Source organism: Erinaceus europaeus, chromosome 9 (assembly GCF_950295315.1).
Source record: "Erinaceus europaeus chromosome 9, mEriEur2.1, whole genome shotgun sequence".
NCBI classification, from domain to species: Eukaryota; Metazoa; Chordata; class Mammalia; order Eulipotyphla; family Erinaceidae; genus Erinaceus; species Erinaceus europaeus.
This window is the reverse complement of record NC_080170.1, coordinates 122,281,467-122,353,555: the sequence shown is the minus strand read 5'-3', so window position 1 is coordinate 122,353,555 and position 72,089 is coordinate 122,281,467. Positions and strand designations below refer to the sequence as shown.

The following is a 72,089-nucleotide window of genomic DNA, read 5'->3' as shown; positions in this document are numbered from 1 at the left end:
TCTAGCAGGGTACAATAGTCTTGGTTGAAAGTCTTTCTCATTGAGCACTTGATAGATATCTTGCCATTCTCTTCTGGCCTGTAGTGTTAGTGTTCAGAAGTCTGCTGCTAATCTTATGGGTTTTCCTCTGTAGGTGACTCTGTGTTTTTCTCTTGCAGGCTTCAGGATCCTTATTCCTTTCCATTCTAAATAATGTGATGTGTCTTGGTGTCTTTAAGTCTGGGTTAATTCTATTTGGGACCCTCTGGGCTTCTTGAACCTTTATGTCTTTGAAGTTTTTTAGACTAGAGAAGTTCTCAGCTATTATGGTCTGAAGAATGCTTTCTTCCCCTCCCCCTCTTTCATCCTCTGGCAAGCCAATAATGTGTATATTATTTCTTTTGCAGTCATCCCATAGGTCTCTGTTGTTGTTTTCAGTATCTCTTAATCTCTTTTTGAGATCTCTTACTTCTTTTTTAGTTATCTCTAATTCATCCTTGATCTTGCTAATTCTATCTTCAGCCTCATTTATTATGTTCTCTCTCCCCTCTACTGTTTTCTGGAGCTCATCTATTTTGTTACCCTGTTCTAATACTGTTTTAGCTTGTTCAGCTAGTTGTGTTCTTAGCTCACTATTTCAATTTTCAGCTCTCTAATAACCTTGAAATAATTAATGTTTTCTTCCAGAGTCTCCTTTATTGTTTCTGCATTTCTGATGACAGTTCTCTCAAACTCTTTGTTTACTCCTGTGATTATTACCATAACTAGTGTTTGGATATTGACCTCATTATTTTGTGCTTCACCCTTTGGGGGGCTTTTAGCTGGACTCTTGTTCTGATTAATTTCTCCAATATTTCTTCTTATTGGCTTAACCATTCTACATAGTATTTTATGACGTCCCTCTCTCAGTACTTTTTAAATTACTGATCACTCTTGCCTGGATTAACTTGTGTCTAAGTTGGGTAATTAAATGGTTCACAGTTGTGGAAACTGACAGTTGTTTCAATAATATTTTAATCCCTGAGTTGGAGCACAGAAGTTATTAAAAGCCTCTTTTGTTCTTTTTATTCCCTGTAGGCTATGGGAGCCTGAGGGCTTTTACACTATAAGTAGCCTTCTTAGCTTAATCCCTCACTCCTGACCAAGAGATAAAGCAGGGTGGGGCAGAGATAATCCAGTGGTTATGCAAAGAGACTCTCACAACCCCACCACTAGGCCACTGAGGTATAGATCTTCTCCTAAGTTTCCTCTTTAGTTCTCTGTCCCCTGGTATCAGCACAGGGCCTCCCCTCTGCTGCTCTAGCTTCTGAAGGGAGTAGCAATGGAGACTCACAGTCGCATTTGGTGAGTCTCAGGGGAGTCCTTTCCTCTCTTCAGCCATATTTTTCTTGGTGAAACAGACTGGAGGTGGTGTTTCAACTGGCAAATTTCAGGACTTTTACTAGCAACTTAATCTCTCCCTAGGCTTCTCTCTGTCAGGGAGCAACACATATTTGCACTCACCAGTTATTTGGTGGGTTCCTGAAGTCATTCTATTCCAGTCTTGTTGCAGTCCCAGATGATTTCCTTTGGTATTTCTAGTTGACCAGGGAGAGGAGAGGAGAGAAACACAGCTGATGCTGCTCCATAGCCCCACCTCCTGTATATGATTTTCAAGGCAGACCCTTGGCATCGGCTCTCAAATGAGCTGTGAGTGTGTATTTGATGTGGAGTTGCCTTTGTCTAGACTGGACTATTCAACTGTGTCCACTTCCCTGTCTTTGAAGGAAAGCTAGTTTTTGGTTTTTTTTTTTTTTGAATTGATGGAATATTTCTAGAATTTTGCAGCCTCACTTTATTAAAATGAATGAATGAATGATATTCAGCCCCAAATGCTCATACCTATGATGTGTAGGTTAAAAAAAGGCCACAATTCATAAAATACGAAAAAAGAAAAAAAAATTATCTACCGGCATAAATTATTTTCTAGCTTGTAAATTGTAATTCATGTGTATAGTAAGGTATAAGATTAAAATAAAAAAAGTCTATGAAGAGTATAAGTAGGGTTGGGGAGATAGTGTAATGATTGTACAAACTGTCATGCCTAGGGCATCAGATGTCTAAGGTTCAATCCAGGCACCACCATAAGCCAGAGCTAAGCAGTGCTCTGGTAAGAAGAAGGAGGAGGAGGGAGAGGAGAAGAAGAAAAAGAAGAAGAAGAAGAAGAAGAAGAAGAAGAAGAAGAAGAAGAAGAAGAAGAAGAAGAAGAAGAAGAAAGAATGAATAAAAAAAGAAGGAAAAAAGAAAGGAATACAGAAGAGAAGAAAGGAATAAAGGGAACAAGAGGACAAAGAGGAAGAGGAAAATGAGAAAAAAGAGGAGAACACAATGGCAAGGAGGAGAGGGGGAAGAAGAGTCTAAGTCTATTAAAAGGTTCTTTGAAATAAAGGGAATTTGGGGACTGGCAGATGGCTCAGGTCACTGAGTGCACATGTTACCAATCCAAAGGAACTGAGTTTGAGCTCTGGGCCATGACATGAGAACATCCACAGGGGGAAGTTTCACATGCAGTTGAGCTGTGTTTTGACTGGTGCTGGTAATGTGACACCTCTCTTTGTCTCTTTCTCCCTTTCCTTTTCACTCTCTATCCAGAGGGGAGGGTGGCGAGGGGAAAAATACTACTGAAAGTGCTGGAGTGATGCAGGCACTGAGTCCCAGTGATAACTCCTGGTTCAAAGAAATATATGTTCCCCTTGGAGCACTTGAAGATTGAGAAATATTTTATTTAGGTTGTGTTTATTTTATTTTACAGTCCCAGACATACATGAAATACTCACACTGACAGAAACTTATAGATCAGTTTATTTTATAGCAGAGCAGGGAATTTATTTCTTGTCTCTTAAGGCATCTATTAAAGATGACTGCAAACAAGAAATTCATGACTTGATACATTCAGTGATGTTAGTTCATACTTCTTTGTATTAGATGAAGCAGCAGGATAATGTGAAATTAAAAACAACTGTACAGACATGTGAACACACCTTGCTGAGTACTTCTGAGGTACCATTTACTCTTCAGTGTCCAAAATATCAATCTTTCTATTAAGAAATGACAATATCTGTTAGTCATGATAAGCAGAGCTTTCTTTAAGTTTGGATACAGGGAAAGAAATTGATAACACGTGAATTTGTGTTGGCTCTTGACTATTCACTCTTTCCATGTCTATAGCATTTGCTATTTGTATGTAAGGTATAACTTCCATCCAAAAATTCATTAATGATTTAATAATGATTAACAAGATTATAGGATAAAAGAAGTATAATTTCAAATAATTCCCACTACCAGAGTTCCATGTCCCACTCTCTCCATTGGAAGGTTCTCTAATCTTTATCCCTCTTGGAGTATGGGCCAAAATTCTTTATGGGGTACAGTAGGTGGGAGGTCTTGCTTCTGTAATTGCTCCTCCACTGGACGTGGGCCTTGGTAGATAGATCCATACTCCCAGCTTGTTTCTGTCTTTCCCTAGTGGGGCAGGGCTCTGGAGAGGTGGAATTTCAGGAGACATTGGTGAGGTCATCTGCCAAGGAAGTCAGGATGGAGTCATGGTAGCATCTGCAACTTGGTGGCTGAAAAGCATTAAGATACAAAGCAGAACAAATTGTTCAATATTCAAGAACTTAAAGGTAAAAATATAGCAGATGAGACTTGGGGCCTTCATTTTGGAAAAAGTTAGCAAGTCTATTTTCAGCATATTCCAAGGGGCCCTTGATTTTTCTAATTTTTGCCTGAGCCAGACAGCTAATATGTAGGCAGGCTAAAGGTACTGTCTGGGGAAATGGTTAGACTTGGAGTGATTGGGGGAAGTGAAGTAGGGGTAGGAGAGGAGGGTATCTTGGCCAAAGTAGAAATTATTTGATTAAGTACTTTATTATGCATTTTTTAGGTCTTTCCACTTATTGCACTTATTGAGTCTAAGTCCACTCACTGCAGACTATTGTGCACTATGTAGTTAGTATGAGAAGGAAAAATTGATTGAATGTCTTAAACTCTTCAATGGCATAGATTTCATTCAGTTCTAAGTATATATTCCTTTAACTAAGCACTTAGTGTTTCAGATTTGTAAACTGATTGAATCCTAACACTGGGCTTAAATTGTTAATGTATTTCCAATAATAAATTTTTTGAAGTATCAAGTCACTTATAATTTTAGACAAGGGAGACTAGAAGCAGCTGGTCTTGTCAGTATCTAAAATATAGGTATTTGTAAATAGAATTAAACAACACAAATCATGGTGAGGTCTTGTATGGAACAGCTAATCCTAACCATGGGGTCTTCTAAGTAAACCAAGCTCCCAAATAACTTGGTTATCAGAATAATTATCCATTGCCTTCTTAAACTCTAACACAGCAAGGGATTCTCCTCATTCTCTGGAAAATCCGTATTTCTCCCAGTGCTGGGACATCTGGGGCTTTGCTTGTGTTTCTTCATGCTTCTCTTGATCCCGACCATTTGATACAGCATTTTCTGACCTTTACCGAATCCGTGCAACCATACCACCTCTCCATGTTTCACTTCAGACTGTGTCCCGAGACACCAGGCCTGGGATGTCAGCCCTCCAGCTCCAAAACCCTGGTGAGGCCTTTCATAGCTCATGGGACTTACTAGTAGTTCTGTTCCAGGTGACACTCTTTCTAACAAAGTTGTGGATCCCAGGTAGAGACCAGGGCCCAAAGGATAGGGTATCTGTATACAAGTATTCATAATTTAGGGAAAAATATAAACCTTAAAGTCAATCTGCATTCTTAAATAGAAACAGAACCGTTTCTGCTCTGTAAATTACATAATCTCTTTGGTAACACTAAATAATCAGTTAGGGATAATATTTTCCCCAGTTAGCAGATGATCTATTGAAGTATTCTGGGGTGCAACCTACTGCTAATCTGCCTTCATATGAACGAGTAAGTGCGTGATTCTAGGAAGTCAGTCAGTCTTAATTTCGGAAATTTGAGACAGAAGCTTTAATTTAGAACACCTGAACTGAAAATACTCCCATCTATTGTCATCAGAAGAAATACAAATGATGACAAAAAGTGTTTCTGAATCAGACTTGTTAAGAATTCAAAATTTCAGTTTTAGATGATTTCCCTTTTATGAATTCACCCTGTGTTTGTTTAGCACCAGTGGGCCCAAGAAGCTTTATTAAATGTCTCTTCCCCAGGGAGAAAAGGGGTTAGTGGAGGGTGCAGGTTGTCAGGCAACCCTGCTAATGAGATAATCTAGTAAGAAAAGGATGAATGTGGGATCCTTTTACTCATGGAAAGATCTTAAGACGTATGAACAGAAAGGGGAGACACAAAGTCAAAGTTGAGTGGTTTGGTGTATCACAAAAGCAAAGGGCTCATGGGGAGGGGCACAGGGAGGAAGGGGTGGGGTGGTGGCCTTCAGGTCCTGGTGCACGATGGTGGAAAAGGAGCCAAGTTGGCTGATTGAATGTCTTGCAAACACCTGTCATGGTGAGATGAGAAATTGTACCCATGTGCCGACAACCATACTGTAAACCTCTCCATTGAAACAAAACAAAACAAAACATGATAATATTTAGTCCCTGCGGTTATGATGGAAGAATGGTAAGACGCTGGGAATGGAAGTTCATGGAAGAGTGCAGGCATTTTTCCTAGGAAATACAGAGAAAAAAAGATCGTGCATGTAGAGATGGTGATATTTGGACTGAACCTTTAGAAAGTAGGGTTTTCCAGATAGTCAAGGTTCTTTACAGACAAGGTAGTATTTTCAAAAGTCCTGAGAATGGTGGAGATTTGAAGGTGTGCTCAGAAGAGTATATTTTCATGTGTGCTATTTGTAATCATGTAGATAATCTATTCTCCTTAGAGATCTTATGACTTTTCAATACTTGCTGCTTGCCTTATGATTTGGTTTTCATATCTAAAACCCTGAGTCATCTTTTGTATGTTTTAACAAGCAAGTCAGTGAGAATGTAAGGGCCGATAAACAATTTTCAATTCACACAACTTTTCAGGAATCCGTTTCATCTATAAATGAAATTGGTTTCTGACACATCTTTTTAAGTATATCAAAGCAACTCGGTCCCTATGGCCCATTCAGACTATTCTTAATATGAAAAGTATTTCAGCCACCAGGTTTCAGATGCCATCAGGATGCCGGCTAGGCTTCTTTGGACTGAAGACCCCACCAATGCGTCCTGGAGCTCTACTTCCCCAGAGACTTACACCACTAGGGAAAGAGAGAGGCAGACTGGGAGTATGGATGGACCAGTCAATGCCCATGTTCAGCAGGGAAGCAATTACAGAAGCCAGACCTCCCACCTTCTGCAACCTACAGCGACCCTGGGTCCGTGCTCCCAGAGGGGTAGAGAATGGGAAAGCTATTGGGGAGGGGATGAGATATGGAGATTGGGTGGTGGGAATTGTGTGGAGTTGTACCCCCCCCCCATCCTATGATTTTGTTAATGTCTCCTTTCTTAAATAAATAAATAAATAAGTATTTGAAGATGATACTTATTTTCTATGTCAGTGGCAACTGATCTCCTGTTAATGTTTGGACTTGACACGGTTGGTTATAGATATGCTGAAGACCTACCTGTCTTCTTGATTCTAAGTCTGGGATAACAGGCAGAATTTTAAAAGTGAAAATTGGATGCATGACAGCTGGCAAGAGAGAAGCAAAGTGAATTCGTTTCCCTTTGGGATTTGATAACTGTTAATTCCTCATGAACTTTCCTTCTGCCAAACATATATTGTACTTTACTCTGATAGGAAATTCATATTGTTAAACTCTATGTGAACTCAAGGTATTAATGTAGAGTGCTTTACTAGCAAAAATTACTTGCAAATGTCAGATAAAATTAAATAACATGGCTTAATAAAATAAGCTTGTTTCCGAAAATCTGTTTTTCATATTTGTGAAAGAATTATCTGTCCTGTTATTTAAACCAAGATATTGCCAGGACAGGGAAAAGAGACACTCTTTTTATCAATTATCAAGGGAACCATTGATTTCACAAAGCCAATTAAAGTATTTCTGGGGAAACAAGTAAACATTAGTCTTAGAAGCAGTTTTTAAAATGACCCTGAGTAGCTAGGATAAGAACACTAAATAAAAAAAAGTATCTTGCTCATTACCTAAAGCACAGTGACGGGGTAGGGGAGAAAGCATAATGGATATGCAAAGTGTTTCTCATGCCTGAGGCTCTGAGTTCCCAAGTACAAACCTCCCCCCACCCCCTCCCCCCACACACACATACACAGCATCAGCCAGAACTGAGCAGTGCTCTGGTAAAAACAAGCAATAAAAATTCCAAAACAAAAGAAACAAACAAACAAAAATCCTAAGGCACAGCAAACAGCTGGATATGCTTAGAGACCCCTGATTTTCAAGGGTGTTGATTTAACTGGCCCACACATTGTAGATGGTTAGCTTTACTAAGGTATGGACATAAGATAGATGAATGAACTCTGGAAACTCAGAAATATTCTTGACTTGAGCAAATACCCCATTGGTCTCATTTTTGATCCATAAAGAGTTACCATTAAAAATCAAGTATGAACACTACTCTCTAGAGGTACACAGGGGACCCCTCTTTGTTCACTGTGGCCTTTGTTAGCAAGAGATGTAACTACATGTCCAACACAGGGATCTGAAGTAAAACAGAAACAGGGTTGTATAAGCACCTAGCCAAGTAGGATGGATGACTTCCAGAGAATCCAGTCAGATTGGTTCCTGGTTGGAGGACATTTTGGGTGGCTTGTGGTGGCAGTGAGTAGGGAGAGCTTCTTTAGATCAATGTTTTTAGACAATGCAGATGTAATTTGTGATGCTTGGTAGTTCATGCAGAATTGCTCTAAAAAGGTTCTTGATTATGATGGAATGCCATGTGGCAATTAATTTATGGGGAGAGACCTTCTAGGGATCTACTAGATCTTTGTTTATAACCAGCTCTTTCAGACGCATGGTGATGGCACACCCTCTTGAGTGCACACACTACTATAACCAACCCTTTCAGAATACAACACAATTTGTACTATTGATGTGGACTGAGGTTAAGGTCCATTTTATATGAGGGTGTTCTAACAACCTCAGGATAATTACTATACTAGCATATGTCTTTTTCCATAATCCCTTATCATTTTTTTCTGCTGTGAAAAAATGACCATCTCCCATTCTGGTAATAATAAATTCTATAAACTTGATCACCAAATTGTTTATTTACTTATTTACTTACTTATTACAAGAGTACTCTTTAGCTCTGATATATGGTAGTTACAGATTGAACCTGGGATCTTGGAGTCTTTTGCATAACCACCATGATAACTCCTTAGCCCACTAATTTATTCCTTACCTGGTTAATTTAAGTTTCTTTTAACCAGTTTAAGAAGATGCTATCCTGTTACAGTTCACTATAATTTGACACAGGGTCAACAATAGTGGGGAACTGAAGTGCAACAGGAAAGCAAATCAAGAAAGTTTCAATTATTTCCCCTCTCTGTAGACCAAGAATAGGGAATGACCCACTTTTGAGTCTTATAAGCCTGAAAAATTATTTGGTCCCTGCCAAGATAACTGTAGGTGAGTCTTAAAATTCAATAAATCTAGAAGTTTCCTTTATAACAACATTAAGTGAATTAGAGTACTGTAGTAAATTATGATCAATAAGCAAGGAATGTCTACTATTTGGATAGACCGGGCACATGATGGGATAAACATTTATGCTTGTTCCTGGCTGCCTGTGGTTTGTCTTCCTGTATTATGGTGACTTGGAGGATAGTGAGTGTCAGACAGGTTGGGTGTGTGTACACTGCAAAAGGAATAACACCCTGGTGAGTGATGGTAATGAGATGGGATGCTATGAAATGATTCTTCCTCACTTTGCCTCTGATGACTGACAATCATGTGACTGACTTCTTTGTTGACAGAGATGACAACTTCAATCCAACCTTTACTTATTCAATAGTCCTTACAGCTGAATCTCAGTTGAAGGATAAGGGAATCACACAACACAGGAAAGACCTCAAGGGTTGATGATGCACACATGGAGACATTCCAAGTCCAAGATGCAAAGGTAGAGCAGTGAGCAGAGCAGAATAACCATCGCACTACTGCCTTAGATCAAGACACTGAAAAGATGTTGAAGGATTCTGAAGGAGATTTTCAGTTTTTTCTTTCTGATTTGTGACAGGTCAAAGGGCATAATAAATCTTTCACAACTAGTCAGGTTGGTTGCTGGGACCAGTACAGAGTTTGACACATGAGATAAACTGCTCTCACTGGAAGCCATGCCTGGCACTCAAAGAGGTGAGGACTTGACTTGTTTTATCAGTGAAAACACTTGAGGTAACATTTGAAAAGATAAGCGGCCTTAACACAAGTTGAGCTCTAGTCAACAGGCTGAACTGTAGACTTTCATGCCAAAAGCAAAATACACACACATGCACACTAAATAGTTATGAAACTTAAGTGGAGGAGTGTCCTACAAATGGTGACTACAGGGAAATATTGATGAGCAGTATTGACCTTTTCGAGAAAAAAGGTCAAATGAAGGATTTTTGTTGTTGTTGAAGTCAAAGGTCAACCTGTGTGCAATAGCAGTAACAAACTCACACCCACTTTCCCAGGTGTGTGTCAGTCAGTCTAGAATGCAGTCAAGTCTTTGGAATTCTAAGTTGAGCCTCAGGCTTGAAAGGCTTTTTTTTTTTGCGGAACCATTATGCTGCTTCCCCAGCCCATAGATGTGAATTTCAACATATATATATATATAATACATATATATTTCCTTTTGTTACCCTTGTTGTTGTAGTTATTGTTGTTATTGATGTCGTCGTTGTTAGGGTAGGACAGAGATAAATGGAGAGAGGAGGGGAAGACAGGGAGGGGGAGAGAAAGACAGACACCTGCAGACCTGCGTCACCGCCTGTGAAGGAACACCCCTGCAGGTGGGGAGCAGGGGGGCTTGAATCGGGATCCTTCCGCCAGTCCTTGCACTTTATGCCATGTGCATTAACCCATTGCGTTACCACCCGACTCCCAGGGGAATTTCTAATAAGTGGTGCCACTTTGATTCCAGCTGAAATCTAGACATCTTCTGCAATACTTTTGTTCCTTCTAAAACCTACAAATTGCCAGTCTTATTATTATTATTTTCTAAAATGTTTTATTTGTTTTCTTTCATGAGATTTATTGTATTTATAGCAAGCTACCCATGAAAGAATCTGTTTAACTGCATACTTGGCAAACTATCCTTTAACTATTGAAACATTCATAGTAGAGTTAGATGCTATTCTTCAATTCTGTTATTGGGGACTTAATGGCTTACAGTGCATTTGCTGACACATGGGTAAAATTTCTCATGTTGCCATGGTAGGTGTCTGCAACAAATTCTGACACCAAACTTAGGTCCTTTTTAATCATTATGTACCAGGGACACCCCCCCCCCCCATAAACCCTAAACCCTTCTCCCTGCCCTTTTTCCCCAGAGCCCTTTGCTTTGGTGTAATATACCATACAGTCTAAGTTTACTTTGCGTTTCTCCTTTCTGTCCTTGTTAAGTTCTTCCTATGAGTAAAATCATTCCATATTCATCCTTTTCTTTTTGCCTTATCTCACTTAACATGATTCCTTCAAGGTCTATCCAGGAGAAGGTGAAGAAGGTGACTTAATCAGTCTTGATAGCTGAGTATCCTTCCATTGTGCATATATACACCACAACTTTCTTAGCCACTCATCTATTGTTGATTGCTAGATTGCTTCCAAGTTTGGGCTACTATGAGAATGTCATTTATCAGAAAAAGGTGTCAAATGCTGGAGAGCTTGTGGGAGCAAAGGAACCCTCCTGCACTGCTGGTGGGAATGTAAATTGGTCCAACCTCTGTGGAGAGCAGTCTAGAGAACTCTCAGAAGGCTAGAAATGGACCTACCCTATGACCCTGCAGTTCCTCTCTTGAGGATAGATCCTAAGGATCCCAACACACCCATCCAAACAGATCTGTGTCCACCGATGTACAGAGCAATACAATTTGTAATAGCCAGTGTCTTATTTTCTTAACTTCTCACACGTTGAAATCTACCTTCTAAAATTCATTTTATTTATTGTTAAGATTCCAGAGTACTGCTCAGTTCTGGCATAAGTTGGTGTCAGGAATTGAACCTACAGCCTCTGGAGCTTTGGACACTCTAGTTGGTGCTCTAGTAGACTGATCTCTCTCCATGACCCTCAAGCTCTTTCCTTTCCCCACCTCTGCACCAGCACTATAGCTACAACTCTCCTGTCTGTCCCTCTAAACATCATTGTCTACTCAGTAGCAAAAGTTATCCTTCTAAGCTGCATTCAGATTCTAGTATTCTTTTGGTTGACATCTTCTGATAAGTTCTAGCAACTTATGAGAAGGTCTGAATTTCTTACCATGGCTTACATGGCAAATGCCTCCTCCCCCAGGGGCTGGAGTAGGGAACTGTGATGGTGTATTTGGAGGTTAAACCAAGATGGTTCCCATGTGATTGTAGATAAGTCATACTTATACTCAACAAAAATTAGAGAGAAAAGTATAATATTCAGGAATTTTAAGCTGTATTCAGTAAAAGTGGGAACACACATGCTGAGTACATATGGGGAGAAGGTGAAGATGAGGGTGAGGGTGAGGGTGAGGGTGAGGGTGAGGGTGAGGGTGAGGGTGAGGGAGAGGGAGAGGGAGAGGGAGAGGAAGGAAGGAGGAAAGAAAGGAAAAGGCCACTGGGAGCATTAGATTCATTTCTCCAGCAATCACTATGGTTAAAAAAGAGTAATACTAATTATGATTGTGATTAAAAAGAGTAATACTAATTATGATTGTGATTACTGTTGTTAAATAAAGTACTTGGGTAATAGGTTGTGGCACACCTGCTGAGAGGGAGAGGGAGAGGAAGAGGGAGAGGGAGAGGGAGGGAGGGAGAGAGAGAGAGAGAGAGAGAGAGAGAGAGAGAGAGAGAGGCTTGTTTACACTTTGAAGCTTTCAGGTAGCCAGGGAGATAATCAGAGACCATGCCCATAACATTGACTTTTATAAGGCCCCACCTTCACTTTCTTTTGACTCAGAGAACATTTTATCAGTTTTCTGTAGTCAAGCTCATGTAGATAAGACATTACATATTTAATACATTGCATTCATTACCCCTGTACAAATGGAAAAAAAAATCTGGTTAATGTATTTAGAGCAACATGGCTGTTAATCTCTATACAATGCCAACCCAACAAAGTACCTTCACTTCCTTTCCAAGCCACATTTCCTGTGCACCATTTATCATCTTCCCTGCTGTCATGGGGAACATGTATACTGGTGTGGTGCATTAAAGTGTCTAGGCTTAACTCTGTGTCTGTCCCTGAGCTGACCCCAACAGTGGAGTGGGAGGGATTATGACGCCCTTTACTAAGCAGAAACCAAGAAGAAGGTCTGCCTCTCGCCCCTGCTGTGGTTTTACTCAGAGATCCTATTATCACCCTAAATCACACTAGGTACTTATCTGAATGTTTGTTTTTCTGTCTCTTCCTCTGTCCTGAATATCATCCTCATGGGTGGGGATATTGAAGATCTCACTCCAGATTGCATCAGAAACATTTGGAAGAGTGTCTGGCACAAACAGGGTCAAACAATGGATGCTTGTTTTCTGTTAGTGATTGAAGTGCACAGAAGAATCTCGCATCAGTCAAAAGAGGAAGAGTCATGAGATGGCAGCCACCAACCGACTTGTCACTGTTGTGAGTGTGTGCTTTTCTGGTTGTCAGCCTTGGCATTTGCAGGGACCTGGTAGGAAGGTTCATTAACTCCTCTGACTGTGCTGCCTAGCTGTTGTGTGGCCCCTGCCTGGTACCTGCTGAGCACAGAACTCATTTCCCTTTTGGGGGGCCTGGGTCTGCTGACTGGAGCTATTTGTCTCTCAAAGGGTGTTAAGCCCTCATTAGCAGCTTATAAACTTTTCTCCTGCTCTCCAGACTGATTCCCTTGTCAACACTGGGGCCATTGATTAAGGCTGTTAGAGAAATCAGATTTTATTTTCCTTCTTTCTTTAGATTGCGCAGATTGAAAGGGTCTGGAGGAACAGGAGTTGACTCACCATAATGCTACAGTGTGTTTCTCTGGAGACAGACGCACCCAGCTTCGGTTAGGTGACTAAGAAGCAGTTTTCCAATATGCTTTGTCTGGGAATGAACATGGGGGCCCAGTTTTAAATTCAGTTTCCTGAAAGTCAAAAGCCGTGCTTTTATTTGCTGCTCTTGGGCTCAGGAGGTCATAATGGACTTTGCTTTCAGAATAGAGTTGGGGGCACAGGCTCAACCTGTTTGTTTGTCTGTTTTGCTGCTGAGGCTTTGCTAGGGCTTCATGCTTATGTGATTTCACTGCTCCCAGTGGACTTTGTTGATTTTTAAAATTTTTACCAAAGTACTGCATATGGTGGTGCTGGGAATTGAACCTGTTATTTCAGAGTCTCGGGCTTGAAATCCTTTTGCATGACCACTTTGCTCTGCTCCTCCTCCTCCTCTTCCTTCTCCTTCTCCTTCTTCTCTTTCTTCTCCTTCTTCTCCTCCTTCTCCTTCTCCTTCTTCTTCTCCTCCTTCTCCTTCTCCTCCTCCTCCTTCTTCTCCTTCTTCTCCTTCTTCTCCTTCTCCTTCTCCTTCTCCTTCTTCTCCTCCTTCTCCTTCTCCTTCTCCTCTCCTTCTCCTCCTTCTCCTCCTCCTCCTTCTCCTCTCCTTCTCCTTCTCCTTCTCCTTCTCCTTCTCCTTCTCCTTCTCCTTCTCCTTCTCCTTCTCCTTCTCCTTCTCCTTCTCCTTCTTCTTCTTCTTCTTCTTCTCCTCCTCCTCCTCCTCCTCCTCCTTCTCCATCTCCTCCTCCTCCTTCTTCTTCTCCTCCTTCTCCTTCTCCTTCTCCTTCTCCTTCTCCTTCTCCTCCTCTGACACCTTCTCCTCCTCCTCCTCCTCCTCCTCCTCCTCCTCCTCCTCCTCCTCCTCCTCCTTCTTCTTCTTCTTCACCATGGAACAAACTCAGGGCCGAATGTATGTGTGAAACATCTGACCATCTTCCCTGGTCCAATTTTCTGTTCTCCATGTTTGAGACAGCTAGGAGGTTGTCCCATGTGGTGCTCGCACTCCTACTCAAGGCCTCATGCACAGCAGAACAGGTACCCTCCTGGGCATGCTATTTCCTGGTCCTGTTTCTTTTTTTTTTTTCTTTCCATTCCTCTCTTGATTTCTTTATTCCTTCATTTCTTTTTTCATCTTTCTTTACCTTCCTTTTTCCCTTTCCCCTTCTCCTTTTTCTCCCCTTATCTTTTTTTCCTCTTCTTCAGTTTCATCTCCTTCTCCTCCACCCTCCCTCCTGAACAGAGATATTCAACTATACAAGATCCACAGAGACAGATGTTATGGCATCCCACAGTGAATTATGTATTTACTTAGTTTCAACCCAAACTGTAATTCTTCTCTGCAACAACCTGGAACTTTCCTACTGCTAGACCCCCAAACATTGTATATATTATTACTATTACTATTATTATTATTATTTGAAAAGCCATACAGCATGCATGATTTCACTGTTCTGAGGTACTTTTCATTCTGAGACAGAGAGAGAGAATCAGGGAATGATATAGCGTCAGAGCCTCCCCAGTGTTCATGCCACTCCCATGTGGTGCTGGGAATCGGTGTGTGTGTGTCTGTCTGTCTTTGAGAGGAGTATTGTTCTCTTAACCACAGTCCTTTATGTCAGACAGCTCCAAACATCTTTTCCACGTTTGGAGTTGACGTGGACTGGCTCTACTCGGAGGCCAATTCAGAGTAGCCGTTGAGGTGCAGGATGTTCTATAGGAAGGGTCTTCAGAAGCAACTCCTATCAGACTCAGTGGGAGAAGGCAGAGGTGAACAGGTGAGTTAGTTTTGGCCAACCTAAAGGAGCTGAAATGAGCCTCAGAATTGTGCTGATTGAAGCTGAGCTGTTCTCAGAGTAGTGAAGAGACTTAATCATGGCATCCCAGTTAGTAATTGATGGATCTGGCATTACACTATACATTTTTGATAGCATTCTTACCCATTTCACCCTAATGCAATCAGTATTTAGGACAAATGCTGGCAATTTGTTTTTCTATTAAGATCCAGATAGTATACAGTTTTGGTTTTGTTTGTCATCTGGCCTTTGTCTCAAAACAACTCAACTCTGCCCTTGTGCTTTGAAAGGCACTGTAGGTAATATGCAAAAGAATGGCAGTACAATGTCCCACTAGAATATCATTTATGAAACAGGGAGCTGTCTGAATTTGGTCCCATGAAGCACAGTAGACTGACTTCTGCTTTACAAAGGCATCCGGCTGAGTAGAGACCATAGACTGCATCATAGATTGTCATACCTGAGCTTGCATCTCAATGAGAAGGAGAAGAGGAGGACTTGCTAAAACCTTGGGTGAGTCAACTAACCTGTAGCATTTTGATTAATCAGGTCAAGTAGAATCCTAGAATTTGTTGGTTCATTAAGTTCCTAACTGATGTTATTGGTCCAAGTCTTCACTCTGAGAGGTACTGTCTTAGTAACACACACTGATGAGATCTAATATTGTTTGCCTTAAAGACAAGTGATGAAATTATTCTCTTGTACTTAATAAAGAATATATATAGAGAGGCTGGATGATAGCACACATGGTTGGGTGCACATTACAAAGTGCAAGGACCTGGGTTTGAGCCCCCAGTCCCCACCTGTGGGGGAAAGGCTTTGCCAGTGGTGAAGCAGTGCTGCAGTGCTCTCTCTCTCTCTCCTTCCCCTCTTGATTTCTGACTGTGCCTATCCAATAAATAATAATAATAATAATGTAGGCAGGGGAGACAGCATAATGGTTATACAAAGAGACACTCATGCTTGAGGTTTCAAAGCCCCAGGTTCAATCCCCCACACCACCATAAGCCAGAGCTGAGCAGTGCTCTGGTGAAAGTAAATAGCAAAGCAAAAAAAAACTATCCATATTTTGATTGTGTAATTGAAGGGCATTCTTCTTAAATAACTTTGTCTATACTTCCATACTGCTTTCATCATATATACTCTATGCTGAGGTCCATATGTTCAGAGGGAAATGCACACACAGCTTAGAGAGCAAGTCACCTGGGATGTTGTAAACCATGAGTCATTCCATCCGAAAGAATGGGGAGTGTGGTTGATGGGGGAGGACATTTCTTGCTCTTCCTCCTTGAAAGGGCAACTATGTATTTCCAGGCATTTTTGGAGACTGTGTTCATATTGCCTCTTGTCCACCTTTTGGCTGGGTGTGCCTGCAATACCTGCTAAGTAGGTGACACCACTTTCCTTGGTGGGAAATGATTAGGTAATAACATTTTTTTCCTGTGCACTCATTGCAACACTGCCTCTGTCCAAGACATGGCTGTGAGTTAGTTCATGTTCTGTCTAGGCTGACACAGTCACACCTCTCCCAGCCCTTCCATGTTGATTTTAAGCTACTGAAACTACTCTTTGTGCGGCTGGGGGAGTACGAACCACATTTGACACAAAGAATGCTTTCCATGTTCTGTGAAGGAAATCCTCTGTCAAGAAAAACAGCCTGTTCCCTCCTCTCCATCTTCCTGGATCTTGTCAGGAAGGTCTAAATGGGTCCTCTGTAGTCCCTTTCTTTTCACTATTTCACACTGGAGTTCAGTTATAAACTCTAAGCCAGAGAAGTTAATATTTGCTGAAAGACCACAGAAGCCACCGAATAGAGAGTTATATTACATTTGAGTGTCCTGATTCAGGTTTCTTTCAGAAAATGTGTGTCTAGGGAAATGGATGTATATTTTCTTTCTCCTCTTCCCCCCTACCCTTTCCCTGTGCAACTAATTCAGTGAGCATACTTCCCTTTTGAATTTTTTTTTAAATATTTATTTTATTTATTTATTCCCTTTGTTGCCCTTGTTGTTTTATTGTTGTAGTTCCTTTTGAATTTTTATGAATGCATTTTTCCCATTATCCCAACATTTAGCTCCTTCAGCTTTCTGCTCTACACTATAATCTGTGAAGCTTACAGATGAGCTGGAATCTGTACTTAATCTTTTGTGATAATACTGAATGCTGTTTGGACTTATCCAAAGCAGCTCCTTGACTCAAAGAGACTTTCCTTTTCTAGCAAACAGATGCTACTTCCTTGGATAGGCGTGGGGGCATGTTGTATTACTGCATCTCCATGTGTTGTGATGGCAGAAACAGATGGTGCTTCAGCTGACGAGAACAATCTATCAGGACAAAACATGAACAGTATAACAATATATGAGTCGCCATCATGACTCTAATAACCCTCTTCCTTCACCATTTTCCATTCTCCATTAATTTTTTTAAATTAATATCTATTGATTGGATAGAGACAGCCAGAAATTGAGAGGAAGGGGGAGATGGAGAGGGGGAAAAGACAGAGAGACACCTGCAGTCCTGCTTCACCACTTACGAAGCTTTCCTCCTGCAGGTGGAGACTGGGGGGTTTGAACCTGGGTCCTTGCGCACTGTAACATGTGCGCCCTCAACCGGGTGCACCAACACCCGAGGGCTCCCCTTTTCCATTCTCTATGTCAGCTTTCCTCCTCACGGTGGTCATCAGGGCTGAGATGTTCTTTAAAGCACACCAGTACAGAGCCCGAGACGGTGGTGGAGTGGGAGTGTGTAGTAAGGGAGAGGCACAGAAAATAGCCTCTCAGAAGCTATGCATCAAAAAACCACTTGCCGATCCTTGCCTTCCAGAAAGGTTTAACTTCTCTGTTGTCCTAGTTAAGCCTGCAAAGTGAGTTCTGTGGCAAGACTCTTGATTCAGATGCAGGAAGTGAGCAGAGAACAATCAGGGAATGACTTGGACATCTGGGTCATGGGTATCATGAAAGCTTAGGGTCCTGTGGTACTTACCCTGTTGATTGCACATCTTGGAAGCGGAAACATAAGAGCCCAGCAGCCTGAGTCTTTTCTGGATCTTGCTGCTCCAGAAGAGACTTGTTGTGATCCATTATGTGGTTTTTGAAGACCCAAGTTCCAAGTTCCAAAGTTTGTCCTGGGCTACCCACCATCCCACCTGAATATTATTATATGGCAAAAGGGAAGGAAGCTGCTTCAAGTTTTTCTTAGCAACAAATATAGAAGAAGTAGGATACAGAATGTGAGGGCTAGGAGGAGAGTAGGAGCACAGCATGATTCATCCCACCTCAAGTTTTTCATTTAAGGAATGCTGAGTTAGGATATCCTCAGTACCGGGGGACTGTATTAAGTGTGTTGAAATAGATGGGCTTCAAACCTAGGGGCATCATTCTTTTACACTGGCTCTATACCAGCTCAGTTCAAAGAAGGGAAGGAAGGAGGGAGGGAGGGAGGGAGGATGTACATGCACCACAAAGATAATATAAGGCAGCCTTACCATGGAGGGCCTCATGTGACTGAAAGTGGCAGCTGACTCTCATCCTGGGGACTCTCCTTTGCTCTCACTGCCTTCCCTTCCCTTCCCCTGATTCTGATGACATGAAGATGATTTCATTTCGTTCTACTCTTCCTTTTTGATGTCGTTTTTGGACAGGACAGAGAGAAATGGAGAGAGGAGGGGAAGACAGAAGGGGAGAGAAAGACAGACACCCTGCAAGTGGGGAGCCGGAGGGCTCGAACCGGGATCCTTCCGCCAGTCCTTGTGTTTTGAGTCACCTGCACTTAACCCATTGTGCTACCGCCCGACTCCCCCCTTCTACTCTTGTTGCATTTAAATGCTCCACTCCTTTTCAGACAAGCCCTCCAAGTCTTGCTTATGGTTGTAATATCAAAAAAAAAAAAAAAAAAAAAAGAATTGCATCATAAGTATCCTCACATCATTAATTGTGAATGCATGCAATCCCAATACAAAATCATGGCCAAGTGACTTATCCTTTGCCGAGAACTCTGCAACATGCAGCCCCTGTGAATACCTGACAGAAAACGCTTGGTTGGTTGAGACTTGGCGACATTTTAGAATGACTGGTGCAACGCGAGTTGAGAGAACACTGTGGCTATGCAAAGTGACTTATACTGAGGCGTTGAGATTCTGTGTCTCCCCCCCTCCTCCACCATGCCAAGTGCGTGTATGAACCTATTGCTGTCATATCACTTACCTCACTCTGTTGTAAGAAACTCCTTATCTGCACGGCTTTCTGTGGTCATCGTGGAACTCTCAGTCCTATGATCCTTCCAGGTACTGGGTGAGTGGTGTGGATTTCTGCCACTGTAGAGGCTCTTTCCTCACCCGTGTTTACTAAATAAAGGTGGGAACTCAGGACTAGCCTGTACTGCCGCTGTATCAGGTTTCTCATGTTGATTGAAGTCAACTTACAAAATGATGCAAGAGTCAAAGCAAACACTTTGTGTGTGTTTCTCACAGAACAGTTGGAGGCAGTTGTCTATATTTCAATTATTATTATTTTATTTTGCCTCCAGAGTTATCACTGGGGCTTGGTGCCTGCCACTGCTCCTGGAGGCTTTTTTTTTTTCTTCTTCTTCTTTAGTTGCCTTTGTTGTTTATCGTTGTTGTTAGTGTGTTCTTATTGCTGCCATTGTTGGCTGGGACAAGAGCAGTCGAGAGAGGACAGGAAGACAGAGAGGGGGAGAGAAAGATAGATACCTGCAGACCTGCTTCACTGCTTGGGAAGTGACTCCCCTGTAGGCGGGAAGCAGGAGGCTCGAACCTGGATCTTTACACCGGTCCGTGAGCTTTGCGTCATGTGCACTTAACCCACTGCGCTACCGCCCATCCCCCTGTATTTCCGTTATTAACACATCAGAGAATGCACCCAGTCTTCAGGCTTCCGCCCTCTACAAAACACGCTTGTACCTGATCAAGAATGACAATCTGATTCTTACAAACACCTCTTGACACATTACCGCATGACTTGGCCAGTGGTTAATTTGCTATTTCAGATATTTTGCTAACTACCTTACAGTGAATTCAGCTGTAAAAAGAAGCCACTCGCCACTCATCTAGATCCTTTTAAACAAAGTTGGCTGGTTTGTGACTGCTGGAGGGATCACCAGGTCTTACTGGAAGGTCACATTTGGGAACATGTGTGGTAATAGGACATCCCTAAAGGGTACACTCACTAGGTACTAACAGGGGCCGCCAATGCCATCACCTACTTTCTGAGATGACACCCACAGGGCAGTTTTGTCTGGACTGTGAAAACCATCTCAGAATACCCTCCAGCAATGACTATTTGTATTAAGGTGGTGTAACCAGTAAGGCAGAGTCGGGTAAAGAATTGCCTTTGCTGTACTTACCTGTTGCCAGGAACAGCAATCACTAGTCATGGTGGAAATACATGTTGCGTCCTTTCCCTCATCCACTTTTCTATAAACAGAAAATTGAATCTTTTTTTTTTTTAAACAAACGTGTAAAGATCAGAGAATACAAGGACCTTTAACAGTTGGTCACATGAGTTTGGGGGGGCGGGCACAAAGAGGTTTTTTTTTTAAAACTGTTGAAACAAGTTGGCAATAAGACAAGTGAGTTCCCCCCCCCCCCCGCCCCTTCCAAACCATTAGAAAACGCTTTTATAAACTCTTAACTCTCTCTGATGGTGAGCTCACCATTAATCACCTTGATGACATCTCATAGTTAGGCCCTGGATAAATCCGCCGGCCCCATCAGCCACTTTCCTGAGGAAATTGGCGGAATCCTGAAGAGAGGGGGTGATGAGTCATAACAACCCCACTATTCAGACAAATTTCTTTTCAAGTGCCCTTATATGTATTTCTCTTCTTTTCTTTGCTTTTTTCATACACCAGTGAAGACAGCTGCACAGGAAACAATAATAGTTTAATCTCTTGAAAAATTTCCTTCCTGCGTAGCTGTGCCTTCAGACAGGTAGTCAGAGCCAGCCAAGGAAAATCAGCAACAGCCCCTGCCAAGAGCAGGCTGCTACTTGAGCCTCTGAGGCAAACTCCTCCCGCCTTCTCTTTCCCACTCCCAGGCCTCTATGCTCTGCTCCTGTTGCTGTGCATCTTTCTTTCTTTCTTTCTTTCTTTCTTTCTTTCTTTCTTTCTTTCTTTCTTTCTTTCTTTCTCTTCCTCCCTTCCTTTCTTTCTCTTTCTTTCTTTCTTTCTTTCTCTTCCTCCCTTCCTTTCTTTCTCTTTCTTTCTTTCTTTCTTTCTTTCTTTCTTTCTTTCTTTCTTTCTTTCTTTTTTAAAACTCACTAGTGGCCCTCGCTGACACTGGGGAAGGAAGGACAACCACTGTAAACTTATCGTATCACTGGACACTTTAAAAGTTTTCTTCAGAGACTGATTGAGTATACGGGATATCTGGAGAGGTAAATTGAGTCTTAGGTAAAGGAGCTTTTTCACAAAATGGCAACTTTAGAGTTTCACACAGATGGCGTCACTGCCCTTGACAAATGGGACCCAGTGATTATTATTATTGTTATTTTTTTTAACAGTGGGCAATATTGGTGAGAAGATCCCTGGGAAGTACTTTTCTTTTAACTAGGCCTCAAATGAATCTGAGTTAGTCCTGTGATGTGTAGGTTTGGACAGGATTTCCTTTCTATAACTCTCCTTGTTTTAGCTTTTCCAACAGGTGAAGGACACCAGTCTGTGGTTGTGTTCCATGATGCATTTCGCACAGGCTGTCCTAGACACTAGGCCTTATTTTGTCACAGATCTCATGAAAGTCTCCAGGTGGATCTTGCATCAAAGGAGCTGTTTTGAATGAACAATTTCATGACACTGGAAAAAAAAAAACTTCGTTCTGTCTTTCTCTCCTCCTCTAAAGGCATCATTCTCCAACCAAGGTCTCGGTAGCACCTCTCCTGATCTGTTCTCTGGGTCTCCTGGCTGCCAGCTTTGCTGTCTATGCACCCCACACACATGCCTCTGCGTCACCACACCATTGAACTCTCCTGGCTCTCAATTTTAGCTATTCACCCAGTCATCTTTTTGTTTTTCTCCTTGGTTTGGCAATTCTATGACTTACAGGAACAGTAGAAAATTAGTTGCAATTGTATAAAGAAAAAAAATTGTTTTATATAAACTAGAACATTTCCTAACCTCTTGATGAGGAGAGGAGGGAAACCCTTCTGACTGGTACAAAAGAAAAAACAAAATTTGTTATCATAAAAAAATACTTCAAGGCCACCCACAATGTCCAGGCTTTCTCTGGATCTGTTTTTATGCATTTTCAGGTCAAGTAGAAACTGGAAGAAGCAGGACTGAATGGTTTCCACTTCTTGTCTCCCCCCCCCCTTTATTATCAAGAATAGCTGAAAATAAGTTTTGTAATTTTTTTCCCTAGAAGAGTAGGTGAATCAGCCAGAAATAGTTTCTCAGTGCTCCAACTAAGAAAATTAGAAATGTATATCCACATAGTTAGTGAGGGAGCCAAGGCTACTGCTACTGGAAAGAAAATTCATTAAATGACAACTTAAGATGTTCCTTATTTGTGTCCCTTTTAATATCAGTAATCTATTAATGACATTTCTATTATATTAAGGGAATGCTTAAGCCGATGTCAAAACATGCACATATCAGTCACTGAGAAAAATTGTGAGATATCAGAGTTTTCTCAAAGAAAGCTGAAGTAATAAGGGTATGTTTTACACTATGCTAAGTTTAAAAGACTATGCACACTGTACATTATCTGCGTCCAGTTTCATTTTGTTACAAGAAAAGCCATTATTTTTGTTTAGTGGTAATATAAGTGACTTTCGTTTCCATGACTTTGAATAGTGTATAAAATGATTCTAATGCAGAAATGTTGCTCTATGATCTAAAATCCACTGAAGTTACTTCTACTATACCGCTACAACCGATCTTACTTTTTAAAAGAATTTTTAGTTTCTCTTGAATCGCCTTCTTCCCACCCCCCCACCCAAAATTTGCTTTGAATTTTTCCATGCAGTCTTTCTGATTGTTCAAAAAGAATCTTCAAATCTGTTCTACTGTTTGGTTATGGAACTTTGAAGTGGTAAGAAAATAATGCTCTTTTGGAGTCCTGCTATTTATTTATTGTTTTCTCTCTCCCAGACAAATTATCCTGATTAATTAGAATTTCGTCCTGGGAAGGACAGTATTTCCTATGTACAGTCATGCACTACATTCATGGAAACACATCCTTAGATGAGTATGTCTTTGTGTTAAGGTCAGAGAGTCACTATACAGACCCGGATGTGAGCACATGTGGCCTCTATGGTATGGTCTGCCAGGACAGATGTTCATTCCACATGATCATTGTGAACGTACAGTGTAGGTGACACTGTGCACACGGCTACCTTCTCATGGAGGAAATCACCGCTCAAGTGAAGGATTTATAGAGCACTCAGTTCTCTGGAAGTGTCTGTAGGGATAGCCCCTATTTCTTACTTGATATTTGAGCTGAACCAGGCAGACTCTTCAGCATTTTTCCCCCACCCTTGGGTCTGCTGACAATCCCCTACTGGAGAAGCCCCTTTGCTTCCCTTAAAAAAAAAAACAGTTATTTGAGGGTCATTTAAGCACACATATCACCAAGCGCAAGGACTCATTGAGTTCCCACCCCCCACCTGCAGTGAAGCTAAATTTCATTTAGTCAAGATCTTGGATATGTTTTCATTTTTATATGGGATGACTAGTGGGTTATAAGATTGTAAGACTAGAGGGTGTAGTTCGTTCCACACTCCACTTCTCACCAATTTTCTGTGTCTCCAGCCTTCCACATCCCAAAGATAAGCACCATAGATTTCATGAGATATATATTTAAAAAATGATTTTGTTGCAGAGGAGAGATAGAAGGAAGAGAGAGAAAGTGAAAGCGAGAGATAGAGAGACATTATCACATCTGGTGATGAGAATTAAACTGTCTTAGGCATGCACATCCAAGGCTTTCCAGTTGAGTCAGCTTCCCAGCCTCAGGATATATATATTCTCTTTATTGGGAGGATTAATGGTTTACAGTCAACAGTAAAATGAAGTAGCTGGTAAATGTGTAACATTTCTCAGTTTTCCACGTAGCAGTCCATGCCCCACCCCCCTGTCCTCTTCCATCATCATGTTCTAGGGCCTGAACATCCTCCAACCCCAGACTCCTTTACTTTGGTGCAATATGTCAAATCCAGTGCCAGTTCTGCTCAGTGTTTTCCCTTCTGATCTTGTTTTTCAACTTCTGCCCATGAATGAGATCATCCCATATGCATCCTTCTCTCTCTCTTTTTAAAAATTAATTAATTAATTAATTTTAAAAAGGAGACATTGAACAAAACCGTAGGATAGGAGGGGTACAAATCCACACAATTTCCACCACCAGATCTCTAAATCCCATCCCCTCCCCTAATAGCTTTCTTATTCTTTAACCCTCTGGGCGTATGGGCCCAAGGTCATTGTGGGATGCAGAAGGTGGAAGGTCTGGCTTCTGTAATTGCTTCCCCGCTGAACATGGGCGTTGACAGGTGGATTCATACTCCCAACCCATCTCTCTCTTTCCCTAGTAAGGTGGGTCTCTGGGGAAGCGGAGCTCCAGGACACACTGGTGGGGTCGTCAGTCCAGGGCACTCTGTTTGGCATTATGCTGGCATCCGGAACCTGGTGGCTGAAAAGAGAGTTAACATACAAAGCCAAACAAATTGTTGACCAATTATGGACCTAAAGGCTAGAATAGTGCAGATGAGGTGTTGGGGATACTCACTGCAGACTATTGTGTACTTTTGCTTTCAGGTATAATATTTTGCCCTAGTTTATGGATACCTGTGAACATATGCTCTATCTCAGGGGACCTGGTCTATATCTAGGTTTTGGAACTTTGTTAGGAAGTGAACCACCTGGAATGGAATTAGAGAATACTATGAAAGGAAAGGTCTCAACCGAGTAATGAAGCTGAAAGGTTGTCATTCCATACCTGAAGTCTCTGGACACAGTCTGAAGTGAAGCATGCTGGGGTGGCACTCCTTGTATTGATTAGGTTGGGATCAGCGGATGTCATATTATTTGGTATGAATTGAGAGAAGCATGTAGGAAAGTGGGTCCCACCCTAAGGTTCCAGGACTGGGGGAAATATAGGCTCTATAGTGGAAATGTGAGGTTCTTGCTGTCTTAGGGTTCAAGAAGACAATGGATAGATATTGTTATCATCACATTATTTTCTTCCACATTTTAATTTATTTAATTAAATTTTTAAAAAAAATTATTTATTTATTCCCTTTTGTTGCTTTTTATTGTTGTAGTTATTGTTATTAATGTCGTCATTGTTGGATAGGACAGAGAGAAATGGAGAGAGGACAGGACAACAGAGAAGGGGGAGAGAAAGACACCTGCAGACCTGCTTCACAGCTTGTGAAGCAACTCACCTGCAGGTGGGGAGACAGGGGCTTGAACTGGGATCCTTAAGCCGGTCCTTGCGCTTCACGCTATGCACATGTACTTAATCTGCTGCGCTACTGCCTGACTTCCTCAATTTTTAAAATTTTCTTTATTGGGTGTTAAATGGTTTACAGTTGACAGTAAGATACAATAGTTTGTACATTTATAAGATTTCTACATAACAGTACAACCCCAACTAGGTCCTCCTCTGCAATCATAGTCCAGAGTCAACTACCCATTGTTGTAGTTATTATTATTGTTGTTATTGATGTCATCAGTGTTGATAGGACAGAGAGAAATGGAGAGAGGAGGGGAAGACAGAGAGGGGGAGAGAAAGACAGACACCTGCAGACCTGCTTCACCGCCTGTGAAGCGACTCCCATGCAGGTGGGGAGCTGGGGGCTCGAATCCGGATCCTTATGCTGGTCCTTGTGCTTTGCACCATGTGTGCTTAACCCGCTGCACTACCACTCGATTCCCTCAACGTTTTTTATCTTTATTTTTTTTCCTTTATTGGGGGGTTAATATTTTACATTTGACAGTGAATACAATAGTTTTTATATGCATAACATTTCTTAGTTTTCCACATAACAATACAACCCCACTAAGTCCTCTGTCATCATGTTCCAGGACCTGTACTCTCCCCCACCCCACCCCACCCCACTCCAGCTGAGTAGTATTCCATTGTGTATATAGACCACAACTTGCTCAGCCACTCATCTGTTGTTGGACACTGGGTTGCTTCCAGGTTTTGGCTATTACAAATTGTGCTGCTATGAACATAGGTGTACAAAGATCTTTTCGGATGGTTGTGATTGCTTCCTTAGGATATATCCCCAGGAGAGGAATTGCAGGGTCACAGATCCACTTTGAACCTTGTGAGAGTTCTCCAGACTGCTCTCCACAGGGGCTGGATCAATTGACATTCTTACCAGCAGTGCAGGAGGGTTCCTTTGTCCCCACAACCTCTCCAGCATTATTGTTGTTATTTTTTCTGAATTATAACTTGAGATATTTTTAAGGCAGCATTTAATTTTATATTAAATGAGCCAATAAAAGATTAGGACTGCCCAGCACTATTTGATGTATGGTAGGAAATTCTCCTACTAGACACAATGTAAAGGAAATGTGTTAAACAACTGACAAACCAAAATAAAATTCAAAATACAGGGGGCATAATCAGTTGTCAAGGAAGGAGGCTTTCCAACTCTTGACAAGTATTTTGATCTTAATACCACCTCTTCCCGGCAGCCTGTAACTGCAGGTCACAGAATTCTGATCTGCTTGGCAAAGTGTGGTGGGAACCTGAATGAGACCCAGCTAGTCCAGGCCATCCTCAGCACACAGAAACAGGCTCTTCTAAAACAGTGCATTGTCGAGTCACGGCCATGACCTGGATCAATGTTTTGTTTGTTTCAGGCCAAATTCAGGTCAGATGGAGAGTACTCATATGCCTTGGGGCCTTACCCTGTTCTGCTGCTGCTTCTCCCTCCCTCCCACCGCTCCCTGTCTCCCTTCTTTCCTTCCTCCCTTCCTTCCTCCCTTCCTTCTTTCCTTTCACTTTAATATTTTATTTTATTTATTATTGGTTAGAGACAGAGAGGAATTGAGAGAAGAGGAGGAGATAGACAGAAAGACACCTGCAGCCTTGCTTCAAAACTCATGAGCCTCCCCACCCAAGCCCTGCATGTGGGGACACCAGGGACTTGAACCTGGGTCTATGCAGACTATAATGTAAGCATTTAACCAGATGTCCCACTGCTGCCCCTTCCTTTCTTTCTTTCTCTCTCTCTCTCTCTATCCCTTCCTTCCTTCCTTCCTTTCTTTCTTTCATTTTTACAGCTCTTTTTTTTATAAAGACAAAAAGAAATTGAGGGGGATGAAGAGCAGGAGAGGACGGAATATTTCTATAGAACTGCTCTTCCACTCCTGAAGTTTCAGTCTTGCAGGTGAGAAGTGGGGGCTCGAGCCTGAGTCCTTGCACATGGTAACAAGTGTATTCTATGGGCATGCCACTGCCTGGTGTGCTCTCCCCCTCCTTTCTGCTTTTTTTTTTTTTAATATATTTTCTCCATTCTACTACTTCCTTTTTTTTATTTTAAATTTTCTTTATTGGGGGATTAATGTTTTACATTTGACAGTAAATATAATAGTTCATACATGCATAACATTTCTTAGTTTTCCACATAACAATACAGCCTCCCTCTAGGTCCTCCGCCATCCTTTTCCAGGACCTGAACCCTCCTCCCCCCACCCACCCCAGAGTCTTTGACTTTGGTGCAATACACCAACTCCAGTTCAGGTTCTACTTGTGTTTTCTTTTCTGATCTTGTTTTTCAACTTCTGCCTGAGAGTGAGATCATCCCATATTCATCCTTCTGCTTCTGACTTATTTCACTTAACATGACTTCTTCAGGCTACTTTCTTTTTTCTCACAGCACTTCTCGACTCTGGTTGATGGCAGGGCTAGGGACTGCAGCTGAGACATGTGGTTCCTCAGGCATTCATGAAAGCATCCCCACCCCCAACCTCCCTTCACATCCTTGGCCTCCATATTGCTTCTTTGGTTAGCTAGGAAGGGAGACCCTGACCAAATTGACTGAAAGTATTGATTACTTTTATTTTTTAAAACATTTTTTTTACTTATCTTTATTTATTGGATAGAAACAGCCAGAAATCGAGAGGGTAGGGGAGATATAGAGGGAGAGAGGCAGAGAAACACCTGCAGTTCTGCTTCACCACTCGTAAAGCTTTCCATCTGCAGGTGGGGACTGGGGGCTGGACCTTGGATCTTTGTGCACCATAACATGTGCGCTCAACCAGGTGCACCACCATCTGGCCCCAGATTGATTACTTTGAGAAGCAGCAGAAATCGTAAGTGAATTTCCTGACTCCAGAAGATGTCCGTGTAGAGGAAGGGGAAGGGAGGAGATCCTTAGGCCTCACTGGGTGGGTGGGTAGTCAAGGACCACAGCTCCCTCGCTTGTTTCCTTTCCTTTGACTGACACAAGCCAGGCTTCTGTGATCATTCACAAAGTCGGTTGAGCATCATTGGGCTGTTCATTTTCCTCCCAGTCATGTAGAAAACTCCATGTCATGCTTGTTCTCTGTAAGCTGAGTACAATTCCAAAGAGAACTACAAAGGTGAGAGACTGGTGGGATCATTAGAAAGAAGAAGCCAGAGTCTCTCAATCACCTTGGGAGATTACTACTAAGTATCTGATGAGACCGTGAAAAGAGAGGTAAGCAAATCTCCAGCTGTAAGCTGCTGGCATTGAAGGTTGTTGAGGACAGCAGTTAAGACTAATTATCGGTTGGTTGCAAAATGGGGAAGTTCTTCTTGTTCCTTCTGTGACCACCAAGTGGAACATTGACAGTACTTACAGCGGAGGGCTGTATCCACGTTGAGACACACTGCACACTGCCTGCTGCTCAGTGTGATGCTAGCATCGACTATCATTGCCACGGCCATGATTCTCTCAAGCGATTGCTGTGGAGGTTTCTTTGGGGAGGAGATATTTCATGAGATAAATGGCTGTCCATTCCGAGAAAGCAGAGCCACTGTCTCTTGTTTCCTGAGCAAGGGAAATTAGAGTTCTTGGTGACAAGCCACATGAGCTACTTAGATAAGCTCACAAACGAGGACTCAGCTCTTGTCACACAGGGATAACTTACGAGGAAATAGTTAACTTCCTGTAGTTGTTAAAGGAAGAGGAGCACCCACCCAAGAAATCCCATTAGTTACAGAGGGAGAAAGACCATCTTGGGGGACGTTGGAGAAAATTATTGAAGAATTCACAGGGAAGCACTTAATTATTTGACCCTATTCAAAATAGCATCGGTTTCTACCATTACATTTAGTTCAGGTATACAATAGTGTTGATCAACATCTGTATACAACCCATTAGTTCACCATCACAAATCTCATCGCTGTCATCTCCATAAATGGCGCATGGAATCTTGACGGCTGCTTTCGGTTGTATGTTTTCATGCTGCATATTTTTTTGTTTTTTATTTTTATTTATAAAAAGGAAACACTGGCAAAACCATAGGATAAGAGGGGTACAGCTTCACACAATTCCCACCACCAGAACTCTGTATCCCATCCCCTCCCCTGATAGCTTTCCTATTTATTCTTTATCCCTCTGGGAGTATGGACCCAAGGTCATTGTGGGCTGCAGAAGGTGGAAGGTCTGGCTTCTGTAATTGCTTCCCCGATGAACATGGGTGTTGACAGGTGGATCCATACTCCCAACCCATTTCTCTCTTTCCCTAGTGGGGCAGGGATCTGGGGAAGTGGGGCTCCAGGACACATTGGTGGGGTCATCTGCCCAGGGAAGTCTGGTTGGCATCATGGTAGCATCTGGAACCCGGTGGCTGAAAAAAGAGTTAACACATAAAGCCAAACAAATTGTTGACTGATCCTCAACCTAAAGGCTGGGGTATTGCAGATGAAGATTTGGGGTCTCCATTTTGAAGATAGCTAGTAGGCTTATTTTAGGTATATTCCAAGGGTCTCTTCCTGGTGTATCACCACACCACACTTGCACTAAAGTACCTGTATTATACTCTCCAACCCCTTCTACCTCCTCCCCCTGTCATCTCACTTCTAAGATTCAAGTATAAGGTTTGTTTTCATCCACACAGTTGACTTTTTAATAGAGATTTGCTTTCAGAAACTTAGGCATCTCAAATAAATATCTTAAGATATCTGTACTGACACCTCTGCCAGTGAGCTAGGGTCATTGGAATTCTTTTTTGCAGATTTGGAGGTAAGGACTAACATCTGAGTCCTTTGAAGGTGTTGTTGAGAAACCTTTAGTACCTTTAAAACTGGGAGCTTTGGAGTCAGACCAGCTGAGTATATTGAACATCATATATATATATATATATATATATATATATATATATATATATATATATGTGTGTGTGTGTGTGTGTGTGTGTATGTGTATGTGTATGTGTATATATATATTCTAATCAAGTTATGAGAATTCAGTGAATGAATACATTTTAAAGGCTTAGCATAGAATGGCACTTATTATCATCATCATCATCATTATTATTGGAAAATATGGTTAAGTACTGTGGTCTGGAACATAACCAGGTATTTCAAAAGTACTTTAAGTTTTATAACTTTGAACTTCAGTCCCACAGCATTGCCCCTTGGGCTTTCCCAGAGGACTCTCCTCTCCTGATTCAGTGACTATGTCATCTGCCGGGAGAGCGTGTAGTGTCAGGATGATGTTAGACACCATTTGCACCATGCCATTCAATATCATATTATTTGCTTGGAGATATTTAAAATATTTTATTCATTATTTTTCTTATTTATTTTTATTGCCACCAGGATTATCCCTGGGGTTTGATGCTGACATTATAAATCTACCACTTTTGGTGGCCATCTCTGCCCTTTTTTTCTTTCTCTTTTATTTGATAGGCTAGACAGAAATTGAAATGGGGGGAGAGGAGAGAGAGAGAGAGAGAGAAAGATAGACACCTACAGACCTGCCTCGTCACTCATGAACAAGTGGGGCTGGGTTGGGGAGTTTGAACTCTGGTCCTTGCACTTGGTAACGTGTGCACTCAACTGGGAGTGCCACCACCTGGCTTGCTTGGGAATATTTTTGAGCCAACATCAATGCTTTGGAAGATTTTGCTGATAAGAATGACTGGAGAGATATGAACTGTATTGATGGACACTGAGTACAGACATGTTTATGACATCTTTTCAGCTCTGAAAATGGGAAAAATATCAGCATCTTCTCATGTCAAAAATTATTTTTCAGGGGGTTAATTTTTCCTGTCTTCTCTTTTTCTTTTCACTTATTGAACAACTCTTATTGAAACAGAGAGTGGTAATATCAAACAGGAGTTATAGATTTTCAAAAATTATTTATTTGAAAATCTAAAGTTGTTGTGAAATTCTAGTAAGTTTATTTACAAGGAACAACAAATGCTCTTTACCCAGATTCATCTTTTGTGAATATTTTCCTCCACTTGCTTTATCATTTATTTTCTCTCCTGTAGTTACAGATATCTGTTCCTAAACATGCCTCCTTCAATATAGATCCAGTGTAAGCATGCCTTTACTCTCTGTAAGACATATTTTTAGGCAGTGGTGCACCTGGTTAAGTGCTCACATTACAGTGCACAAGGACCCAGGTTCAAGCCCCTGGTCCTCACCTTTGGGGGGAAGCTTCACAAGTGGTGAAGCAGGGCAGCAGGTGTCCCTCTGTCTCTTTCTCTCTCTCTCTGTCTCCCCCTCCCTTCTCAATTTCTCTCTGTCTATATCCAATAATAAACAAATAAAATGTTAAAAGAATTTAAAAAAATAAAAAGATAGCTGGGCATGGGACTCAGCAGGTAGAGTGCTAGACTTGCATACATGAGTCTCCCCACCCCCTAAATATGACTAGGTCCCTGGCAACACATACACCAGAGCAGTGCTCTGGCGTCTCTCTCTCTCTCTCTCTCTCTTTCTTTCTCCCTCCCCCCCTCATTGATACTTTTAAGTAAAAAAAAACCCTGACAACGTATTCTGATTTCTCAAGATTCAAATCCTACTATATAAAGTCAAATTTCTTTTCTATTTATCAGCTAATAATGTAGCCTTCTGTAGTTCCATTCAGTTATGTTGTCAGTAAAAGCCTCTATATTAACATAAACAAGGGCAGGCACAGTAGCTCAGTGGACAGTGCGCTGCGCAGCCTAGCTTTGAGCCCAGTCCTCACCACCTTGGAGGATGCTTCATTACTGTGGTTTCTTCTTCTTCTAGCGTTTGCCCTTCTTCCGTAGCCAGTCAACAGCGTCAAGTTGAGCCTGATGTAAAGTTTCGAGACCACCTTTGAATCTGGAGAGGTGGCAGTCGTTGACTATGTGGGTCATAGTCTGTCTGGAGCCGCAGGGGCAGTTCGGGTCGACTCTGGATCCCCAGCGATGGAACATAGCGGCGCACCGGCCATGGCCTGTTCGGTAGCGATTGAGGAGGGCCCAATCATAACGTGCTAGGTCAAAGCCGGGTTGACGCTTGCAGGGGTCTGTGATGAGGTGTTTGTTCTTTACCTCAGCTGACTGCCAGCTCTGTTTCCAAGAGACTGGAACAGAGAAGTTCAGTGTAGGCGTAGGGGACCAGATTGGGTGATGAGACGTCAAGCGTTGAACAGGGTGGGCGAAGATATCCGCGTATATTGGCAGGTCTGGTCGAGCGTAGACGTGGGAAATGAACTTAGATGATGCCGCATCCCAACAAATATCTGGCGGGGCGATGTTGCTAAGAACTGACAGCCATGGAACCGGGGTGGAACGGATGGTTCCAGAAATGATCCTCATGGAGGAATATAATTTGGAATCGACCAAGTGGACATGGGGGCTACGGAACCATACTGGGGCACACTATTCTGCAGTGGAATAGCATAATGCCAGAGAGGATGAGCGTAGTGTGGAAGCGCTCGCGCCCCATGAGGAGCTGGCCAGTCTTGCAATGATGTGATTCCTCGCGCCCACCTTTGCTGCAGTTTTTATGAGATGTTTGTGAAATGACAGAGTGCGATCGAGAGTAATGCCAAGATAGACTGGCTGGGCTTCATGCTGGATTCTGGTATTGCCAAGCTGCACATTAAGCTCACGCGAGGCCGAGGCATGGTGTAGATGGAAAACAGATGATACCGTTTTTGCAGTGCTAGGGATTAGTCGCCATTTTTTACAGTCATCAGATATCAGAGACATGTCTTTCGTGAGTGTTTCGGGGTGCATTGGATAGACCTTCCCGTGGTGCATCTCATGAGTACCCATCCATTGGGGAAACTGATGATCCTTCCTAGCCGACTGAATCCACATGGATCCCAGTCACTTTCAAAGCCAGCAACAAGCAGCTCCTGACAGCTTTCAAGCTGTGTTGGTTCTGCTCTTCGAATCCTCCAACTTAATGTTGAGGGGCTGTCCTTTGCCAAACGCGTTCTTATTGGTCAATTGGCAATACAGCATCAGGCAGATGTTATCTGCCTACAAGAAACACATATAGCAGTCGATGAAGCTGCTCGATTCACCATCAGTGGATTCGATTTAATATGCTATAATCTCCATCCTAAACACAGCCAAGCCATCTACGCCAAATCGTGTCTTGTGGACATTGCCTCTTTGACACCTTGATGGGTATCTGAACATTTTTTATGGCTTTTTGTTCCCCCTTCATTGATTTACTACTGATTGACAAGACTATAGGATAGTGGGGTCCAATTCCACACAGTTCCCTCCAGTAGAGTTCTGTATCCCATCCCCTCCACTGGAAGCTTTCCTATTCTTTATCCCTATGAGAGTATGGACCAAAGTTCTTTTTGGGGTGCAGAAAGTGGAAAGTCTGGCTCTGTAATTGCATCCCCACTGAACATGGGTATTAGCAGGTTGATCCATACTCCCCAGCCTGTTTCTATCTTTCCCTAGTGGGGCAGGGCTCTGGAGGTGGGTAGGGTGTCATTGGTGAGATTGTTTTTGCCCAGGGAAGTCAGGTTGGATCCTCTGAAGGGAGGCTGGGTCAACATGCTCTGCCACTCAAGGAAGACTGGTCCTGAAATGAGTGCAGCCTAGAATGTGCCCTGGAGCTCTGCTTCCCCAGAGCCCTTCCTCACTAGGGAAAGAGAGAGACAGGCTGAGTGTATGGACCCACCTATCAATGCCCATGTTCAGCGGGGAAGCAATTACAGAAGCCAAATCTTCCACCTTCTGCCTCCCATAATGACCCTGAGTCCATACTCCCAGAGGGATAAAGAATAGGAAAGCTATCAGGGAGGGGATGGGATACAGAGCTCTGGTGGTGGGAATTGTGTGAAGTTGTACCCCTCTCATCCTATGATTTTGTCCGTGTTTCCTTTTTATAAATAAAATTTTAAAAAGGGAACTTTAATGAATTTGGAAGGCATGGTTATGACTTTGTACACACATACAGGATTCAGTGAACAGTTGAAATGCTAATATTTGTTATACATATGGGACCGTTAAGACCAAAAGGAAGCTCTCTACTTAAGAGCTTAGAAAAGCCAGTAGGAAGGGGGGAGTGCATTATGAAGCTGATACCCTCAGGCAGCAAAGAGTAATAGTCTACCAGCCCCCCAAATTATTAATTTTTTTGTTATCTTTATTCATTGGTTGGAGATAGCCAGAAATCGAGAGGGAAGGGGGAGATAGAGAGGGAGAGGGACAGAGAATCGAGAGGGTAGGGGGAGATAGAGAGGGAGAGAGACAGAGAGACACCTGCAGCCCTGCTTCACCACTTGTGAAGCTTTCCTCCAAAGGTGAGGGACCAGAGACTGGGTCCTTGTGCACTGTAGTGTGTGCTTAACCAGGTGCGCCACCACCTAGATCCCCCCTGACTCCCCCCCCACCCCCCAAGAAAAGTTCTTATTGCTTCATCCAGGGGCATTCCTCAATCCCTTAACCAAATGGAGAAGGTTAAGGACATTGGCAGCACTTCGGACACCTAGTGTGTTGTAAATTGAGGAGCTGGCACTAAGGAATGATTGCAAAAATGACCCTCGTGAGAGAAGCAGTGGGACTTTTGAAACAAAGTTGTGGGTGGAACAGTTTGGAGGGGAAGAAATCAAATGCATGCTTTAGAGAACAGTGTCAGGGGAGCAGCAGTAATGCTGGTGACGTCAGAATGACAACCGTGGCGTGAAATGAGACCTCACTGTCCCCAGTGAGAACCGACACATTCTTGGCCCATCCACCCGTGAGGCGGGGGGAGAGAAAGTCTTACGTAGAATTGTCTAATAGTTCATGACTAAGACACAAGGAAATACGTGAGGGACTGTTTAATAGTCATTTAATAATGGCTAACAAAATTATAAGAAAACAGTTCCCGCCATCGGAGTTGAGTGTCCCCTCGCCTCCGTTGGAGACTTTTTCTGTTCCTTATCCTGCTGATGGAGTGGACCCACGTTCTTTAAGGGGTGCAGAAGAAGGGAGTTCTGGCTTCTGGAGTTGCTTCTGAGAAGAGATACATATACATGTTAGTAGGGAAGTGTTGATTTACAAGGCTTTTGTTGTCACAGGTGTGCACGTTCACATCTCCCTGTGATAGATGTCAGCACGCCACAGCCCCCACCAACTTGTTTTTTTTCTGCACCTTAGGACTCTGGGCCCACACCCGCCCCTTGCTCGGTTTCCTCCCCCTCCCCCCTTTTAGAGTCCTTGGATCTGTTGCAATAGAAGGTAGCTAAGTACATTTTACTCTGTTTTTTGCCATTTCTTTTTGTTTTCTTTTAAATTTGTGATTAACAGTAGGTTACACGATTGTGAGATTACACTCTATAGTTCCACACCACAGCCACCTCCAAAGTTCTGTGTGCTCACTCTCCCAACTCCCAGAGATAACTAACCACCAGAGTTCCCACAAGTCTTACAAACAGTTTGCTTACCTCTGGTATTATTATTTGTTGTTGTTGTTTGTTGTTTTCATGTTTATGTGGATCAGAGCTCTAGATTCCACATCTGAATGAAACCATCTGGTAGTTGTCTCATTTCTTTACTGATTTCACTAAACACAATCCCCTCCAATTTCCATCTATTTTGTCCCGAAAGACACAATATCATCTTTTTTTGATTGCAGAGTAGTAGTCCATGAAGTATATATCCCACAACTTTTTTTTTTTAATTTAAGAGTGATCAGCAAGTCTGTTGGATAAGAAGGGTACAATTCCACACAATAGTTCTGCATCCCACCCCCTCCATTGGAACCTTTTCTATTCCTTATTCCTCTGGGAGCATGGATCCAGGAGCATTATGGGGTGCAGAAGGTGGAAGGTCTGGCTTCTGTAATTGCTTCTCCACTGGATATGGACTTTGGCAGGTCGATCCATACCCCCAGCCTATTTCTATCTTTCCCTAGTGGGACAGGGCTCTGGAGAGGTGGGGTTGTAGGACATATTGGTGGGATCGTCTGCCCAGGGATGGCAGAATAGAATCATAGTAGCATCTGCAACTTGATGGCTGAAGGCAGTAAGATATAAAGCCTGTGTAATCTCTGCATCCTTAAAGGTCTGAATTCACATTCCATAGTCATATGGGAACATTCTAGGCTGCTCTCATTTCAGGACCAGGCTTCCTTGAGTGACAGAGTAGGCTGACCCAGCCTCTCTTTGAAGAGTAGGGCAGTCCTCATCATTGCTGTTCCACACTGTGAGGGTAAGGTCCTGTAGAGGCCCACAAGAGGGTTTATGATGCTGTTCCTGACAGAAGTGACCAGTGATGGTGGAGAGAGGGATCTGTTAGAGGCCCAGACCCATCCTGTCTGTGTGGGATTCCGGTGATGGTTGAGAGGGGGATCTGTTAGAGGCCCAGATCCATCCTGTCTGTGTGGGATTCCCAGGACTCCCTGACTACGGCCCTGGGTGAAGGGGTGGCCTGGTAGTAAGCCAAAGAGCCATCATTAAAGTGTGCCAGTCTCTTGCCCTTTTTCAGCTTTTGCAGTCCTTACTTTGTCTGTCAAGGTTAGCCTTGGGGTGACTGAGGGAAGTGAAATAGGAAGTAGGTGAGGAAGGTATCTAGGTCTAACTAGAAACCATTTGATTAAGTGCTTCATGGTGTCTTCTTAGGTCTTTCTGAGTGAAGTGGAGGCTTTAAAGTTGTGTTAGAAGACTTGTGAGACTGGGGATCAGGGATGAACAAATGGAGGGCATGTCTGCTTTCTCTTCTCAAGAAGAAAAAGAAGGTAAAATTCACATTTCTTGGGGGTCGGGTGGTAGCGCAGTGGGTTAAGCACATGTGGTGCAAAGCGCAAGGACCAGCCGGTGTAAGGATCCCGGTTTGAGCCCCTGGCTCCCTACCTGCAGGGGAGTCGCTTCACAGGCGGTGAGGCAGGTCTGCAGGTGTCTGTCTTTCTATCCCCCTCTCTGTCTTCCCCTCCTCTCTCCATTTCTCTCTGTCCTATCCAACAACGAACGACATCAACAACAACAATAATAACCACAACAACGAGGGCAACAAAAGGGGAATATAATGGCCTCCAGGAGCAGTGGATTCATGGTGCAGGCACTGAACCCCAGCAATTAGCCTAGAGGCAAAAAAAGAAACAACCCCTCACATTTCTTAAAATTATTACTTGTGGGGCTGGGTGGTGGTGCACATGCTACAATGTGCAAGGACTCAAGTTTGAGCCCTCAGTCTCCACTTGCAGAGGGAAAGGCTTTTTTGAAGTAGGCTGCAGATGTCTCTCTATCTCTGTCACTTTCTCCACCTCCCCTCTAAATTTCTGGCTGTCTCTATCTAATAAATAAAGCTAATAAAAAATTAAAGACATTATTTCACGCTTGCTAAACAAAGTGAGAGATTAGCCTCTGGGAAGAGAGATCAGGGAGATACAGAGCAAAAGTGGAGGGTGATGGGGAACTGTTTGTATCTCATGCATCCATGGAAGATGAGGCTGAAATGAAAGATCAAGGGGCATGTGATATGAGTCAGCCATCTTTATTTTTAAGATTGTATTTATTTATTAGTGAGAAAGATGGGAGGAGAGAGAGAAAGAACAAGACATCACTCTCTGGTACATGTGCTGCTGGGGATTGAACGTGGGACCTCATGCTTGAGTGTCCAGTGCTTTATTTATGGTGCCACCTCCAGAGCCACTGAGTCAGCCATCTTAAGGGAAGCGGGGCTTCAGGACACATGGTGGGGTCGTCTGCCCTGGGAACTCCCGTTGGCATCATGGTAGCAAATGTAATCTGGTGGCTGAAAGAGAATTAAGATATGAAGCAGAGCAAATTATTGACTAATCATGAATCTAAAGGCAAGAATATTGCAGAAGAAGATTTGGGGGTCTCCATTTTGGAAAAAGCTGGTCGGTCTATTTTAGGTATATTCCAAGGCTCATAACTTTACTAGTTTTTGCCTGAGCCTGACATCTGATATGCAGGTGGACCCAAGTTATTGTCTGCGGAGGCAATGGCATAACTGGAAAGAGGGCTAGAATGCTGGATCAGGGAAGAGAGTAGCTCCCAAATGTGGGTAAGGTGTATAAATAATGTTAACTGTAAACCCCATAAATTTGATCTGAGGCCCACATTAAGCACAGGAGCCTATGTAACTTCTGCATCTCTGTAGGTCAGACCAGCCAATGCCCATGTTCAGTGGGGAAGCAATTACAGAAGCCAGACCTTCCACTGTCTGCACCCCATAATGACCCTGGGTCCATACTCCCAGAGGGATAAAGAATAGGAAAGTTATCAAGGGAGGGGATGGGATATGGAGTTCTGGGGGTGGGAATTGTTTGAAATTGTACCCCTCTTATCCTATGGTCTTGTTGGTGTTTCCATTTTATAAATAAAAAATTATGTTCAGCAGGGAAACAATTTCAGAAGCCAGACCTTCTACCTTCTACACCCCATAATGGCCCTGGCTCCATACTCCCAGAGGGATAAAGAATAGGAAAGCTATCAGGGAAGGGGGTGGGATACAGAGTTCTGGGGGTGGGAATTGTGTGGAGTTGTGTTGTTGCGGTGGTCTGGTGTCGGGCTGCACCACGGAGAAGAAAGCGGACGTCCAGAGCAAAGGGGTACACAAATCTTTATTATAGGATGGGGGGGAGGTTTGGTTCAGACCACGTGGAGCCAGCCAGCAATGGCTGACCACGGGGGGAGAGCAGGGAGCGAGACCTCAGAGAGGGAGAGCCGAGAGCCCAGAGAGAGAGAGGGGAGGGGTGAGGGGGCTTTTTATTGGGCGACAACCAGGGTTGACGTGTAGGGCCAGGATTGGTTGAAAGGGGGCACTCTAGGATTTAGCGGGGCATAGAAAAACCTGGGGGTGGAGACTGCATCAGAATAACTTCTCAGCAACATCTCCTCCTATCCCTTTATATCTAAATGGACACAGTAAAGAAAAATGGAATGGAGCAGGCTTAAATGTTTTAGAGGAATGCCATGCTCAGGTGGGAAGATGTAGGACTTTCTGTGGAGGAGGGAAGGCTTAAATGGCTGCCAACCTTGTGAGATTTATGCGTCCTCCTGTGCTCAACCCCTCTTTAGAGAGAGAGACTTACCTGGAGAGACTCATCTCATAGGTTTAAGCAGCCTGCTCAACCATCTCTTCACAATATCTCTACATCTTTTCTATCTTTCTATCTAGTAATTGCATAAGATGTACAAAGTCTATAAAAGACTATCATGGGGCAGAAACCTTTTGGGCATAAGCCTAAATGATATAACAAAATAGGAAGGGACAAGTAGGGGAGAAGTAAAAGCCAGTGTGGTGTGAAGGGAAGGATTGGTGTGTAAAGGAACATTCCCTGTTTGGGTGGGGAAAGGGGCAAGGGTACATAATGAGGGGGAGGCGGGAGGCATGACCCACCAAACAGAGGGGCTATTTGGCATTGTATAGTCCTCAAGGCAACAGTCTATAAAGTCTATGAATTACTCAGGATCAGTCTATGAAAAACCAGCAGCGTGAAGGGAAATAAGCTGCTTCAAAATTGTGTAAAATGTATATAGGGTATGTCAGAAAGTCCGATACAAGTCTCAGTCCGAAGAAGATGGCTAGGGGAAAAATTGGCAGGGGATGCAACACTGCATAAGGGAGGTCAGCCGCTGGAATGTTGCTCTTTTGTAGATAGCTAGCTGGAACTGCCAACACGTAACAAGCAGGTCATAAGCAGGAAAGGTAACCAGGCATGAAGAAAGTTCTGTCCTTGGAGTTTGTGTATCAGGTTCTTCAGATCGCGTTGAGTGACATCTAGGGTTTCGGGGGGTGTGCCAAGGTAGTCGTGCCATCTAGTGAGTGACGTCAGGGTGTGCAGGGGTTCAGATGGTTTTTCCGGGATTCCTGTGAAAGAAACACAAACAATCTGCTTCTCGTGGTTAATTTGAACTTGTAACAAGTTATAGGTTTGTTATAGTTGATACCTCGATGATTATAATTGGTTTAGAATCTCTTTATGATTTTATTTAAAGGTCATCTAATGTGACCTCCTATAGCAGCCTCTACCGCAGGATCTTGAGACCAATTTTAGCTAAAATATGTATTTTAAACAGACTCAAATTGCTTAGAGAGTTAATGCATATTCGTGACAATGATTTTAACGTTTACTGTGCCAGATTGATGCCAGATCTGTTGTGGATTAATTTCCACAAGATAGTTTACAGGGCACCTTTGGGGGCCCTTCAAAGGTGTCCTGTATATAAAATTTATATAGTTTAGTTTTGGGAATGAATAGTCACGTTGAACATTTAGACTTTTACCTAACTAGTAAGTTACCTTAACAATTAATTTTTACCTTGTCTGGTAAAAGTGTAGCTGTAGGGTTACACTTCTGACCGTTAAGTTAGTGTTACCAAACTTGAGACATACCCATAAACATTTAGTTATAACAAACTGGAGGAAAAAGAACTTTTGTTATAAAAACACATTATTTAAAAACAAATTTAAATCTGTCATTAGTCACACAGTTTAAGACTAAACACTTACATATATACCAAAACTATATATAAAATTCAAAAGAGGGAGAAAGAAAAAAAAATTTTGGAATGTTTCTGGATGTCTCCAGAAACTTTGGCTGCGTCCAGCATTTTTATATAAAGCCAATTACCTTTTAGAGTACTCCAAGCAGATGGGTCGTGCAAAAAAAAATTTTTTTGTCATTTAACACACTCACTCACAAAAACAACTGGCCAGTTATAACATAAGACATACAGGGAAAGGGTAGGAGAGAGGTCTCTGTAAGCCAGATTTTGCAGGTTCTGCCATGTCATATTACGGGTCCTGGGATGTATCCTGCATCTGGTCCTCTTGTAGTATTTCTTGTTCTTCAGGAATAACAGCGCCATCCTGCGGGTATTGTCGGACATGGCGGGCAGGAACCCAGACAGGTTTAGAGAAATTTTGAGGGAAAATGCATGCGAAACCCCTTCCCATGGTCAATAATGGGTCAGGCCCTTTCCAGACTTTATCGAGTGGGTCTCTCCATTTGACCTTAATAGATGGGAGGGTAGATGGTGTTTGCCAGTGAAGAATAATAGGGGGTAAGGCCGAGTTATTGTAAATATTAAAGAGATTTAACGTAGTTAAGGCTTTTGCTAGCTGGATATTGGGGGGATATGTTCCTCCTTTATCTTTATTTAGTTGAGCCTTCAGAGTTTGATGGGCCCTCTCGACAATGCCTTGTCCCTGTGGATTGTAGGGAATGCCCGTGGTATGAGTAATATTCCAGAGGGAACAAAAATCTTTAAATTGTTTGCTTGTAAACATAGGTGCATTGTCTGTTTTCAAAAATAATAGGACCCCCATAATGGCAAAACAAGAGAGCATATGGCTTACAAGCTTTTTAGCACTTTCTCCTGTCTGAGCTGTAGCCCACATAAATTTAGAAAAGGTATCAATTGAGACAAACACATATTTTTGTTTGCCAAAGTTTGGTATGTGGGTGACATCAATTTGCCAAATAGCATTAGCTTTTAAACCTCGGGGGTTAACCCCAAGGGTCTGGATAGCAGGTGTCTTTATGAGACTTGCACAAGAAGAGCATGTAGCGAGGATATGTTTTAACTGTGATACAGGAACATCAGGGAATCGAGCTTGAAGGCCTTTAAGATTAACATGGGTTAGAGAGTGAAAATTAGCAGGATCAGAGACAGAGACTGGGAAAGTTCCTGTGGAGGCAAGGCGGTCAACTGCGGCATTCCCTTCGGACAGGGAACCAGGAAGAGGGCTGTGGGAATGAAGGTGTTGAATATACAGTGGTTGGGTTCGAGAACAGAGCATAGAGGCGATTTGAATCAAGAGGGAAAAGTGGGTTGTCATCAATTTTCACATACGAACGAGCAAGCCATGGAAGTAAGTTAACAGTATACACACTGTCAGAAAAAAGGTTGAAGGATTCTGGTACAGCTTTTAGTGCAAGAAAAACAGCATAAAGTTCTTTGTACTGAGGGGAATTATCAGGAAGCTCAGTAAAGAGAGGTTTAGGAGATTGTTTGTCTGGGTAATATATAAGGGCAGCAGCTCCCCTTTTTCCACCATCAGTAAAGATTGTAGGAGCAGAGGGAATGGGATCCCGAGAGAAAAGTTTAGGTGCTAGTAGAGGCAGAAGAGGTAAAGAAGCTATCAATTTATTAGAAGGAAAATGGTTATCTATTTGTCCTGGAAACCCCACGAAGCTTATGGCAAAGCGGGAATGATGGCGTATAAGCCACTCTGTATCTGTGAGAGAAAAGGGCAGAATGATTAAATCCGGTTCTTTCCCTAAGACCTGCACAGACCTATTTCTCCCTTGGTGAACCATGAATGCTAACGCATCTATCTCAGTGAGGAGTCTTGGAGCTCCTCCTACTGGTGTGTGAAGCCATTCGAGAACCCCATGGTCTTGCCACAGTGCCCCTACTACTGTGGGGGTGGAGTTGAAGATTAGAAGGTTTACCAGAGAGGAGGGGGAGAATCGAACAAGGTGCATGTCCTGGAGGGCCTGGTTAACCCTTTCCAGTGCCAAGGAGGCCTCAGGAGTTAACTTACGTTTTGAAGAGGGCTGTTTGTTTCCTTTCAACAGGTCAAACAGTGGTTGGAGGCAGCTTGTGGGCAGATAGAGATACTGCCTAAGCCAATTTAAATTTCCTAGAAAACTTTGTAAAGAAGCAAGAGTAAGGTTAGAAGGGAAGGTAACATTAGGTTTTAAGGGACGAATTTGCGTTAGAGAAATCTCTGAACCTAGGAAGGATATTGGAGGGATTAGCTGTATCTTCTCAGGGGCTACATTAAGGCCGCTTTTCTTTAATGCAGGAATGAGAAAATCACATAAGGCATAGATATCTGTATCTGATTTTCCCCATATTAAAATACCATCTGTATAATGAAAAATATTAAGGCCCTTATGAATATATGGGACAAGGGCAGATTTAACAGCCTCCTGACAAATTGTAGGACTATTGGCCATACCCTGGGGCAGCACCACCCATTCAAATCTATCAGCAGGGCTGGCATTATTAATAGACGGAACAGAGAAGGCAAAACGTTTACAATCTCGCAGATGCAAGGGGAGAGAGAAAAAACAATCTTGTATATCAATAGCTATGATTGGAATTCCTGTGGGAATTGCAGAAGCAAGAGGCAAACACCTTTGGGGGGAGCCCCAGACCTGCATGGTTTTATTTACTGCACAGAGACCTTGAAGGAGGCGCCATTTTCCTGAGCGCTTTTTAATCACAAAGACAGGAGTATTCCATGGGCTTCGAGAATGACGAATGTGTCCCAAGGACAACTGCTCTTGGACGAGCTCTTTTAAAATTTTTAGCTTATCCCTAGGTAAAGGCCACTGTTCCACCCAGACAGACTCATTAGAAAACCAGCTTAAGCGGGGTGTTTGGCTACGAACAGTGGCATTTAGTATTGGGGGTGCTGAATAGGCCTGGTATCGCGGGAATGAGTTTTACGCTCTGCAGAGGTGTCTGTGGATATCCTAACATTAAGACATTCCAGAAGATCCCTGCCCAGTAAGTTGGTGCTAATATTAGCTACCAAAGGGCGGAAGTGTCTGGTAGAACCTTCTGGGTCTTCCCACATAAGCGAGTCTCGTGTGCAAAATGCTCTCGTCGTCCCTCCTATTCCATGTAAACTGGGTCCAGGGATGAGTTCCCAATCTTGGGGAACCTCTTCTTGCCTTAAAATCGTCTTTGCTGCCCTCGTGTCAATCAAAAATTTAAAAGGAATATTGCCAGTCTTTACTGTCATAGAAGGGTGACCTTGTTCTAAAACAGGAGTGGTCCACAAAATCTCAGGCCCCGAATTTGTACCATTCAGGGGCGAACCATCTTTATGAAATTGGGACCAACAGTCTCTCTTCCAATGAAACCCCTTACGACATTTTGGACAAACAGTACGTGGTCTCTGGCTCCCTGACTGAAAGCGGGGTTGCTCTGGCTGGAGGCGTGGTTTCCCTGACTGGAGGCGTGGTCGCAACTTATCAGGACATTGGTTACGCCAATGTCCTTGGCGACTACACTGAAAGCAGGCCCCGTTTTGCTTACGTGGGGCAACTGCATAGACCTGCGTCGTAGTGGGTGCCCCATAATTGCCTGATGTAAGTTCCTGTGTCACTAGAATCCAATTATCTGGGTGTAGGTGTTTAAGATTAAGGCATACCTGACGGAATTGTGGTGTCATGCCTTCCCAGACAATAGAGCGCAGGAGTAGTTTGCGGACGTCAGGATTATAAACCTTTCTCTCTAAGCTTCTCTTCACCCTTGAGATGAAGCTCGCCAATGACTCATCAGAGCCTTGGTGAAAAGAGTTAATGGGAGCTGATGGATCTACATCAGGTGTGGTCACCCTTTCCCATGCTTGTGTTGCACAGATGTGTACCTGTTCAAAATAACCGGTTGGAAACCTGGCTTCTGCCTGCTGAGCTCCAGATTCATAAGCTCCTGCTCCAAACAAAGCATCAAAATTCCATTCTACCTGTTTGTTACTATTTTCCTGCGATTGCCTAGAGCACTCATCGCGGAAACATGCCTGCCACTGAAGATAGAGTGGGTCTGGGAGTGCAGCACGAGCCAGTTCTTTCCAGTCTTGTGGTGTATTTAAATGCTGGTAAAAGCTTCTCAAGACGGACTTGGTCCATGGAGAGTGCATCCCGTCCTCCCTGACTGCTTGTCTGAGCGTTCCAAGATCTTTAGAGGAATATGGCTGCCACGGCTGAGGGTTTTGTTTAGAAGGGGCCAAGTTTAACGGGAATGTGTGGATTTGGTTTGATGGCACGGGAGAGGGAGCTACAGAAGTGGAAAGTTCAGTAGAAACTGCTGTAGTGGCTGCAGGGGCGACTAAACGCATATCTACGGGGACGGAGCTCCCGGGGTGGACTGCACATGGTTTAAAATCCTTAAATGCTGAAAAAATATCCTTCAGCTCTCGTATCTCAGCCACTAGGTCCCTTAATGGTGACGTATCAGCAGGGGGCGGGGTCAGGGACGAGGAAGCCTCAGGCGGAGCTGAAACCGCTGCAGCAGGGGCCAGGGGCGGGGTCAGGAAAACTGAAGCTGCAGGCGGAGCTGAAACCGGAATGGCAGGGTCAGGGGCGGGGTTCAGGAACGCAGAAGCTGCAGGCGGAGCTGAAACCGGGGCGGAAGGGGGCGGGGTCAGAGGAGGAGCGTCCGAACACGTGTGCGTGTCTGTGGGAACGGAATTCTTGGGTCTAGCTGCTGATCGCTTAGGATGTCTAAGTCTTAAGCACATGTGATTTAACTCTCGTACCTCAGCCTCAAGGTCACTTATCCTTATGGCATACCACGTTTTACATATCTTGAAAGTGGTGACCACAGTTAAAAAAAATCCAAGGGGTAGCAAAAATTAAACCTTTTATGACAGCGGGAATCTGTCCCAGGTCAAGAGATAATGACTGGGACACCTCCTCATAAAACAAGAAATTTCCCATGGTGGAGGGAAACGCGGGGCCACAGAAGTGGGTGGATGCCACTTACCTGTGTCTGGGTGGTTTCGGAGACGAGACCTCAGGCCGGGTGTGGTGTGGGTACGGAACACGATGGGCGCCAGATGTTGTTGCGGTGGCCTGGTGTCGGGCTTCACTGCGGAGAAGAGAGTGGACGTCCAGAGCAAAGGGGTACACAAATCTTTATTATAGGATGGGGGGGAGGTTTGGTTCAGACCACGTGGAGCCAGCCAGCAATGGCCGACCACGGGGGGAGAGCAGGGAGCGAGACCTCAGAGAGGGAGAGCCGAGAGCCCAGAGAGAGAGAGGGGAGGGGTGAGGGGACTTTTTATTGGGCGACAACCAGGGTTGACGTGTAGGGCCAGGATTGGTTGAAAGGGGGCACTCTAGGATTTAGCGGGGCATAGAAAAACCTGGGGGCGGAGACTGCATCAGAATAACTTCTCAGCAACAGAGTTGTACCCCTCATATCCTATAGTTTTGTCAGTGTTTCTTTTTTATAAATAATTTTAAAAAAATCAGAAAAAAAAAATAATAAAAGAAAGAAAAAAAGGAGGAGGAGGAGCAAAAGAAAGAAATGGAATTCCCAGAGTAATAATCAGTGGAGTCCAGAAAGTGAAAGTGAAGGCCTGGAGTGAGCCGAGAACTTGGACTTGACCCTAGATCTAACTCTCCTTTCTGTGATTCCTCAGCAAGCTCTGGCCTCCTCAGGCAGCAGCCCTCAGGCTCCCCATTTTGAAACAGGGTGTATTGTAGTTTTCCAAAAAAGGAGTATTGAGCAAATCAAACAACCCATTCAGTCTACGGTAGAGAGCGGCCAAACATCATCTCTCTCATGTTCAGTTTTACATTCTAGGATGAACATCAAAGCAGAGGCACAGGAAGGGAGAAATTGTGTGTTTATCTGAATCAACAGGGTCTGCCAGAAAGTTCCATAGAATGACACTTTTGTAGGACTTGGGGACAAGACAGACAGATTGCTCAAGGAGAGCACCTTGCTTACCATCTTCCCAGCACTGTTTGCATGCTGGAGTTTCCATTGTTCCCAGGCAGCCAGGATGATTGGAGGCTTTCCCAAGTCCACCGAAGGGTCCAGGCATTGGGCAGGCCTGCTGTCTTCTCAGTGGAGATCCAGCTATTAATTACACTAAGTGACAAAGATTCCCCTTGCTGTTTATTGACACAAGGGTGAATCTTTGTTACTGACTGCAAATAATAGAAGTCTGGTGGTGGTCAAGAGGTCAGCAGGGGCAAACGCTCTAGGTGGACAGCAGTGGACGTAGGGTGCGTCCTTCTGAATCATCCCAGAAGACAGCAGAGGGAACAGAGTGGGTATTATTTGGTTGAGCTTCTCTTCTGAAAACAGAACCTCCATCCTTTTCTGCTTGTTCACTTCTGGCACTGGAACAACCTGTCTCTTTGCATTAATTCAGTTCTGTAGAGAAACAGTCATTTGGAAGGAAATAGTTGGAAAAGCCAGGCACAAATCCATTTTTTTTTCAATTCCCAGCTGGATGATGGCTTTCTGATTGTGCTACATGAGGCTAGAAGAATCAGTCCTTTTTCATACTTATTTTTTTTCCTTTTCTTTTTCTCCCCCCACTTTTTGTTTTGTTTCAACTTAACACACACACATGTGCGAGAAACAAAAACATTTTCAAAGGGCAAGTTTCAAGGACTCCTAAAAATAGGAGTGTTTCTAAATACACCTTTCCCTAATATGTAAATGGCTGGAAAGGGTCACAATGAAAAACATATGCTACTCAAAGCTTCATTTAGAACAGCAAGAGCTGGGGGAGGGGGCTGACTTCTGGCCCCTAGACTCTTTAAGCTGGTGATTTCCATTTACATTTTGTTCTGTCTCTAGACATCATACTCTGCATATTTGACATCTATCATTTAATCAAAACTGAAAGGAGAAGAAAAAATTAAAAAAAGGCACCAAGAGTAATTATCTTTCCCCGAATGGGAGAATGTGCTCTCACTACAGCAGCCTGTGACTTGACATGAAGCTTTCAAATAATTATCGAGGCTAAAAGATTCCTTATAACTCGCAGACTATCTGGACCACTAGTGGGTGCTTTGTGGACCCAAGGATTGAATCAATGAGTTGAGTCCTAAGGGAACTTTATAGCGATAAGAAGCCTCTAATTTCTTCTCTCTTATAATCTGCAATCAGGAATTGCCTCGATTTTTTTCCCCTTGCTGGACAGAAAAAAAAAAAGAAAAAAATGAATGAGAAATCATTCATACATCCACTACAAATCATAGAATCAAACGGGGACAGAGCCCCCAGTGAAACTGAATACCTTCCATGTGGAAAGCTGAGTCTTTCCATTTAGAAGATGAGCCCCCCCCCCCACCATGCTGAGTAATGCCTTGTTGTATTTTCTAGGGAAAAAAAAATCATTTTTGATCAGCCATGAGTCAACACTTCTGGCAGTGATTATCTGCCTCTGGTCAAAAATTCACAAACCTGAGTAGAGGTTACCTTTCCTGGGGAGATTCTCCAGGGAGCGGGAGGCCTCTGAATTCCGTGGAGCCCTTCTTTCCACCCCAAGTGACCGTCAGTCTGCGCCGCTCCTCAGAATAGCACTGAGGTCCAGAACTTTACCCTTGAAATTATCTTGCTTTCTCAGCTCTGGTTAAATTTTGCCTTTCCTATCTTAATATGTCCATGATAGAGTGTGGGAAAAAAAACGAAAAAAGAAAAAAAAAACTTTGAAAAGGTTTCACCTTTGCTGTTAAGGAGTTATGACCTTTGTTCAAAATTTCCAGAGAAAAGTGGCTTATAGCACCAATTAACATGAATTATTAACTCCCAGATTAATAATTGATTAGAAGCCGAATGGCCCCAGGCATTACCAGATCACAGTATTGAAAAGAAAAACAAAGAAAACAGCATAGTTCTAATTATAACAGTTCATCCAGGGTGCTTGGAAGAGTAATGACATTTAGACTTTCTGAGGGATTTCTTTCCCTCCTTGAACACATTGGTTACATAGCCAGACAAACATTGGTAAATCCAGCAGTGATTCAGAGAAGACATCGCTATGTAAACATGTTTTTTAATTTTTATTTATTTATTGGATAGAGACAGACAGAAATCAAGAGGGATGGGTTTGGTAGAGAGAGACAGAGAGACACCTGCAGCCCTGCTTCACCACTTGCAAAACTTTCCCCCTGCAGGTGGGGACCAGGGGCTCGAACCTGGGTTCTTGCACATTGTAACATGTGCACTCAACCAGGTGTTCCACTACCTTGCTTCTGATTCTGTGGCCTTCAATCTTGATGAAGAAGTAAAAAAAAAAAAAATGACAGTCTTTATTCCTTCCTGGAAGGAAAATGAAAGAAGGAGCTCCAAGCTTTGAGGATAGAAGTAGAGAGCCCGATCTCTGGGGCTCGCCTCTGCAGGGAGAGCGCATGTGTTGTTACGCTGAAGCCTTTGTTTCCGTCCCTGAATCCACACGGGAAAACCATGAACAACACCAAGAAAGCCCCATGGCTCATAGAAGAGTGCTGTGGTATCTCTCCTGCTCTGAAAACACAGAAACTGGTCCAGAGAAGCGACTCAGTGGTTTCACACATGCATGAGGATTGGGGTTTATTTTCCTCTGTACAAGAAAAAAAAAACGTCTTGGGGTTTAGAAAATCATATTTTGCTTTTTTTTTTTTAACGTTACCATCTTTTTACATCTTTATTTTATTATCGGTTGGACAGTGACAGGGAGAAACTGAGAGGGAAGCAGGAGATAGAGAGGGAGAGAATTAGACACCTGCAGCCCTACTTCACTGCTCACGAAGCTTTCCCCCTGCAGGTGGGGACTGGAAGCTTGAACCTGGGTCCCTGTGAGTATGTGCTGAACTGGGTGTGCTACTACCCAGCCCTGTTGTGTGTGTGTGTGTGTGTGTGTGTGTGTGTGTGTTTTGAACATGCCGATTTTCAAAGGAGAGACACTAGCTCACAGGTGTTTGTTGCATGAGGAGACTTATGACAGGAGATTGACGCATCATCCCATGTCTAGTCACCACCTGGTTTATCTAACAGCTGCCTGGGAGATTCTGTGTAAAGATCAGATGCCCTAACACTTATTCTAAACTTGACTTTCAAACTCAGTCTTTTTTTTTTTTCCTAGGGGGGGCATTTTTCTCCTTACTTTTCTTCTGTTTCTCTTCTTTATCTTATTTTTTCAGAGCACTGCTCAGCCCTGGCTTATGGTGGTGTGGGGGATTGAAGCTGAGGCATTCGGGGCTCAGGCAGGAAAGTCTCTTAGCATAACCCTTATGCTACCTCTCCTACCCCTTTCCTGCTCGGTTTCTTTGGAAGTAAAGACTGAGAATCATTGTAGGGTAGTCATTCTGCTCCTTTGGGATTTAGACTAACATTCTAGGGTGGTTCATCTGTGAGGTCACTTCTTAGAATTTTTTTCTCTTCTGAGGCAACATCACGCAGGAGGATGTCAGATAGATAACAGAATTCTGTTTCTGTTTTGCTTGAATAAATTGTCTACTGACTAAACTTCGGAGACTATGAAGAGAGCACACTAGACTTGAATGCACGAGGCTCAGGGGTCCCAGGTTCAATCCCCAGTACCACTATATACCGGAGTTGAGCAAGTCTTTGGTCTTTGTCTGTCTGTCTCTCCCTCTTTCTCTATCATTAAAATGAATAAACATCTAAATAGCCTACCCCTTTTGGTAGGTTTAGAATTGCTTCTGGTTTGAAGACTAAAGTCATGGAGTCGTATCTAAATTAATTATAAAGACAGAATGGAGGGCCTAGAGGGGTCGCTTCAGAGGATGGGCTGATTCCACAACGAAAAGAAGTAAATCACAAAACTTTGTGCTGCTGAATCTTTCAAGGGCTGGCAGGAACATCACTTTTGTTTGGGGAATTTTTGATCACTGCTTTGAAAAACTCACCTAGAAACTTGTTAAGCTCTTATACATAACACTCCCTAAGGAGGAGTCCCAGCAAGTGTCAATCCATACAGAGTCTAGTGCACCAATAGACAAGGGGCCAGTTTAGGTAGCTCACCTGGGTAAGCGCACCCACTAACCACCCACCGGGACCCAGGTCTAAGCCCCTGGTCCCTACCTGCACAAGGACAGCTTCATGAGTGGTGAAGTAAAGTTGCAGGTGTCTCTCTTTGTCTGCCTCCCTCTGTATTCCTCCCTCAATTTTGCTCTGCCTCTATCCAATAAATAAAAAAAAAAAAAGGAAAGAAAATAGGTTGTACATATGACCACAAGCCTTTACTTTCCCCGTAATCCCTTACTGTAATGTGGCATTGCAACATTCCTAGCAAGGGTTGGAATCAGAATCTGTAGCCCCTCCTTGAGCTTGGTCTCCCCCGTGACTGGCTTTTTAGTCAATACATGCAGCAGGAGTGATGATGTGACATTTCTGAGGCTAGCACGGCAGCTCGAGAGTCTCAGACTTGCTGTTTCCTTTCTGGAACCCTGCCCAGATGTCCTGTGAATAAAGCTGAGAGGACCAGCAACCACATGAAGCAGAGGTCAGATGTCTCCCTAAACAGCCAAGTCCCAGCTGAGTGTAGATGCACGCCTGAGCCCACGCAAAATAGAGGGGCCCAGCACAGGATGCTCAGTCCAGATCCTAGACCCAAAGAAGCAAAAATGGCACTTAAATTAATGGTGGAGGCACTAGATAAACAAGAGCTGTCTTAAACCACCAAATATTGGTGTGGCTGGTCAGGTAGGAAGTGCCGTCTCAGAATAAGAGTCTGGAAATGGGATTCAGTTGTGTGTCTTTTGTTCTCTCTTGTTGATGTTAATCTCAACAGACACACATGCAGAGAACCTAACCTAGGGGCATGGGTGGTGGTGCACACACATTACTAAGCACAAGGTTCCCAAACAAGGACCTGGCTTCAAACCCCCAGCTCTCCACCTGCAAAGGAAATGATGCTTCATGAGTGGTGAAGCAAGTCTGCAGGTGTCTGTCCTTCTCTCTCCCTCTCTATCTCTCCCTTCCCTCTCAACTTCTCTCCTGTTCAATAAAATGGAAAAATAGCCAACAGGAGCAGTGGATTCCTGGTGCTGTCACATTCAACATAACTCTTGGGCAAAATGTAAAAGGATATATATCTACATCCTTCCAACTTGCATATAAGTGGTTTCAGATTTTCTCCACCCCTACTTTTTTTTTTTTTATTGCCACCAGGGTTATCACCTGGGTTCAGTCCCAGCCCATGAATCCACTGCTTTTCATTTCTGGTGGCCATTTATTGCTGTTTTTTTTCCCTATAATTATTTTTTTATTAGATAGGACAGCGTAGGGGGAGACAGAGAAAGGGGAGATAGGGACATGGAACTCTGGTGGTGGGAATGGTGTGGAATTATACTCCTGTTATCTTATAATTTTGTATAAATCAGTATTAAATCAATACTAAAAAATTTACAACACTCTAGCCTGAAACACAACTTCTAAACCAATATTACCTCAACAAGACTTTGAAATAAAATAACTGCTAAAAAAATAAAGAAAAAAATAAGAGAAAAGAAAAGAAAAAAGAAACTGTGCTGAAGTCATAATCCTCAACTACAGGAAAAAAAATCAAATTATTAGGGGCTTTTGTTTGGGGTGTATATAAACCACAGATTATCCTGGCATTTTAAACATTTTGGTACTTTTCTTTTTTCTATACACTATTTTAAACTTTATTCATTTCATTTGATAGGGCAGAGAGAAACTGAGATGGAAAGGGTCCAGAGGGGGAGAGAAAGAGAGACACCTGCAGCCCTGCTTTATCTCTTGTGAAGCTTTCCCATTGCAGGTGGAGACCGGGGGCTTCAATCTGGATCCTTGTGCACTGTAACATGTGCACTTAACCAGGTGTGCCCCTGTCCAGCCCCTGATTTTCTATATTCAGTAGCATGGTCCTATCCTGTGCTCCCCACGGCCTCATGGTGTACCCATTTCCAGAAACCCATGCTCTGTCTAAATAATGCCGAGGGTTCTCAATCATAAACCCTAACGGAGAAGGCGAGCCCTCCTGACCTCTTTGTTGACTGGTCTGACCATTTCGTGACCACATGAAAACACAGCATCTCTACTGTGAGTGACAGAATGTCAGTGAAGAACCGCTTACTGCAACTTTAACTTTTAGTCTCTCTAATGACAAGTGACGATTAGAAGGTTCTACCTTTTGAAAAGTAAGAAGCTTCTATGAATGAAAGGTTACAGAGCTGGTTATGAATGAGGTCTGTGCTTGGGGTAGGAGGGGGGGGGGCACGACTGACTCTGACACAGGTTGTGCCTGTCGCTCTAACTAGATCCCCGCGCCCTACCTTGCAGCATGTCTAGGACTCCCACAATATTCTCAGAATTGCTCTGCTCCATGAGCTCTGAAAGGCTGAACCCAGGGGGAAGAAAACAAAGACACATCCTGCTTCATTGGTTCCTAACGCATTTAGGAAAGACTTAATGAAAGAAACTTTACCAAAAACCATTCTTTTTTTTTTTAATTTTAAGAATCACTTACTTATTTTTTCCATTTATTTTAATTTATTCATTTTACTTTTTGGAAAGGGAGGGAGTGAAAGAGACGCAGCATCATGACTTCCTCCAGGGCAGTGGGGGTCAGGCTTGAACCTGTTTGCACACGAGGCAGAGCAGCTATTACACTAGGCCCACTTACTTATTTTTTTTTAATGAGATAGATCAGAGAACTGGTCAGTTCTGGCATATGGCAGAATAGAGATTGAGTCTGGGGGTCCCAAGACATTGTCTGCAAGTGATGATATTTTTTCCCTCTGCAGAATGTGTTCAGTAGAGCTCACTTATTAGTCTTCTACTGATATGGAATATTGCTCTGCCCATGAGTTTCAGTGCTGACCTGACCTGAACCCCTATTGCAGTCTGTTCAGAGTGTCAGAGGGACCTTTGTCTTCAGTTAAGAAAGTTCCTGATCCATCTCTTGTTTCTTTTCCTTTGGTAAATTCATTGGGGACAAACATCACTGTGTATGTTAAGGCAGTGGAGGGATAATTTTCCTGCAAAGGGCAAAACTGGAAAAGTCAGATGTATTGTAATTCCTGGATATAATTGTGGGAACCAGGGAGGAGCAGGGGGAAAGGACAAGAGTGAGTTCATCAGGGAAGAGTAGAAACCTTCGTGTTTTCAAGAACTTAAGAGTGAACAGGTGTCGAAAATTGTACTGGAAACCACTAGCCGCTCAATAAAACGGTAAAGAGAAGAGGAATGGGCAGAGTGTCCTGGGTTCCCAGAACACTGTATAGCAACAGCCTTGGGAGAAGTAAGGTTAGAATGATCAGTAGGGGTGACCTGGGAGGGCCAGGAGCCATGCCATCTATTTCTACAGCACTTGGCTAGGATGTCCAGTTGAGAGCAATGAAGAAGTCTAAGAAGTTCTGATAAAAGAAGGCCTTCTGGGTGGGGTTATAGCATAATGGTTCTGCAAAGAGACTTTCATGCCTGAGGCTTTCAAGTCCCAGGTCCAATCCCCCACACCACCATAAGCCAGAGTTGAGCAGTGCTCTCGTTAAAAAACAAACAAAAAACAACAACAACAAAAAAAAACAAACCAAAAAAAGCGAAAGAGGGCCTTCCCCTCCCAACTTCTAAGAATGAGGGGGTCAGTTTGCCATCCTCTGTTCAGAACAACCAAGTACTCATTTCTGAGCACAGTAGCATTTGGGGAGGTCCAAGAGGTAAGAGTGAACAAGCCTTCTTGCATTCTGTACCCAGCTGGGGTTGGAGCTGGGGCTCTGGCAGGGCCCCCCTGTGTGTGAAGGGTTATAGGACAGAGCAGAGCTGCCATTGGTGAGAGGTCTCTGAGACACACACACAGCGGAAATGACTAGCTGTGGAAAGAGTGCTCAACTTGGAGGGTCCAACCAGTTTCCCTGGGATATCTGTCCATTCCCTTTGAGACTCTGAGCAAAGAAAGTCACAGTCTCTCTGACTCACTCATTCCTAAGAATAAAGACGTGGTAATCACTCTGCGTGACTTGTTTTGCAGCGAAAATGTAAACAGCAGGGTCTGAAGTAAATAAAGTTTCTTTTTTTAAAATATTTTTTATGTATGTGGGTTTTCCTGGACCCCATACATGCACAATTTTACTATTCTAGGAAGACATTTTTAGAGAAACAGAGACAGAGAGAGAAGGAGAGGCATCACAGCTCCACAGTGCCTCAGCATTTATTCCCGTGTGGTATGCCAGGGCCTAGAACTTGGGTAACATACATCACAAGGCAGGTGCTCTTCCAGGTGAGAAAATTCACAGGCCCCTTGTCTGTTTCATTCAAATAGAGACAGAGTGAAGGAGAGATACAATCACACCGAAGCTCCCTCCATTTCTCCTGCGCGTCCTGTGCGGTGCTGGTGCTGGGGTGTAGGTATGGGATGTCTGCATGGAGATGCAGGCGTCCAACTTGGTGAGCTATAAAGATGACTTTAAATGGTGTTCCGAGTGCCAGAGAAATAACTCAGTTTGTTAGTCAACTTCATAACTGAGGAGACCTTCGGTTCAATCTGTCGTGCTGCCTTATGTCAGACTTGAGAGGTGCATGGATGTCTTACTTGCCATCTCATCTTCTCTCTTTTTCTCTTACAACAAGTAAGTGCTGATAAAAGAATGCAAACTTGCCAGAAAAAATATTTATGGTTATAGAAAAGAGAAAGAGGAGAAGGAAGGAAGGAAGGAAGGAAGGAAGGAAGGAAGGGAAGGAGGAAGAAAAGGGAGGAAGAATGGAAGGAAGGGGGGGGAGTCCTTATCTCTTTGGGTTACGAGAATAAAACTATCATAAACTTACTTATGATCAACAACTCATAGCAGATTCAATGTCTTTTGGAAACACACACCTCTGGCTGTCTTTTCTCTATGACTTCACATGGCAGAAAGGACAAGCTAGTTATTTTATAAAGGGACTTACCCACAAGGACATCTATCTTCATGACCTAATCAACACTCAAAGGCCCTACCTCCTAATTACCTTGAAGATTAAGATTTCAGCATATTAATTTGGGGATGAGTTGAAGACATAATCCTTCTGTCCATAACAGAGAGAAAAAGGGTAAGGGTGTAAAGAGAGGAAAAAGGGGGGAGGGGGGATATAGTAAGGAAAGTAGAGGAGACAAGGAATCAGGGAAGGAAGTAGGAAGCTAGCTACCACCAGAACCTCATCTTTATTCTGTGTAGAGATTTTTGAATCAATTCAGTGAAAGCTTGGTGCTCTGGAAATTCGGTTATTGAACATGTAAGTCAGAAAAATGTCAAGAGACACACAGTCCCCAAACTCAAATCCTATAAGGAAAGATCCCGCATTTGACTCTCTGGAAACTTAATTATTTTACAGACTTTAACTTTTGTCACTGTTGGTTACAATCATCTTTTAAGGGCTAGGATTCTCTGTAAAAGTGCAGAAGTGTGCAATATACTTCAGTCATCAGAACTGACCACAAACCCGTCACAAAGCCAGACAGAGCAGAACCAGCAATAAGAAGATATCATTGGAAGACTGAGATGAACATTAAATTAATCAGACAGGGCTCTGGGGGGAAATGGCCACTAATTTCAAATTTTTCATCTCTGGAAAATCAATTATTATTATGTTTATTGATGTCGTATTTGTCACTATTTTCAGCCATTTTCCCTGATGACATGGGTTGAAATCAGAACATTGTTATGAGAGAGATTAGACATGTTCAATTCCATTTCCAGACTTTCCCCAGCCCTCAGCTAACTGGGGCTGGGGAGCAAAGTCAGCTGCTGTCCACAAAGATTGGGCTTGCATGTCTCTATTCTTCTCCCTGCGAATCCCTTGTGCCTCTACAAGATTTCAAGCATTTCATTACATACCAGTTAATGTTGACGACAGCTCATTAGGCAGGAATTTTGGAAGTCAGGCGGTAGCGCAGTGGGTTAAGCACACGTGGCACAAAGCACAAGGACCGGCTTAAGGAAGGCATTTTGGGAACCTCGCCTTCTTCTTCTAGCGTTTGCCAGAACCTCGCCTAAAGCCAGTCTTCTCTTTCCACTTTGGTTGGTTGAATTGTTATTTCTTCACACCTCAAAGATTTGGAGAGGAGGAAACCGCGAGCACAGTGTAGGGTGAATCCGCACAGCGTCTAGTGATGTCTTGCTTGTCGCTGTGCCGGATCCTGAAGGCCACGTGGCGCAGGTGTACTCGTGATCTGTCAATCATCAACTCCAGCCTCTTAAACTCTAAGCATTTCTTTTTCTCTTTTTTAGATGCAGAGGAGGGAGGGAGAGAGAGCCAGAGAGAGAGAGAGAGAGAGAGAGAGAGAGTGAGTGAGTGAGTGAGTGAGTGAGTGGGAGACCACAGCCCTCAAGCTTCCTTCAGTGTGGTGGGGGCTGGGCATGCCCCTGGGTCATACACAGGCTAAGTAGCATGCTGTCCAGGTGAGCTGCGTCCCTGACCCATCCAATCTCAATGTAATGTCTCTTCCTTTCTTGGAGCCCTTTGTGTAACAGGAGTTTGTCAGCAAAATAGCCAAATGCAGTTTCTTTGGTGGTATCAACACTTGTCTTTGCAAAACTGCAGTTAACGATATGGCCTATGCAGAGTGAAAAAGGAATGGTACTAGAATCATTGCCCATGAAGCATTGTGCTACTTTCAATGGAAAAAAAATATGATAATACACATATATGCCTGGACCTCATAATAAATGCCAGTTGTTACACAAAAAGACAAAGATGAATTGACAGTAGAGTTTGCCGTCAGTATCTGTACAAGTGGACTTGAAAGCAGGTGATTCTAAGATCAGTCTTCAGCGCTTCATGAACTCTAGAGTGCTCTCCCTCTCTCCTCTCCCTCATTAATAAATATTTTTTAAAAGATTCTAGGGGCCGGTGGTGGCGCACCTGGTTGAGCACACATGTTACAATGTGCAAGGACCCAGGTTCGATCCCCTGGTCCCCACCTGCAGGGGGAAAGCTTCACAAGTGGTGAAGCAGGGCTGCAGGTGTCTCTCTCCTGCTCTTATCACCCCCTTCCCTCTCAATTTCTGCCTGTCTCTATCCAATAAATAAATAAAAATAATTTTAAAAGGTTTTTAAAGAAGAATCTACCTTCAGGTAGGATTCAGTCCAGTGATTACATTACACTGTTAATTTTGTCTCCAGGGTTATCCCTGGGGCTTGGTGCCAGCACTGTGAGTCCACTGCTCCTGGTGGCTATACCCCCCCCCCCATTTTATTGGAAAGGACAGAGATATTAAGAGAGGAATGGGAGATAGAAAGGGGGAAAGAGAGGTAGATATCTACAGATCTACTTTTGCTGCTTATAAATTGCTGCAGATGGGGACCGAGGACTCAAGCCTGGACCATTACATGGGTGCTTGTGCTTAGTACTATGTGCACTTAACCACCTCCTCCAGACTGTTAAATTTTAGCTTCATATGTTTGCATATGTTAAAAGCACCCCAAATCAAAACAGAGTGAGGACAGTTTCAATTTCTAGAAAATAAGACTTATTGTGATTCCCCAAGGTTGACACTGGGTTAAATCCCGAACTTTGAAGCATGAGGTCCTGAGTTTCATCCTCTGTATCACATGTCCCAGAGTGATTCTCTGCTTCCTCCTTTCTCCATCCTCCTCCTCATTCACTCTCCTAGATCAATGCAGAGGCCAGAGTACTGTTCAATTGCATCTAGGTGCTGAGGATTGAACGCCATTAGCCACCTCCATAGACACTATGGCAGCTGATTCTAAATGATCGTCATTTTGCTCAGCATTGAAGTACATTGTTTGTTTTGTTTCTGCCTCCAGGGGTATTGCTGGGGCTCAGTGCCTACACTACGAATCCACTTCCCGGCAGTCATTTTTTTCTACTTTTTGGCAACAACAGAGAGACATTAAAAGGGGAGGGGAAGACAGAGGGGGAGAGAAAGATAGACACCTACAGACATGCTTCACTGCCTGTGAAGCGACTCCCCTACAGGTGGGGAGTGGGGGTCTTGAACTGGGATCCTTGCTCAGGCCCTTGTGTTTCATACTATGTGTGCTTACCCGGTGCACTACCCCTTGGCCTCCCTAGTAACGTGGGGATTTTCAAAATAATAATATCTGAATAAAATCTCACTCCCCTCATCTTGCAAGCAAGAGTTGTTAACCACCTAGATATAGAAATAAGGGATATATTTATGAGATTTTGAACCCAATTGGGTGACATCAACTGAGTCTATAGAAAGAAAGATATCTCCATCTGCATACACACACATTGATGCACACAAAGCAGGGACAGAGAAAGAGAAGAGCATGGAGAGAGAGACAGAGACACAGAGAGAGAGAGAGAAAGAGAGAGAGACCTATAAGGGATCCTGGATTTCCTGGTCTTCTAACTTATATTGGGTTTGAGGAAGGGCAGGACCGTGAGGGGATTAACTTTAGCCACTGTCTCCAGATGATCACATCTGCCTTCATCTCCCTTAGCAGTCAGGTGGAGAGGGAGATGCCAGTGAAGGATGCAGATACCTTGGGGGCTTCTGGTCCCGCTTCCGGGACTCCCTGCAGGTGCAAGGGGGAAGGGCTTTGCTAATATCTTGCCTGCAGAGGAGTCTTTTTCAAGGCAGACCCCTAATCGCATGGGAACGGGTATGAGAGAATCTTCAGAAAGAGTTATCCTAAGGCCTTAAGAAGATGCAGATTCTTTGTAGCATGGATGCCCTACAGGGAGCAGACAGGACAACGCTGAGCGTCAGACACTAGCTGTGCTAACAGAGTCCCTGTGACACAGCAGAAGTGTGTGATGCACCTCTCCAGATTTTTGTTTGTTTTTAGTTCTGACAATAAGATTAAAGACTGTCACCCAGAATGATAGTGGAATGAGACAATGCATATTCTTGCAGATAGAAAGCGTCTTTCCTTTTGATTCTGTTTGAGTTCAACTGTTGGTTTTCCCATTTTCAGATTTTCTGTAGTCATGAAAAATGAACTCAAGGCCCAACAGTGGGTAGGTGTCTTAACTGGTTATGGGCAGGATTAAAACGCTATAAGAGCAGTGTCAACAGATTCCCCCCTCTGGTAACAAAACAGTAAGATGTGTGTATATGAATGACCAGTCACACACTGAGTCAAATGCACTCCAGAAACACCAGCCAAATCCCAGATCTGAAAGTGTAGAATCCCAGTGTAGAAAGAGTCTTATTTTTCTTTTTAAATATTTTTGTATATTTATTTATTATTTTCCCTTTTGTTTCCTTTGTTTTTTATTGTTGTAGTTATTGATATTGTCATTGTTAGATAGGACAGAGAGAAATGGAGAGAGGAGGGGAAGAGAAAGATAGACACCTGCAGACTTGCTTCACCGCTTGTGAAGTGACTCCCCTGCAGGTGGGGCTGGGGGCTTGAACCGGGATCCTTACACGGGTCCTTGTGCTTCGCACCACGTGCGCTTAACCTGCTGCTTTATTGCCTGACTCCTTCTTTCTTTTTATCACACTATGGCATAGAAAAGAAAAGAAAAGACAAGACAAGAAAAGAAAAGGAAAGAAAAGAAAAAAAAAAGGGGCCTGGTGGTGTTATTCCTGGTTGAATGCACATGTTACAATGTGGAAGGACCCATGTTCAAGTACCCAATCCCCACCTGCAGGGGGAAAGCTTTGCGAGTGATGAAGCAGTGCTGCAGGTGTCTTGTGTATCTCTCTCCTTCTTTACCCCTCCTCTCAATTTTTGGCTATCTCTATCCAATAATGGTGGGGGTGGTGTGTGACAAATGGTTAGAATAAACCAGGGAGACTTTATCTAGCTTGCACTGTACGTAGTGGGCAAGTTTTTTTTTTTTTCTTTTGGTGTAAGTCAGATGAAATTCTGTGTGTAGAGAGAGAGTGCTAGCTCCAGAGATCCTCTCACCCTTAAGACGCCAAGTATTTAGACTGAGAGAACGTGGATTCCCCCATGGCGTTGTATAATCTGTGCTGCTAGGGAGTTGGCACTAGCAGCCCTGTCTAAAATCAATACCAAATTTAGGGGTTCGTCTGTTCTGAGTAGAACACACAGCAGCTTTGTTAAAGAGACGGTGCCCTTGGTAGATTCTGAAGCCGTCTCTGTTGTTTCTTAATTAATGGCATTGGCGAGAAGTTTTAAAAGGATAACCAAGTTCACAAATAAAATGTTTCACTTGCTAATAAGTCACGATGAAATTAAGGTGCTGGTTTCAATATGTGTTTGTTAGACAGACTGATTAGTAAATTACAAAAACAGATTTTTGAATTATGAGCAGTTAAGGTGGGAAGGGGTATTAGAAACCGTCTCACAACCTACTTTAAAAAGAAATTGAAACATGTAGTTGCCAAATTTCAGCTTTGTCAGCCAAGTCTAGTGCTTTTTCTAAACTGTCACAATACCATATATACCTTAGAGAATTTTCAGGAAGTTCAATTATATGTGAAAATAGATACGGAAGCTGTGGGTAAGTTGTGCAAACTACTACTTAATAAATTCATTTAAATTTATTTTATTATTGGATAGAGACAGAGAGAAATTAAGAGAGGTGAGGGAGATAGGGAAAGACACAGAGAGAGACCCATAGACCTGCTTCACTACTCATCGAACTTTCCCCCTGCAGGAGGGGACCGGGGTCTTGAACCTGGGTCCTTGTACACTTTATTGTGAGAGTTAACTAGGTGCACCACTGCCAGGTCGTCCCACAAACTACTGTGGTTTGAATCTTTTATTTTTCTTCTTGGGAAGAACTACTATCATATATTCACAGACACATATCTGTGGAAGAGCTTAATGCTGCTTTTGGGAATTCTACAAAGTGAGCATTTCCAGAGTTGCAAACAAGAATTGAGAATAAATCCTTCTGTTTCGTTCCTTTTATTTAAAAATAAACTACCATGTATTTTCAAACTTTCATCTCCACAACCTAAAGGCTTAGGCAAACCTCGACTTTCCTCTGTTCCCTGTGAACTGCTCCAAGCTACTCTGGGCAGGCCTGGGGCACATTTATCTTTCCGGTGTAGCAGAAACTACCCTCATTTCTTGTTTCTACCTCCTCTTTGTTGCTTCCCAGCTGTGAGACTTGCCAGAATGAAACAACTCAGAAGTCTTGTGGGTGTTGTATTCTGAATTTAAATGCGTGAGATATTATTGAGAACTTTCTAAGATCAACTCTAAGAAATTTTATTATCTTTGTTTGTTGGATAGAGATAGTAACAAATTGAGATGGAAAGGGTAATAGAGAGAAAGAGACGCAGAGAGACATCACCACTCGTAAAGCTTTCCTCCTGCATGTGGGGACTGGGGGCTTGAACCTAGGGCCTTGTGCATTATAATATGTGCACACATCCAGCCCCAAGACTTTTCTAAAAAGTTAGTAAAGCACACAGAGATAAATAAACAGAAGTATGTAAATCTCAATACTCAGTACCATTTTGGTACAATTATCTTTTTTTTTAAATTTTTTTTATCAGTGATTTAACAAGATTGTAAGATAACAGGGGTACAATTCCATACAGTTCCCCAGTTCCCACCACCAGAGCTCCATGTCCCATCCCCTCCATTAGAAATTTCCTTTTTTTTTTTTTTTTTTTTATCTCCCTGGGTGTCTGGACCAAAATTCTTTATGGGAAGCAGAAGGTTGGAGGTCTGACTTCTATAATTGTGTCTCCACTGGACATGGACATTGGCAGGAAGATCCACACCTCGAGCCTATTTCTATATTTCCCTAGTGGGGCAGGGCTCTGGAGAGGTGAGGTTCTGGGACACATTGATGAGGTCATCTGCCCAGGGAGATCAGATAGAATTATGGTAGCCTCTTCAATTTAGTGTCTGAAAGGTAGTAAGATATAAAGCAGGACAAACTAATTAATAAACAGGAACCCAAAGGTAGGAAGAGAGCAGCTGAAATTAGGGGTCTTCGGGTAGGAAGAAGCTAGGAAGTCTGTTTTCTTCTTCTTTTTTAAACAAGTATTTATTTCCTTTTTGATGCCCTTGTTTTTATTGTTGTTGTGGTTATTATTGTTGTTGTTATTGATGCTGTCATTGTTGGATAGGACAGGGAGAAATGGAGAGAGGAGGGGAAGACAGAGAGGAGGAGAGAAAGACAGACACCTGCAGACCTGCTTCACCACCTGTGAAGCGACTCCCCTGCAGGTGGGGAGCCGGGGGCTTGAACCGGGATCCTTAAGCCGGTCCTTGCGCTTTGCGCCACCTGCACTTAACCCGCTGTACTACTGCTGGACTCCCTGAGTCTATTCACAAGGGGCCTATGACTTTATTAATTTTTTACCTGAGTCTGATAGCTAACAAGCAGGCAAACTAAAAATACTGTCTGGGAAGATGTAGTCAGAGTGTACAATAGGGCTAGAAAGCTGGACTAGGGCAGAGAATAAACTCCTAAAGAAGAGAAAGTATAAAAATACCATGGCCTGTTCACCCCATCAATCTGACCCAGGGCTCAGACCTATTCACATTTATCACAGGAGCCTGTAACTGTTGATGACTTCAGTGTGAGCTCACAGTCCATGATCACAGCTGGGAACATCCTAGGCTGCTCTCATTTCAGGACCCATCTTCCTCGAGTGGCAGGGCAGGCTGACCAGCCTCCCTTAGGAGAGTGGGGCTGTCCCTACCATTGCTGCTCTACAGTGAGGGCATCGAATTATCCTGAAGCCTTTATTCTAGGGCCCTGGTTTCTATACTTTCTGAGATCTTTGCTTATGGACTTGGTAATGTAGCATCTTCAGAACAGGCCGTGTTTACTTCCACCTGTTATTGGGATATGCCTTACTAAACCAGGATGCCACTAGTAGAAAATCAGTTGGAATTGTTGTTTGGGCCTATTAAAAGCAACGGGAGTTGGGCAGCAGTGCAGTGGGTTAAGCGCACGTGGCGCAAAGCCCAAGGACTGGCTTAAAGATCCTGGTTCAAGTCCCCGGCTCCCCACGTGTAGTGGAGTCACTTCACAGGTGGTGAAGCAGGTCTGCAGGTGTCTATCTTTTATTTATTTATTTATTTATCTATTTATTTATTTATTATTGGGGAATTAAGGTTTTAAATTTAACAGTAAGTACAATAATTTTTACATGCATAACATTCCCCAGTTTCCCATAGACTTTAGAGCCTCAGGCATGAGAGTCTCTTTGCATAACCATTATGCTATCTACCCCTGCGGTGTCTGTCTATCTTTCTCTCCCCTTCTGTCTTCCCCTCCTCTCTCCATTTCTCTCTGTCCTATCCAACAATGACAACATCAATAACAAAAACAATAATAACTACAACAATAAAACAACAAGGGCAACAAAAAGTGGAAAGTAAATAAATATATTTTTAAAAAAAGCAATGGAGTAATGCACATTCTTGGCCGTAATGTCTTCTTTGCAGTTCACATTATTTCCTTAGAATGAGTAGGAGACTTTTATTCCTTTGGGTCAAGAGAAATAAAAACCATTTTAAATCTTTTAATTTATTTTATTCAGTTGCTTCCCAGAAAGGTTAAATCAGTAAACAGGAGAAGATAAGACCATTCTTCTAATCCATTCTAGCTAACACCTGCCAAAAAGGCTTAACAGCCTCATGAAAGGATCATCTAGATGCTCCAGACTTAAAAAAAAGACTCTAGAATTAAGAAGCCGGAGTGTCCAAGCCATAACAGATTTATCTCCCCCTAAGTTTATTGTTTTGGGAATAGTGACACTCTCTGGAGATTGACAGTCCTCCAGATTCCATTTGTCCTCCGGTTGTGTGAGAGGAACAGACCAGCTTGGCAGTAAGTTGGCAACGTCTAATAAGATTGTCCTCTGTGATTGAAACAAATGACCCTCTTTTTGTCATCAGAAATGGAGCCTTTATGCATTTGTTTTAGTAATACAAGATCTGACATCATTAATCATCCGGGCTTGCCACTTGTGCATGTTGAATACAATGGATGGATGAAAAATTTAATATTTTAGTAGATTTTAAGAGATGTGCCGGTAGATCAGAAGCAGCCCTGATGCTCAAGACATCCCATTGTCTCTGCTTTCTCCTTAGGCCGACCTGTATGTGCTGGTGTTTCTCTGAATATCTTCGTGTCATGCTCAGAGACGCACGTTAGCGGGGCCCTATATGGCCCCAACTTTCTCTCCATCACTTTCCTCTTTGTGGCCTTGCTTTGCCTTCCCAGACAATCTGCCTCTTTTCCTCTGAGGGTGGACTGCAAGCCCTACCTTCATGTTTCAGTTCCTGTTGAACTTTGGCATGATTCCATGATTATCATTATTATTATTATTGTCATCAGAGTTCTACCTGTGATGCAGGACAATTCCATGTTTTCTGGTGACCCTTCCTTTCTACCTTCTTTTCTCTCCTTTTCCCTTCCTCCCTTCCTTCCTCTCTCTCTCTCTCTCTCTCTCTCTCTCTCTCTCTCCCTTTTGTAGAGATAGAGAGGAAGATAGAGAGATAGAGATAGGCAGAAAGAGAGAGATAAAGAGAGAAGGTGTCTGTACTTCTCTCAGCTGTCACTCCTCTCCTTTATGTCTCCCATCATTACCTTCTTTTGAGAGAGATTGAGAGAGAGAGAGAGAGAGAGGAGGGAGAAAGAAAGAGAGAGAAAGGATAAAACAGTGGGCACAGGGAACCTAAAATCTCATACCTAGAAGATACCTGTGTTACCACTAAGCTGTGCTTCCAGCCCCTAAAAATGATCATATAAATCATTGTGCTGTCCATAACATGGCCACTAGAAAGAGAGAGAGAGAGAGGGGGAGACAGAGGAAAGAGATAAGATAAGGAGAGAAAAGGGAAAGGGGAGAGGACAAACACAGTAGCACCGCCCTACCACTCATGGTTTCCCCCCTTTCAGGTGGAGGCCAGAAGCTTGCACTCTGATCCTCATTCATGGGAACATGTGTGCCGTGTAGATGAGCTACTGTCCAGGCCCTCTAAGACCTCATTTAAAGCTTGTTTTCATGTCTTGGGGTCCTGATGGAGTTGGAGTTCAGAGCCCTCTGTTCATCATCTCCTAACATTTTCCCCTTTATGAACTAAAATTCTTTTTGGGGTGGAAGGTCTGGCTTCTGTAATTGCTTCTCCACTGGACATTGGCAGCTGGATCCACACCCTCAGCCTGTTTCTTCTGCCTTTCCCTAGTGGGGCAGGGCTCTGGAGAGTGAGGTTCTAGGATACATTGGTGAGATCGTCTGCCCAGGGAAGTCAGGATTGAATCATAGTAGCATCTGCAACTTGGTGGATAAAAGGCAGCAAAATAAAAAGCAAGACAAAACAATAAAATTGAACAGTAAACAGGAACTAAAAAGTAGGACTAGAGCAGGAGAGAAGCTTAGGTTGTAGAGAAGCTAGGAAGTCTATTTTACGCATGTTCCTAAGGGCCTATGATTTTAGTAATTTTTGCCCGAGTCTGGTCACCAACATGCAGGTGGACTAAAAGCATTGTCTGGGAAAATGTAGCCAGAATTGAGAATAGGACTAGAAATCTGTATTAGGGCAGAGACTAGCTTCCAAACTCCAAGAAAGTATATAAATATGATTAACTGTTAACCCCATTGATCTGTCCCAGGGCCGATGTCTATTCATATTCAGCACAGGGTCCTTTGTGACCTCCGGGTCCCTGTCAGTCTGAGCTCATAGTCCATGGTCACAGCTGGGAACATTCTAGGCTGCACTCATTTCAGGACCCGTCTTCCTTGAGTGGCAGAGTAGGCTGACCCAGCCTCACTTTGCAAAGTGAGCTAGTCCCTACCAACATTTGGCTCTTTTTGTTTCATTGATTTTTAAGTTAAACTTAAACTTGCTTGCCTGAGATCATGTATATTAATATGCAGGAGTAAGACATAATATGCAGGTAACTGGGTGGTGGCTCACCTGGTAGATTATGCCTATTACCATGCTTGAGGACCCAGGTTCAAGACCCCAACCCCCATGCCACATGTGCAGACAAGATTCTCAAGTGGGTGAAGCAGTGCTGCAGGTGTCTCTACTTCTTTCAGCTTTCACTCCTCTCCTTTATGCCTCCCTCCCTTACCTTCTTTTGAGGGTGGAGGGGAGAGAAAGAGAGAGAGAAAGAGAGAGAGAAAGGATAAAACTGTAGGCACAGGGAACAAAGGAGTCATGTAGGGACAGAGTACCAGTGATAATTCTAGTGGCAGCAAACAAAAAAACATTTGATGGAGAGATCCAGTACCTCCTTTATCTGGGTTGCCCAATGGTGATACATACAAGCACTATAAATATTACAACCAGGAAAATGACACTGATGCATCCATTAGCCTTAAACAAGTCGATTTTGTAGGTATAAGCTTCTCCAAATCACTTTTTGAAAGGAATAAGACATAAGTTAACAAATATAAACAGTATTCAATAATTAATATATAGGCAGAGTTCTCGGCTGCTCCTGTTGGCTACCACATTCTTGTTTCTTAAATAGAAGATAAAAGCTTTTTTATTTTGGGAATAAAATACTGCCCGTGCTTACCCCCCCCCCCCACACACACCCCAGCTACCAAGATCTAAAGATGGGCCAGTCTTACAAAAATTTTGTGGAAATGGAATGGTGGTCATGACCTTCTGTGTAGCTACTAAGAGTTCATACAGAACATCAACTGAGGCTGCAGATTCTCTGTGGCAGAAGTAGAACTTGAGTCACTTGCTTGTAATTGGGATTTCTGCTACTCTTGATTAGTAGTTAATTAACTAATTAATTAGAGTTCTGACACTCTTAATTAGGCTGGGAAGAAGTTCAACCTGATGGGGCATGAATTTGCATGCCTGAGGTCCTAAAATCTGCAAGTTTAAGTCCTTGGAATATCTTTTGCTGGAACTGAACAATGCTTTGGTTCTCTCTCTCTCTCTCTTTCTGTCTCTCTCTCTCTCTCGTTCTCTCATTTTTCATCTTAAATGTTTATAAATAATATATAAACATTAAATTTTGTTCTGCAGTTATTTTCTTTAAATTTATATATAATGGCAGTTATGCTTGCTTTGCCATTTCTTTTTAGACTTTGGGCTGAGCATTTTTATGACTTCCTCTTCTCAAACTCACAAAGTGGTACTATAATTCCACTGAAATACTAAGAAAATTAAGGCTCAGTGAGATTAAGCAGTCAATACCAAATCACACAGCTAAAGTACAGATGAACTAGATTGAAACTAGGTCTGTCTGACTCTGATTGATTTTAGCGTATGATCAAATAGCCCCACTGTATGTTAAAATTTTTGTGGGCATGTTCGGGGTTGAACCTAGAATCTCATACCTAGAAAATACCTGTGTTACCACTAAGCCGTGCTCCCAGCCCCTAAAAATGATCATATAAATCATTGTTCTGTCCACAACACAGCCACTAAGTGTAAGATTTTTCTGTCTACCGAGACTGTTCTTGTTCTCATTGAACCCAAGATGGCACTGCTCATGGAGAGACAAGGAATTATGAAGTAGGATCTTTATGTTTGCATGGTACTGAACAGCTAGCTGGGTGACTGCTGACAAGTGCAATTCAGTCTCTGTTTAGTTTACCCAGCTACAAGCTGACAAGACAAGGCTTAACTCAAGAGGTGCTGATAGAAGCCATCTTCCTGGAAATGCACTATGGGGGAAAAATGCAACAGTATTAAGCAACAATAAAGCTAAGCATTTTGGAAGAAATGAAAATCTCTTATAATCCAAGAAGAATGTATGGGTCTAAGTAGTGTTGTTGAAGTATGAGTACCCAGAGGAGGGAGTTAAGGATGTGAGGACCCAAGGATCATGGGGTGACATCTGCTCTGAGCTTCACTCAGTAATTATGAAAGATGTAGTTAGAGATATAGACATGAGGCAGATGGGGAAGGAGGGATGATGCAGTTCCAAGATGATTTGTGTGATAGACTGTGAAGGAGCAAGGGCAGAAGACGGGGCAGGGTCAGAGACTGGGGAGCCGGACAGTGAGAGAACGAACCCATCTGCGAGGTGTGCAGACCAGGGGGCACCTTGATAGCATCCGACTGTCCACACATTGTTCTGTTGTGGTGACTGAAGCTCACCCTCCAGGGGAGAGGAGTGAGGTATGGGGTGAGCCTTAGCACAATATTGTCAGCAGCTGAGAGGTTCTGTTGGGGACCTGGAGAAATGGTGACACGCTTGATAGTCCCTTATACTGGCTGGATAAAGTGAGGAAGGATATTTGGGGAGGTGGTGGAGAAGGGAGAGGGTGTGGTTAAAGAAACAAGTCCAGAAGTTGGCGTAGTGGATAAAGCACTGGTCTTCCAAGCATGACGTCTTGAGTTGGATTCCCGGCGGCACATGTACCAGAGTGATAACTGGTTCTTTCTCTCCCCTTCTATTTTTCTCATTAGTAAATAAGTAAAATCTTAAAAAAAATAATAAAATAAAGTGAATGTGACCTTTGCAGAAGTGTAGTCTGGAAGCAATGAAAATGCCAAGTGCACACTGGACTTTCAACACACCCATCTCCTCCCAGTACCTCCTACTTGCTGCACAGGGTTCTACCAGAAAGCTAGGTTCTCAGCTGTGTATGACTGTACTGAAAACAACATCATGGCCTAGGAGGTGGTGCAGTGACCATCACCTTAAAAGCATGTGGTCCTGAGTTGGATCCCTTATGCCAGAGTGATGCTCTGGCTCTCTCCTTCTCTCTTTCCATTTTTCACCCTCGTGTTAATATATATATATATATATATATTTAAGTAGGAATGCCCTGAGTGAGGTTCTTAGTGATAACCCTCTGGTTTCTAAGGGGCAAGCAATTTGTGAATGCATTTAGTTTTCTTACACACAAACAAACACTGTCTCCAGTGTTTTTCCTAGAAGTCCTTTACATTTTTCTCCCTTGTGAGCTCTAATCATGGAAATACTCAGGGTAGATCTACAATCTCAGGCCACTTACTTCCCACTACCATCTAGTGTAGGATCTTCAGAAACACACACAAAAGAATTATTGATCCCTTCCTGCAAAGCCATGCATTTGAACATAATTTAGCATACAGGTTGTCAGGATTTGCTTTCATTGCTCAAGCTTCTCCTAATCCTACTGTCTACATTTCTAAATTTCTCAGGTGCTTTGGAGCCCAAGTCTATCAGTCTATCTATTTGGAGCTCAAGTCATTGAGGGAAGTATAAAGCTGTGTTTTGTGTGGAGAGCACTGGTTTACTGTGCTGCTTTTGATAGCAGGACGTTGTTTGGCTTTGTTGTTTTTCTGTTTTGTTTTTTTTTCCAGAAAATACAAGTGAGAAAACATCACCCAAAGTCATCACTAGCTTTTAAAATACAGGAGAACCTCTGTACCTGAAAGGTATGAATCCATGAGGTGGCTGTGTGTGACAATTCAGTTTATATGTTAGTTGTTTAGACACTAGTGATAAGTTGTTTGGTCACACACTAGTCTGGATGTTGCTATAAAGGTATTATGGTTTGGGGATGTGAATAAGTCCTAAAGTTATTAAAAGTTTAATAGGATACCTTATCTTCCATATTTTTTATCTCTGGTATGGACACTGAAATTGTTCACACAATACTAGGGTTGAGATCCTGAACTACTGATTATGAAAAGGTCATTGTGAACCCTTCAGAGTCAGGTTCCTTTGCAATTGATCTCCCTTCCCCCTCTCCCAAACTCTCACTACCCAAGTTGATGCCCTGTCTTTCTCTATGATGGTTAGAACCATTCAGTGCACCAAAGACCTTGAAAGAAAAACTGAGATTTCTTCAAAGAAGGGATAAATGTACTTCATAATGATGTTTCTGTGATGTGCCAGGTTCATGGCTATGTTCTCGACTTGCCTGGCAAGACAGAGACTCACCACACAAGTAATGAAAAGGGAGCAAGCTGATGGTCTGTGAAGAGGTCGGCTTGGCTAAGAAACCCACTGAGTCTCCAAATGGAGATGGTTTATGGTGGGAGGACATAGTGACCTACAAGTCAGGAGAAAGATTTTGTGTTTAATAAATGGGGTGGGGAAAGGCAGAATAAAATAGTGGATGAAACCACCAAGAACAATTTAGAGGTAGGGTGAGAAAGCAAGAGATCAAAGATAAACTATTTCCCATGTTTTTATGAATGTTTGAAGTAATTAATCCTATATAAATATATATATATATATATATATATATATATATATATATATATATATATATGATAAAATAAAGCAGATGGAAAAAGAAAAAAAAAACTATGGAGTCTGAGGTTTATAACTTGGGATCTGGGTACCCATGAATTAATTCAAGGGAATGAGAATATTCCAAAAAAAAAAAAAAAAGAAAGAAAGAAAAAGGGACTTCCTTGATGCCAAAGATTGAGATCAATAAAGATATACATATTTGATTTGGGATTTGGAAATTAATAGAGCACAAAGTCCTTTCATAGGGTGGAGGTCGTAGAATTGGGGAATGAATGGAGGTTGAAGGAGAGAGAAGAGTAAATGACTGTTTCCAGAAACTTCACTGTGAGGGAAAGAAATAGACTGGTAGCCAATGAGGGAATGGAACAAGATCTAGAGAATAGCTTTGCTTATCTTTCTTCAGTTTTTCCTTTCTCTCTTTTTCTTCTTCTTTCTCTTCCTTCTTCTCTTCCTCTTCCCCCTCTTCCTCCTCCTATTCCCTTTCCTCTCCTTCTTCTCCTCCTTTAGATATAGATAGGTAGAGCAAGAGCATGTTATAGGATGAAAGTAGAGAGAGAATAAAAAGGAATGGGGATACAGACATCCATGATAATGAAAGGGGAATCCCTTGGGGGAGGTGGGCACCATATTGCAAGCCCAGACAAGAGGGAGACAAGAAGATGTAAGTTGAATTTCAGAGTTTCCAGGGTCAGAGACAGGGAAGTTCTATTGGTAAAAATTCTCAGACATGTTTGGTGGAAGAGTGTGGAGAAGCTCAAGAATTGGACACTTACGGATCCAAAGGAACAAAAGGTTTAAGAAAATGTGGAGGGTAAATGGAGTGGGTGTAGTGCACAGGGAAGCTAGAGGGTCACATCACCAAAGGTCCAAGACTCAAAACAACTCATTTATTTATGTTATTTCCAAAGCTTCACTGAGGATTTATGCTTGCATGATTCTGCCACTCCCAGTGGATTCTTTTCTTTTCTTTTCTTTTCTTTTCTTTTCTTTTCTTTTCTTTTCTTTTCTTTTCTTTTCTTTTTCCCTTTTCTTTTCTATCCCTTACTTTTCTTTCCTTTCCTCTTCTTTTTCTTTTCTCTTCTCTTTTTTTCTCTTCTTTTCTTCTCTTATCTCTTCTTTTCTCTTTTTTCAGATGTAATCAGGTGAAAGACACAGAGGGATATACAGAGAGAGGAGGAGAGACACTACTACATCACTCCTGAGTTCTCTTTTGCAAGGTACTTCTATGTGTTGGCCAGGGACTCCAAATTCAGTCCTAGTGCATGATAAAGTGTGCACTCTACCAGGTGAGCTATCTCCTG

General features: G+C 42.9%; 1 long non-coding RNA gene across 1 annotated transcript; it reads right to left on the bottom strand.

Annotated features, from left to right (window-relative positions):
• Positions 1-37,797: 37,797 nt before the first annotated feature.
• Positions 37,798-48,322, bottom strand: LOC132540268 (uncharacterized). The gene is made up of 3 exons (XR_009551474.1): positions 48,213-48,322; positions 46,725-47,156; positions 37,798-38,028 (listed from the first exon to the last, which is right to left on the bottom strand). It is a non-coding gene; the product is annotated as an uncharacterized LOC132540268 (long non-coding RNA).
• Between the last annotated feature and the right edge of the window lie 23,767 nt (positions 48,323-72,089).